The 72,089-nt window shown below is 36.6% G+C and overlaps 1 protein-coding gene across 1 annotated transcript; it reads left to right on the forward strand.

Moving 5' to 3' along the window:
• The first annotated feature begins 40,687 nt into the window (after window positions 1-40,687).
• Cldn1 (claudin 1) lies at window positions 40,688-55,730 on the forward strand. The gene is made up of 4 exons (XM_026389359.2): window positions 40,688-41,126; window positions 48,970-49,134; window positions 51,511-51,595; window positions 53,247-55,730. The coding sequence occupies exons 1-4, from the start codon at window positions 40,904-40,906 to the stop codon at window positions 53,407-53,409; spliced, it is 636 nt and encodes a 211-aa protein (XP_026245144.1). The 5' UTR covers window positions 40,688-40,903; the 3' UTR covers window positions 53,410-55,730.
• The last annotated feature ends 16,359 nt before the right edge of the window (window positions 55,731-72,089 follow it).

Below are 72,089 nucleotides of genomic sequence, written 5' to 3' on the forward strand. Positions count from 1 at the left end.
CTATCCCCTTCATACTTGGTACTAGTGTTAATATTTAAATTCTTTTTGCTGAGCATGAACATATGATGTAGAGGAAGAAATTCAAGAAGAAGAAGAAGGAGAAGGAGAAGGAGAAGAGAAGGAGGCGGAGGAGGAAGAGGGGGAGAAGCGGGGGAGAAGAACTATGTTCACTGGCTAGAAAAGACTAGAAATGGCTAGAAACTGTGATAAAATTTATTTGGGTTCCACTCATTTAACCCTACTATAGTTTGCTGCTACAGTATGCAGATCTAGAGTTAAAGCCTATGCTTAAGAAACTCATGGAAACAATACTGAATGGGTATTAGAAGAATCAAACTTCTAAGTCCTATAAGAAAAGTGTGGTACCTGAACTTAATTTATATGTTAAAGTTATTTGCTTGGGAGAAAGACTGGTGATAATCTTTATTTAACAAAATTTTTACCAAAGATAAGACAAATTATAGCATAAACAGAGGCTATAGCTCAGAGGCAGAGTGCTGGCTTGGCATGTGTGAGGCACTAGGTTCAGTCCTTAGCACCATGTAAAAATAAATAAAATAAAGGCATTCTGTCCATCTACGATTACAGACTTTAAAAAGAAAACAGGAGATCCTTAGAACACTTGAAGGAGCAAATCATAGCACTTCATACACATTCAATTGTATACATAGAAAGTTGGTAACATTGTTACAAATCATACTGTTGTGTAAGAAAAGTTCCAAAGGCTTCTATTCAATAATAACTCACTAATTAATTTGGGTATATGTACATTAAAAATAACACACTATCATAGAACCCAGGAAAAAAACATCTACAACTTGAAAAACTGTGTTCTTTAAAAAGTGTAACAATGAATTAAATTTCAATAATGTCCCAAATTATTTATGTTTTCAAAGAAAGGGTCATAAGCTCTCATTTGAGGAAAACCTACCTACCACAATATACTATACTTTTCATTAAGCATGGAAGTTCGTCCAAGGGTAACAATTGGAAAAAAGAGACATGCTCTGCAGCAGAGTAGGAATGAATAAAAAAACAATTATGTCCACTGAATTTCAGTTCACATAGGCCAATATCATAGGTCAGTCCGTCATAGGTTTTCTGATATAATCTTGGATTGGTTCAGTTTTGAGCATTGTACTCATGTGTAAATTTTCCTGGAAAAGTTCATTGTGGAAACTGATTACGACATTTTGGGGAATGAACAATCTATGACCACTGCAAAATCCCACAAAATCTGCATTCATCCTGCAATTGCTGTTATCTCTGGACATGACTTTACTTTTGTAAGTGGTAAAGAATTTTGAGTGTGAATTTCTCTATCTGATTGACCCATTCATTTGCACTTAGGAGGGATTAGCCATATTTTTATTCTACTTGAAGTATTCAGCCTTGCGTGGCATTTCTACTTTGAAAGTTACTGAATTGGGAAGATGAGTGCATTAGCAGTTAGGTATTCTTGCCCATCATGAGAGAAGATATGCTTTGTAACATTTTTATAGAGCCTCTCATTGGCTCTTATTACGATGTGAAATTCAGAGTCACACTCTGGGCTTATAAAACAGAAATGTGAAGTATGAAGAAAATCATTTTTCCTGAATCACAAAGCAAATTATATCCATTCTCATTTGTGGAAAAAAAAACTATAAAGGGAAATGAAACCAGAAAGCAGAGTTAAAAAATCTCAGTTGCCTCCTATATTCTGACTTATTACACCTCCAAATGTTAGGATCCTCATCTGTAGATGTATTGAACTCCTGCTACTGCTATAAGCTCTGTGCCACTCCCTATGACCAAGAGAAAGTGTAAACATGAAAGTAAAATAAACACTCCCTCACCTGAAGGAATTTATAATTTGTGATAGGGAGTTTAATTAATGCTATTATGTATCAAAGTGTAATAATGCCCTGAGATTAGTCTAAAGTGGGATTATGGAAAAGAAAAATGATTGACAGGGAAATTCAAAGATAGTTTTAGACGGGCTGGATTGTTTAAGCTAGATTTTAAAGCAAGGAAAAATTTATGAAGGGCCAGAAAGAAGAACTGCAGACTGGGCTGAGGAAAACCACTAGTATACCACCAAATTGTGACGGAGCAAAATGTAGTCTACACACCAACAGGGCAAGTTATGGTGTGGGAGTCATAAAGGAAATTTTCAAATATTTTTGTGAAGAACTTTGAGTGTGGTACTAAGGAATTGGATGTTAGTCTTTGCAAGATGAGAATCCCTAGAGATCATGGCTGGAATTCAGAAGGATCCCCTACAACAGTGGTGAAGTGGGCCAAGAATGAATGAAGAAAAAAAAAAAAAGTGGCTACAAGAAGGGTAAAGAGGCTGTTTCTTTAGTCTAGGCCAAGTTGAAGAGTGATTGAACCCAATGTTGGCTGTTAGCAACAGGGAGGCCAAGAGGATGAGAAGATACTCAAAACAAAATTCCAAGCCATAAGTTAAGAAATAGCATCACTCAGTGAACACGCTGACTCAGAGTTGTTTGGTTCTATTCCTAGTTCTTTATAGTTTTGGACAATTTCCAGCTATTAGAAGTACTTCTTAAGAATTGGGACAAAATTTAGTATTAGAACACACTCCACAGGATGATAGTCACTCCACATGCACATTATCTAAAAAAATGAAAGAAACTTACTTTTGAGTCCAAAAATAAGACAGTATTGTGAGTAATTTGAATTTTTATCAAGTGACTATATAGGCATTTCTATAATGTGATTAATTTTTATCTTCTGAGAATATAAAATGTAACACTAGCAGAAAGGATCTTATACCAACTATACTTATATACTTGAATATTAATTCATACTGGATAATTTCTTAATTTTAATGCAATATCATATAATGTGTTTAATAGTTGATAAGTATTGTCAACATAATTAATGAATATCTTGTCTGGAATCACTATGCTTCAAAATTATACAAATGATTTACAATTGTAATAATAAATCTTGCTTTTATGTAGCATGCAATATTTATTTCATAAAGATTTTATGATGTAAAGGACAGCTATCACTTTCTTCAAACACATATCTATATCAATGCCACTTATTGAACACTATATCTCCACATCCCTTAATTGACCATTTATAACAAAGTCAGTTATTTTAAATGTTTTAGTATGAATAACATTGGGTTTTAAATGAGACCAGGGAAGAGCTATCTAATCATTTTGGATAAATATGACTTTGGTTTACCATGAATAAGTAATTTGCGACAGTGTTATTTGTGCCTGGCAGTTCAAAACCTTTCCATCAGCAGGCACATTAGTCTGAAAATCTACAGATTTGCCCAGACATGAGGTATCTCCACATGTGCAAACATTTCATTACAAACAAGAATCATCTAAATTTAAAGGTCATTTCGGCATTTAGATATTGTCATGCTTACTAAGGCTATATTTTATCAGTAATTAAAGCAAAACAGTCTCAAAGAAAATGAGACACATTCAAGCTTTTTTTAATGTTAACCCCACAAAAGCAATTTTAAAAGTAACATTCATATACAATTATTAACACATTGTTTATACTTATTTGGTATGAGAACCTGAAAGGAAAAAAAAAAAAAAAAAGATTGCGCTTGCTCAGCCAAAACCAAAATGATGGTTTTTAAAACATTTTTTCAGCAAAAAATTATATTGGTTTTCTTCTCAGTTTCTTTTGAGTTCAGTCCAAGTTTTAATGCCCAGAATCTTATATTGTGAAAGACTCTAAATGCTAAAATTTGAGCACTTCCAGTAATCCTAAAGTAGAAAAGTTAGAAACAAAACAAAAATATCCCACAATGAGAAATCTAAATGAGATTGGAATTTATTTCCCCCCCCTAACAAAGCTATGGGGTGGGGAGAATTGATGATATTGCTGTTTTCCTTTTATATGGATGACAAGGCACTGACTGTGCATATCATTGGAATCTCAATGTGAACACTCCATAAAATGTTCTACATTGGTTTTCATGGGGTTGTAAGGGAATTTTTTATTTAAAAATGATAACAAGTAAAAGTTATTACAATTGCTATAGAATGATATATAAAGTTCTTAAATCACCCACTTTCCTAATAATCTGAGATCTGATGTTTTGTTTTAAAATTTCAAGTTTAAATCATCCTAAATAAAAGGTGGTACTTTCTATAAAATTACTTTTCAAGTAGTGATTATACAAAAGCTTTCAAAAAAATTAAAGAGAGCCCACAGCTTATCACAAAAATCAATATTTTGGTAGCAATAAAAATATCACAACAAAGTTAAAGGTGTCAACAACTAAAAAAATTAAATGATTCTTAGTCTAGCCATGACAAAACCTATTTATCATAGACATTTAATTATCTTTGTGTATAATGATGGAGTAAGAGATTGAGGTAACTGGGAATGCTTGCTGTGTGTAAGACAAGGTCTAAGATAAAGAATTTCTAAAATTAACCTTGTAATAGTTTATATATATTAGGGATTCTTTGTTTCTTTTCTTTGGATAAATATGACACTGTGCAAAAAAGCCTTTAGAACCAGGCTGGTTTGTTGGATAACTACTCGTGCTTCTGTGAGGCAGAGCACTTGTGTGATACCTGATGTGTTTGATGTGTTCACAAAGCTTTTATTTTCTTTTTGCAATGCTGGGGACTCACACATACTAGGCAGGCACTCTATCACTGAGCTATACACCCAGACCCAAGCAGAGCTCTTTCAGAACAAGTACAAAAACCCAATTACCCTGTATAAAAGTCAAGATTTTATAAACTTCTATAAAATGCATATCTGAAAGAGCAGGGATAAATCTAGTCTCAGGGATTTGCAAACACAGAGTATTAAACCCTTTAGGATTTCCTACTGTTTCTGTTTTGCCCTATCTACTGGCTTCATTCTTCAATGGCAGAAACTCCAGAAAGCCTAACCCATTGTTTCAAGTAGTCCTAGGCTTACATTCCCCACAGTCTCACAACCAAAGAGGACAAAATTCTTCCCTTTCAGCACAACTTTTCGAAAGTAGGAATAACCAGTTCAATCAATCATGTGTCACTCCAGACTATGGTGATTCACCTGATTGGTTCACCTGTCTTGCCACCAAGGAAACAAGAAAACCTGGTGATCAACACAATACACATGGAGACTAGTTTCCAGAAAAGTATTTTACTGGCAAAAGAAAGAAGGTTGTTACTCTGGGGAAACTAATCTGTGCACTTCAATGAGAAAAAGAGACATGAATAAAATGTAGTTTTGGATTTCAAAATAGTCACACTTTAGCAGTAAGTGCAATTAAAAAAAAAACTATAACAGTATAATATGAGGGCTATACAAACATATGAAAAGAGGCCCAATGGACAGAGGGCCTGCCATAGAAATTTAAGCTAGACAGAAATAGTAGCTCTCTGGGAAGCATTCCTGAAGAAGTCACATTTGACCTGGGTCTTAGATAATAAAAGGGATTTTAACAAGGGGGCGGGGGGCCGGGGGAAGAAAGGGTATTCTTGGGAAGCCACTGAAATGCTGTTTTTTATAAGGAGAAAAAAAAACTTAAGTATGCATTTGGAGATCAGTGAGTGTACCAGCAGTTTTAACAAAAGGGTCAGGAGAATGGGAGGAAATCAAAACGATAGGTTGAAATAGCATTGTGGGGGCCTTTAAGTGTCAGGGCAATGGTCACTAACACTGTTAGACCAGCCAGAGGCTCTGCCTTTAGGTTGACCAGTTATATATCAAGTACCTAGTATGTGAAGTATCTTGTGTTGGATCAATTCAGAGGAAAAAATGCATATCTGAAAGAGCAGGGATAAATCCAGTCTGTGAGGCTGACAGGCCAACAGTGATGCTTTCTGTAACATTCTTATCCAGGGTATAACCACATATTCAGTGACATGCATCCATAACAGTAGACAATTCTGTCTAGGTTTAGCTAAACTAAATCTCACATAAAGCTAAGTGGCCTTGTATTGTTATCCTATTGCTGTTTTATGCTGCTGACTACAATATACCACAAATGAAGTGGCTTAAAGCAGCACGTGTCTATTACCTCCCGGTTTTCATGGGTGGGAAGTCCACCATGGTTTTGCTGGATGCTGTGCTTGGGTGACACATGGCTGCACTCACTGTGGTAGCTGGCACCTCCCACAGACCTCAGACTCAAGGTCCTCTTACAGAGTCATTCAGCGAGGTTGGCAGAAGTCAGTTCTTTTCACTTCTAGACTTCATGGCAGTTCTCATCTTCTTCAAGACCATCAAGAGAAGTCTCTCTAATGCCTCAAATGTCTTCTTTTTAAAGGGCTCCTGCCTGGCTAAGTGAAGTTCATCCAGAGAAACTTTGCTTTGATTAACTCAAACAAAATGATTTGAGACATTACTTACATCTTTAAAATTCAATTTTCCTTGTTATAAAACATAATTACAGGAATGAAATCTGTCACATGACAGTTCCTCCCAACACTTGAGGGGATGATCATATATAAGGTATGCACTCCAGGGTGTGAGAATCTTGGGGGTCATCTCAGAATTCCACCTACCACAGCCTCACTAAGCTTCCACAAAGAAAATAGGCTGATTAATGGCATCTCCAGAAGATAACTCTGACTTATACCTGAAACCTGTGAATGCTGTATTATATGACCAAAAAAAAAAGACCTCTATAATTAAATTAAGAATGTTGTGATAGATAACGTTGAGTTAACACGGTGGGTCTTAAATGTAGCTAACTGAATCATTATAAAAGGAAGGCAGAAAGATACTTGATACAGATAGAAAACAAGCAATTTAGCTACAGCAGCCAAGATTGGAATGATATTGTCATGAGTCAAATGATGCTGGTAGCTATCAAAAGCTAGAAAAATCAAAGATTCTCCTCTAGGCCCTCGGTGGGGGGGGGGGGAATATAACCTGGCTAACACCTTCATTTCAGCCCAGGGACCCTGATTTTAGATTTTTGGCCTCCAGAATTGTAGGAATCAATTTTTGTTTTTTTTTAAGGTACTAAGTTGGTGAAAATTTGTAATAGCAGCCACTGCTATGGGAAGTTTGATGTCATGACCTTGTTGTGATAAAATTTATATTTTAGAAAAAATATATTTGGTAGTAGTCTAAAAAGTAGGTGGAAACAAATACAGCTTATACCAATAATGGGTTAAAGATAAGATAATTCATATAACAGTAGGTAAATGCCATAAGAAGGGCTATCACTTTTATGTTTTTTAACTAGCTCATTGGCAGAACTTTATGAATAAAAATTATAGAAATAAGTCTGGTGGGCTGATGGTATAGCTCAGTGGTAGAGCTTGGTATATGCAAGACCCTGGGTTCTAGTCTTATCACCACAAAAGGGAAAATGTCTGGTAAAAAATAAATAATGGAAGAAAGGAAGGAAAGAAGGAAAGAAGGAAGGAAGGAAGGAAGGAAGGAAGGAAGGAAGGAAGGAAGGAAGGAGGAAGGCTAGCTCAAGCAGATAAAATAAAGAGGACTATTTGATACCTCAATTGTTAAAATGAACCTTATCCTAGGTGTATATTTTGTCTTGAATATTTAAAGAACTACCTTAATTATTGTAAACTTTGAAAGTAGTGTTTATTTCATCTTGACCACAACATTTTCTGAGATTTGTTGTTGGATGTTTATAACATAAGAAATACAACAACTTTGTGTCCCATGGAGATAAACAATTAACTATGCATATTTTGGAGGTATGTTCCTCATTTATTTATTTACTTATTTGCTGTTATGATTGTAGAACAAAAAATGTTTGAAGACCATAACATAAAATAATACTGAGAACCTTTGGGAAGTTTGGTGTCATGACCTATAAATGTTATATTTTAAGAAAAATTTATATTTTAAGAAAAATATCTTTGGTAGTAGTCTTAAAAGTAGGTGGGAGAGAAAAGAACAACAACAGGGAGACTAGTTAAGAGGTTACTGGAGTAAATTATTCACAATAAGTTCCTTAGACTAAACTAGGATGAAGATGACACAGTCATATAGTCAAAATAATAAAGAACAACACACAAAATTGTCACCATCTCTGTGACTTTGTATCAATACTCACAATATGCATTTTTGGATAGGTATTTATCCCATTTCACAAAATTATTTACTCAGCAAATATTGAATATTTACTGTGGGTTTAGAACTAGATTGAAGTGTGCAGAGAAAATCAAGTCATGGTCAAGGGCCTTTCCAAGGCCACAGGACTTGTAGATAGTGAGGGGGCACCAGAGTCAGGTCTGTTTTGCATGTTTCTGAAGAGTCAAAGAAAGAGAAGAGCCTTGCAAAGCAATTTAGCACTATCTTAATTGCTTTAATTCAGTGATCTACACATTGCCTGGAGGCAATTGTTAATAGGAAGATGTTTATTTTGTTTGTTTTGCTTTGTTTTCTGAGAAAGCACCTGAGCCTTGAGAAACTTTAAGAGGTTCTCACTGGAGACCAAAATTATTCTAAGAGCAACTGCAATATTTCAAGGTCCTTTTCATGTCCTGGAATTGTAGTTTGACTTATATTAATGAGGCCGTAAAAGAAAGAAAGCTATCACATTCAAATATAGCAGTTTTCTGTACTACTGTTCTCAACCATAGCTAATTTGATTTCTAATTACAAGATTAGAATTAACCTGATTAGCTCCATCTGGAATAAGACATTCAAATAGAACTTTGCTAAAGAAAGTGAAATTTACTGTTAGATTAAACATTCCAAAATGGTATCATAAATATTCCTAAATCTGGAAATGACCTTGAATGTTTATCTTGTTTATCCTTCTGTTTTAAGGAAGATCTAAATAAAGATGATTCCAATCACATATCCTCTTTCTGAACTATTCCAGCATAATTAAATTTAAAACAAAATTTACTGAGAATTAATGTGCCAAGCATAAGATCTAGAAAAAGAAAAACTAAATTTCCATGGTAATCCCTCCTTATTCTTTAAAAATTATAATCATTTTGAAGTTGGAAAGAAGCAAATCTCTTATTACATTTTACTTAGTTATTCCTTGCCACGTCCCCTCGCCAGCAAAGGAAACACGACACAGGATTCTTCCTTCAGCAGTTTATTCAGGCCTTTATTTTGACATGTCTTCTAGCTTCTACTTCTACTCCTACTGCTACTTCTACTGCTACTCCTACTACTCCTACTACTACTACGTGCCCCAGCCCTAATAAAGCAGATAAAGCCCCAATGCACAACTGCCACGTGGATCTTTCTCATAGGGTGTTTTACAGCTACGTGCCAACTCTCCCAAAATAAGGAGCTGTTTATCACAGGCCACGGCGCTTATCAGCGCCATCTTGTAATGGCGGCCACAGTACACAGAAACGGCTCACTACAGTTCCCCCTTTTTTGTTTTACTAAGACAATACAGGCGAGAGTAGAGGTCCTATCCCACTGTGCAGAAGTGGCTGCATATGGTCCAGCCTTAAGGAGGGCCCTTCCCCAAACCTGAGGCCATATCAGCCGACTCCTTTTTTCGTGGGGCGGGGCGTGGACGTCCAACCCGCATGCAATAGGACATGCTCCCCTTGAGGTCCACTCAAGTGGATCACTCAAGTGCAGTGCCTTGCCTCGCATCCTGTATCGTGACGATGGTAGACGAAGGGGGACAGCTGAGGCTGAACTGTGGCTGTTTAGAAATACAACGACAAACAAGTTGGCAGCACCCTGAAAGAAAGGCACGGACAGCAGAAAGGGGGAGAAATTCGGTCGTGACATCTGCCATTGTTAGATAAAGGTCAAGACGTTCCCGTGGAATCTCAGGCGGATAAACAGGAGGCCTAGTGAGCTGGCCACTTCAACATGCAGAACAAGGAATTGGGGGCTGGGCCCCGGGGGCCAGGGAAGGCCTGCTATCAGCAAGTTCCCCTCTTTTGTTTATTGCATGTCAAAGGGAATCAAGTAGCCCCTGTCTTAGGTCGTCCACCGCCCCTGCACTGCTTACCTGTCTCTGGGGAGGCCCCATTCCCCTGTCTTAGGTTGCAGTGCAAGCGTGGAAGTTGCCCGTCACTGGGTACTACAAGATCAGCTCAGCGTGTTGTGGCCAACAGGACATTGTCATGGTAACCGCCTCCATAAACAGGACCCATGACCATCACCATCAAATGGCAGGTGTAGTTGAACCGTAAATTAGTTAGTAAAGATCCTAGTGCAGAAAGGCAGGGAGGAGAGGTATGCACAGAGGAAAGATATGGTAGAAGTTCCAGCATTAGAAGAGTGACAAAAGAAGGACATGTCGATCCCAGTGCAATGTTATAATAACTTGGGGTGCAACGACCATGTCAAAGGTTTACTGTTTAAGATGCGCAAGCCAGACTTGAGGTGAGTTGCCATTTTCTAAAGCAGCAAGAGCTTGTATGATCATAGCCTTATCGTGAGCACTGCGGGCCTAGAGGCGACAGAGAAACCACAAACAGAGAAACATACCAAAGCAACACATTGCACCAAAAATGCCTACTCCCACCCACTCCTTAAAAAAGGAAAAAGCAGAAGAAATCCAACGGGTGAATTGTCCCAAAGTCACTGGTACGACACGGGTGTTGTTCAAAACAGCTATCTGAGTCAGTTGAGACTGGATCAAATTTTCTGCCACCATGGACCAATTTCCGGCCAAGTACTCTCCGATGATGCGGGAAGCGTTTCTGAAATCATTAAATCTGACAGAAGTTATGCACAAATGCGTACGTTGGTCAACACAACCCAAAAGCATCAGGTTAGACAATTCTTCTACCTGAGCTTGAGGCAAATCTATCCTTTGATTAGCAGCCAAAATCCCAGATAAAATGTGTTGATTAATTCTACTTTGAGATTTAGAAATTACTTGATTGTATTTTTACTTAAAAGCAAATTTATAGTAAACACATTTATCTCAAATATCTGTAACTGAAAAGGCAGAGTATCTGATAAATGTAAATATAAAACATAAATTATGGGTTTTCTGTTGAAGAAAAACAATTAGGCAAATATATATTAACTAATCAATTAGGCATGTGCTAATTAATTTATAGATTAACAAATATAGGTTATCTAAATATCTAAAAATATATATATTAAGAATAAGAACATAACTTATAATTGTATTAACTTTATGTAACCACGTGGTCTTAAAATATTTGGATCCATTTAAATTTATTTTTTAACTAGGAGTGCACTCTTCTATGTGACGTCACTTGATGTAACTGAAATAAGATCCTTGAGTATACATTTTTATTTTTATAGTTAGCAATGAAAATAAGGATTTTTTGGTCATCACAGGAACTTTGCCGGCTTGTTCCTGTGGCGAGCAAATGCATCCTCATAACCTTCAAAATTAAAAGTAAAATATAAAGAAGCATATTTGATATCTCTCATCAATAGAACATTATTTAGTAACACAACTATAGAGAAAAAGTCAGGTTATTTAACTTAGAACTAGCTTAAATTTAGGACTGTAACATAGAAACCTGTGGAATTAAATTTTGTCTGAAAAAGATATCTTTCATTAGCATTTACAGGTAGGCATTTTTTATAAATACAGGCTCTGAGCAGCTCCGGTAGAAATCTGAAACACAGCAGTACAGATTAGTGGCTGGAAAGCGGGACTAGAAGTCCTGTCTGAGTGACTGTGAAAGAACCAATGAGAATGAAAAGTCCTCCCGGAGCCTTGGACTCCTCCCACGTACGGGGGCAGAGCAATGGGCGGATCTATGGGTGGAACATCAGGTATAGAGTCCTCCTCTAGGTTCTCAACTTCCTCCCCAGAACTGGATTTATAACCCTTCTCACAGCAAGCTTTTACATCTGTTGTTTCCCGTTTTTTCTTTCTTATCTTAGTCTTACGTAATTGTTGTAATAACTTGTCTAATTCCTCAGAACTGTCCGAGCTACTTGTGTCCTTGGGAGTTTTTAACTCAGTCAAGTCTGGATAGAGCCTTCTCCCCTGTTTAACTTCAGACTCCCTTGCCTGTTCACCCCTCTTACTCCTAATACTTTCTGCTACCTCGCTATGTGACCCCTCCGATTTTTCTTCATGCAATTGCTCAAGAACGGCCTGACCCTCGCTCACAGCTTTCTGGCATTTACCATCTGTTATACATCCTCTAATTAACTTCCAAAGTAGTATAACACCATCCTTCAAGATACCCTGCTCACGAGCGAAATCCAGGTCCTTCCCTAATTTGTCCCAGCTGGGAATCGTCAGACTCCCTGAAAAAACAAACCAAAGAGCTGCAGAGTCAGTCTCTTCTAAAAACCTCTGTAATATGCTCTGCTTCACTTTAAGTTCCTTAGAACGCAGCAGCCCATCCAAGGCCAGCAAAATTGGGCTTGAGGAGTTAACACCCATAATGTTTTCAAAACTATGAAGAAAGTGAAAGTACAAAGCCCCGCTCTCTCTTTATCTACAGAGGAGCGTCCTATTTTATTATTTTTTCCCCGCTCTCTCTTTATTTACAGAGGAGCGTCCCCCGCTTTAATCGCGGATCCCATTTACCTGGGACTTATTCCCGCTCTCTCTTTATTTACAGAGGAGCTGCCCCGCTTTAATTGCGGATCCCATTTACCTGGGATTTATTCCCGCTCTCTCTTTATCTACCGAGGAGCGCCCCGCTTTCATTTGCGGATTCCCATTTACCCGGGAATTTATTATTTTTTCCCCGCTCTCTCTTTATCTACAGAGGAGCGTCCCCCGCTTTCATTTGCGGATTCCCATTTACCCGGGAATTTATTATTTTTCCCCGCTCTCTCTTTATCTACAGAGGAGCGTCCCCCGCTTTCATTTGCGGATTCCCACTTACCTGGGAATTTACTGGTGCACCACCCCTGACTGCTGAAGGTTCTGGATCCTGGGTTCCAGGAGGTTTCCCAGTCCGGGCCACCAACTGCCACGTCCCCTCGCCAGCAAAGGAAACACGACACAGGATTCTTCCTTCAGCAGTTTATTCAGGCCTTTATTTTGACATGTCTTCTAGCTTCTACTTCTACTCCTACTGCTACTTCTACTGCTACTCCTACTACTCCTACTACTACTACTACTACTACTACTACTACTACGTGCCCCAGCCCTAATAAAGCAGATAAAGCCCCAATGCACAACTGCCACGTGGATCTTTCTCATAGGGTGTTTTACAGCTACGTGCCAACTCTCCCAAAATAAGGAGTTGTTTATCACAGGCCACGGCGCTTATCAGCGCCATCTTGTAATGGCGGCCACAGTACACAGAAACGGCTCACTACAATTCCTTATCCCTGTTTTTGTTTTGTTTTGTTTTGTTTTGTTTTAAAGCAAACTACACCTTCAGTTGCCCTCCAGTCTCAGATTCAGACAAATAATGTTGAATAAAGTATGATCAAAAAATTATAAGGACTATCAAATTAAGACAATCAATTACTTGTGTATTATCAACCTAAGTAAAATACAGAACATATTCAATTACTGGAATAATTCAAGCCACGAAAAAACATATCGCTGCATTTGCTGAACTTCTTCCTGAGATTTTGATTTATATTTGGGAAAAGATGGTGCAGGATTTAGCTCTTGGACTTTTCCACAATCAAAAGATAACATAATCTCCAATGGCCCTATAACCCCAAGGTCAAGTTGCTTAATCCTGAATCAATATTACCTTCCACTTTAGAGGGCTAATAGGTCAAATAATTTTCTGTCTTTGTGATTTTTACTACTATATTCTTGTTAATTATATAGTGTATAATTAATATATATCATATACTATATTAATATGTGTTATAATATGTACATGTGGTTTGTTTCTTAGTTATTTTGTTTGTCATTTATTTTATCCCTATATTTCTCTAGGAACAGAGTTCTCACCCCAGGGTCTGCTTATGTATTACACTTTTTTTAAAAATTATTTTTATTATAATTTGTTACATATGACAGCAGAATGCATTACAATTCATATTACACATATAGAGCACAATTTTTTATATTTCTGGCTGTACACAAAGTAGAATCACACCATTCTTGTCTTCATACATGTATTTAGGGTGATGATATCCATCTCATTTCACTATCTTTCCTACCCCCATTCCCCCTCCCTTACCCTCCCTCCCCTATGCTCTATCTAGAGTTTATCTAATCCTCCCATGCTCCCCCCTCCCAATCCCATTATGAATTAGCATCTTTATATCAGAGAAAACATTCATCATTTGGTTTTCTGGGATTGGCTAACTTCACTTAGCATTATATTCTCCATCTCCATCCATTTACCTGCAAATGCCATGATTTTATTCTCTTTTAATGTTGAATAGAATTCCATTGTGTATATATATCACATTTTCTTTATCCATTCATCAACTAAGGGCATCTAGATTGGTTCCACAATTTAGCTCTTATGAATCGTGTTGCATGTTTTTGACATAAAAAACAAAAACCTTAAGAATTAATAACAACGATGACAAAAAATTCAATCAATTAATTCAACTTTTACCAAATGCCAGTCACTGTACAATTATGCTTTAAATTCATTGGTTCATTTAAACAATCCTATAATACTATGCATAGGTCATATTTTACTTGAAGAACTGAGACTCAGAAGTTAGTGTGTCAATCTGGCTTCTCAAGAAGCAGATGCCAAGATGGAAGTAATTAAATCAGAGGAAACACCTATGTGGTCAAAAATGGGTAGGGAGCTAGAGAACTTTGGGATTGAAGGGATCAGAACATAATGCAGATCTGGCCCAAAATGAAGGAGTAAGAGAGAAGACTGGGCAAGAGAATCCTGGATTGCCTGTCATCTAAGGAAATTTGGACAAAATTTTCCAGAGACTTTGAGCCAAAATTATTGACCAAGAGTTTCCTGACTCCAGTAAATAGGTCAGCCTAGTGTCTCTGCCATTACATTCAGTCACTGGGCAGGTCAGCCTAGAAAGGCATGGCTTCAGTCCCATCAAAGTAATGGATCTCAAAGCCAGCAGCTTGAGCTGTCAATCATACTCCCTGTAGGGCTTGATGAATTCTCAAGGCCACCTCAACTAGTTAGGTAAAGGTGAAGTTCAACTTTGCACAATCCTAATGCTGGATGCTTTTCTATTTATTTAATGTATTTTTCATGATCTTTACATGTCCTTTTGATTTTGGTATCAATACATTTTTTTTCAACATTTAAAAATACAAATTAGCAATTCTTCTTTGCTTTCAACATATGCTTTGACATTTTTCCCTTCAGTAAATCATTTTCAATATGCATAAGATGCTAAATAATTTTAATAACTCAATGCAACATTTATTATGAAATTGTGTGTCATTATAAATCATGATTCTTAAACCTCAAGCAAAGCTCTTATGTAAAAAAAAAGCTTTATCATTTCACACTATACTTTGGGTCAATTTGAAGACCTTTATACAGGGAGTAAAATGAATCATGCCTCAAAAACCTGTTCCTTTTTAAGCTAAACTTGCAAATATTTCTACCAGATTCTACTGGATTCTTAGAACCTTTATGAGGGATGTATTGTGTACTTTAATGTGGGAATGATTAACTGCTCCATCATGCCCTGTCCCGACCTGCCCACATCATTTCCTCACTATCCCAGTTTGTTCAACTAGGTCATCCCCTTCAAAGTTTGGTGAATCAGTGACCTATTGCTGTGTTCCAAAACATCCTCAAACTCAATGGCTGTAACACCAATCAATTGCTGCAGTTTCCGTGCTTGTGGGCCGACTAGGCTGATTTAAACTGATCTATGCTGACTTGCTTTCATGCCTGCAGGTCAGCAGGGGGCTCTTCTTGGCTGGAAGACCACAGCTGGAATTCTTGCCTTCCACCCATCTCTCATTCTCCTGGATGCCTAGCTCAGGCATGTCCTTCTCCTGGTGGCAGCAGAAAGTGCACGTGTGTGAAAAGGAGGCTTGCAATGCCTGCATACAGGACTGTCCCTTCAACTTGTGTCACTGGCCACAGTAGTCACACAGTCACTATTTCCAAGTTAAGGGTTAGGAAACTATCCTATATTCCTTTTGTAGAGAAAACGCAACAACAACAGTCATCACATAGCAAATACTGTAGCCTTGGAAAAAAATAAAACCTTGAGGCTTTTGGTGAAAAATATCACAAATGGGGGTTGATTTTACTAGTGTCTTTCATCTATTTGAAAACAAGTTATTAAACAGAATTCTGCACAAGACACTTTGCTTGGCCACCAGGAAATGGCTTCCATTATAATGGGAGAAACAGACATGAAAGTGTTTCTGGTCTGACTCCCTCTTTTCCATGAGACTTAAGTAACTGCAGACCAGTGCCAGAGGCATTTGTTTTTCTCATTCTGTTTTGTCTCCCTAGGGAATATCATTCATAAATAAAACAATTTTTTAAAAAACTTTAAATGAAACAAAATTGTGTGTTTGTATGCTTGTCTGTGTGTGCGTCTTTGGAAGATATCTCTCACAAAGACACACACACACACACACACACACACACACACACACCACTCAAGGCTTCCATACCATGCCGGCTGCATCCTGTGCTACTTTCCCCACTCCCTTGATTCCCTGTTCTCCAGCCCCACTGACGTTTTTCTTGTTTTTATCTTTTTATTCCCAGAGTTTGAACCCAGGTGAGTTTTACTACTGAGATAGATCCCCAAACCTTTTTCATTTTTATTGAGACAGTGCCTTGCTAAATTGCTGAGACTGGTCTAAAACTTTTCCATCCTCCTTCTTCAGCCTCCTCTGTCACTGGGATTACAGGCATGTGCCATCATGCTCAGCATGGCCTTTTTTTCTGACCATACAAATTTCCAGGTCATGCCTGCCTCTGGGTTTTTGTACATTGACATCCATGAGGTTAGCTCCTCTTCATATGGAGGAGGCCTTAGTTCACTTGGTGTCTCCTCAGAGAAATCTGTTCTTACCATCCAAACTGAAGAAGAGAATCTGTACCAATCCTTTTCATATCACCCCTTTGTATTGTCTACTGAGCATTGATTTCAGATAGAAATTGTGCTACATAATTTGTTTATTGTCAACCCCTCCTATAAAAAAATGCATTTCCTTGAGAGCAGGAACTTTGCCCATCTGTTCACAGATGTGTCCTTGATGCCTCTAATAGTAACTGACACATGGTAGGCACTGATAAATATTTGATGGATAATGCATGGATAATTCATCAGTTTTCTGATAGTTAAGACTCTTCTTTTTAGTAGTACAGCATTTTAACTATTTCCAAGTAGATGTTCCATGGACGCGTCTTTCCTCAATATTTCCCTTTCTTTTCAAACTGTCTTTTGTCCAGTACTCTTTTTTTTTCTTAATTTTTTATTAGCTTTAGATGGGCACAGTACCTTTTATTTTATTTATTTTTATGTGGGGCTGAGGATCGAAACCCAGTGCCTCAATGTTCTAGGCAAACACTTGGCCACTAGCTACACCTCCAGTCCCCTGATCAGTACTCTCTTGCTAAAAAAGTTATAACTTTCAGGTCAGAAAGCTGATATTTTCTTGACTCCACTCTACTCACTGATCCTTCACAACAAAATTATTAACAAATGTTATTAATTGTACTCTAACAATATTTATGGGAACCACTCACACGTTTTCGTCTTTCCTGCCACTACCACCATGTCCTGCAGTTGTTGCCTATATGGCTTCCTTGCCAATCCAGCTCTGCTGCATGTTGGCCTTTGACCTTGAATGTATTTCTTAACTTCACAGTGCCTGTGTCACCATCTTTCAACTGGGTGGACCTCTGAAGTTTACTGTACCAGGTTAAATGGTGACTTAAAAATTTGTGTCTCCCCAGGACCTTAAATGGGACATTACTTGAAAATATCATCTTTCCAGATGAAATAAATTAAGATGAAATTATACTGGATGAGGGTAGCCCTGATCCAATGACTGGTGTCTTTGTAAGAGGGAAATTTGCTGCAGAGATGGTAACAGAGAAGATGATGTGACACTCAGGAAAATGTCATGTGAAGATAAAGCAGAGACTGGAATAATGTACCTACAAGGCAAGGAGTGCCAAGATTGCCGGCAACCACCAGAGACAAGGACAAGGCAGGGACACACTGTATACTGGAGTCTGCAGGAGGTGCATGATCTGCTGATTTCAGCTTTCTAGGCTCCAGAATTGTCAGACTAAATTTCTTTTATTTTAAGATACTCATTTTATGGTAATTTGTTGTAGCAGCCCTAGGAAACCAATACAGTTGTTGTGAGGATTAAGTAGGAGAATTTATGTAAAGAATTCACAGTTATTACTGAGGTAAATATAAAATAAAAATTTGTTCATTTCATTTTCATTATTAGTAATCAGATTAAAATTCTTAAAATGCAAATATGATCAGGGCATATCCCCACTTAAAGCTTTTCAGAGGCTTTTTAGTGTCCATAGGAGAGAGTCCAAAATTTTAAGATGGCTCAACATGTCCTAGATCTGGTCACAGCCTCACCTCTCTGTACTTCTTTTACTTCATTATCTCTTCACCAGCTAAATAGAATGTTTTTAAAAAGTCCTGTTCTCTCCAATATCCAGGCACTCTAAGGTGATGTTTTCTTTTTCTAGAAAATTCTTCCGTTTTTCTTCCACAAGTAATTCCTTTTTTGTTGTTGTTGTTGTTGCTGTTGTTGTTTTTGTTTGTTTGTTTAGGTTTGGTGTAAGTCCTCCTTTAAAGGCTCTCTTTCTGATTAGAAAGGATCTCTCCATCTTAATCCCATATCTCTACTCTGTCTTCAGCTACTTTGATCACACTTGTGAATGCTCATTTATGTTCTCACTTACACTGTGAGCCCTTAAAGGGACTGGCCTTGGCTGCCCAGTTCTTTGTGTTTGTCCTGGTGGCTGGCCTACAGCCAGAACTAGTTCAACAGGTACACGTTGCATAAATAAATGAATAAGGTTATTTGAATAAAGTACAATAAACGTAAAATCCTGACTTGATGGGAGAACCGATGGATATGTTGGCAGGTCACCTGGGACAAACTAAGAGTCAAAATGTTATGGGAAGGAAAGTCAATAAAAGTGAGTTCATTTCAGCCCTGTCCTATATTAAATGAATGAGTAGCCAGAAGCCAGTGAGGTAAAGCTAATCAATCATCAATAGAAAACTAAAACCAAAATTCCTTTTCTTCACCAGGCTCATACTGAAAAAAGTCAGCCAGGATGTTGAAAAAAGAAATAACACAACAGAAAAAAAAAAAAAAATGAACCTGGAGAAAACACTAGACTTGTGTACACAGGACAAAAATAATAGAAGTGAGATGGAGTGTGTTTACAAAAAAGTCCAGGATTGTCAAAGAGTGATTCAAACTGATGGGAAGGAACTCAAATTCCTTAAGTGCAGTGAGAAAATGTGTAACTAAGGGAGGAGAAATCAAATTCCTCAAGTGCAGCAAGTGTGTGATCCAGGGAGAAGAGAAATTTCCTAAATTGAGATGTACCACAGAAGGAACCCAGAGTTTATGAAAGACCTGTTGTGTAGGAATATCCACCCAACCTCAAATCCTGCCTGCCTGGCCCGAGCAGCTCTTGCCAACTCTCTCTGTCTGGTTGCCATTAAATGTGGTAAGACAACAAGAACCAGGAACTCAAACTGCCGCTTAACACAGATAACGGCAGAAGCTCTGTGTATCAGGGTGGAGAAGGGTATCTTTGGATTCCTTCACTGCTTAAATCAACAAATTCCAGCATCAGCTCAGGGTTGGAGTAGCTCTTTTTCCATGAATTCTGACTATTTTACATGCTCTTTCCTGAGTTATTTCCTTTACTCACATTTCTAGGTAAATAAAATTATTTCTACTCACTCATCCAATCTAAAAATTCACAACTAGCTGACCCTCCTCTGCTGACATTCAGTCTCCAGGTCCCAACCACATCTGCAGCATGGATAGGAGCAGCGCCTCCCAGTGTGGCCCCAGCTGCCATTTACAATCCTCTCAAAACACTTCCCCTCATGCACCCTGCACCCTCGTCACCCTATTCTTGGCTGTCATTAGCTGTTTCTTACATGTTCACATCCTTGCTTATCTTATTCATTTACAGAAGACTAGGCAAAACTTTATGATTTAATTCTTAATATTTTGCCAAAATAAGAATTTGGGCTAAAACTATACATTCACATATAGCTTTTATAACTAAGTTTAATATATTTTCACATGTGTACACATACACATGTAGAATACATGATATGTAACATTTATAATTATGTAGTCTATTTCTTAAGATATACTTTGTTACTTTACAATACTGCTATGAAAATGAAAATGTTATAAATTTATATGTACATTAATTCCATCACATGTTCCAGACTGCTTGCATTATATTTAATAGCAATTTATTTGTAGTATCTCTAATAGTGGTAGTGAATATGATTAAGATCATTAAATACAGAGCCTGTGAGATGTGTGTTTAAGCATCCCTGTCTGACTCTTCTGGTAATTTTAAGAAATTATTTAGAGAAATTTAAATAATATAACTAATTTATTTGGAAACATTATTTAATTACAGAAATTAGGCAATTCTGTATTTTACAATGTTAGATGGCATATTTTTATGTGCTTTCACTTTTTTTGGATTTTATTATTTATTCTTTCAAATAAATTTTATTGTGTATTAAGAAATATAACATGATGTTGTAAGATACAAATATATGGCAAAATGGTTACTAAAGAGAGAGAAATTAATATACCCATCATCTTCATATCCATTTCTCCCACCATGATAAGAAAAATTATAATTTACTTAAATAGCTAAAACCTTGAACTTATAATATGTTGTTACGAACTATAGTCCTCAGGAACATTAGATTATTTTTTTAATAGTTCATCACACATATGTGCTACTTTATATCCTTTGATATGCATATTATCTTTGCCTCTCCTCACTTCAATACTAGCATGATTTTTAAAATTCTGTATTTCTATACATTTTACTATTTTTAGAGTTCACATATAAGTGAGACCATGCAATATTTTTCTTTCTGTGTCTGGCTAATTCATTTATCAGATTCTATTCTAGGTCCTTCCATATTGTGGCAAATGACAGGATCTCTTCCTCTTGAAAGATTGTAAGACTGAATATTGGGATGGGGAATAATCCAGAAAGTAATTGAAAACACCTTATAAACAGTTTTAATGAAGGATTAATGAAAACACCTGTTATATCTATGGAAATAACAGTTTGTGATAAATTTAAATGATGGACAGGCAGCAAAATTCATTTAAGTATTAAAATATCTTAACTTCCTAATAGAACTAGAACCATCTATGGTGCTAGTTTGGGTCTTGCAGATGCACAGCAATGTACACAACAGTGCAAATATATACTTTCATTTCCTTTGGGTATATTCCATGAACACAGATTACTGGTCACATGGTAGTTTTAGTGGTGTACCAGGTTCTCTTTTCTCTAGAACCTCACTAGTACTTTTTATATTTTTCCTTTTCTTTTTATAGCTATCATAATAGATGTGAGGTCATATCTCATAGTGGGCTTTGATATGCATTTACTGATGATTTTGATGATTGGTGATGTTGAGCACCTTTTCATAAACCTGTTGGCTTTTTATATCATCTTTGCAGTAATGTCTATACAAGTCCTTTGTCATTTTTCAATTGGGTTATATTTTTCTTGCCTTTGACTTCTCTATAAATCTTGAATATTAATCCTTCATTAAAACTGTTTACAAATACTTATTCCTATCTGTAGAGTTCCTTTTCTATTTTTAAATTGTTTCCTTTCCTATGCTGAAAATTTTTTGGTTGCATGTGGCCCCATTTATCTATTATGGCTTCTGTAGTTTTGGTATGAAATTGAAGAAATCATTGACAAGAACAAACTCATGGAACTTTTCCCCATTGTTTTCTTCTGACCGTCTCATGATTTCAGGCCTTACATGTAGGTCATTTGTCCCTTTTGAGTTGATTTTTTGTATGCTGTAAGGTAAGGGCTCCATTTTACTTCCTGCATGTGGAAATACAATTTTCCCAGCATTTCTTATCAAAAGATTATCTTTTTCTCCATTGAATATCCTCTTAATGAATATTATTTGACCATATATGCTTGAATTTATTTCTGGGCTCTCTTGTTTCACTGGTCTATATGTGTTTTTATATCAGTACCATATTGTTTTGATTACAATAGCTTTTCAATATTATTTATTTATTTGTTTGTTTGTTTGTTTATGTATTTAGGCAGTACTGGGAATTGAACTCAGGGACCTATGCAAGCTAAGCAAGTGCTCTACCACTGAACTACATACTCAATCCTGTAATATAATTTTAAATCATGAAGTATGATGTCTCCAACTTTGTTTTTACTTTTGTTTCTGTTTTACCTCAAAATTACCTCAGCTATTTGGAATCTTTTTTGGTTCCATAGAAATTTTGGTATTATTTTTCTATTTCTACAAGCAATGCCTTTGGGAATTTGGTAGTATTGCTCTGAATTTTTATATTACTTTGTGTAGTTTGAGCACATTAGCAATATTAATTACTTCCTCCCATGAGCTTTGAATATCATTCCATTTGTGTTCCCATCATATATGTTTACCAATGTTTTCTAGGTTTCAATGAACAATTCTTTTATCTCCTTAAATTTATTCCTAAGTATCTTATTTTTTGTTGCTATGTTTAGACTGTTACTTATGTATAGAAATGCCATATTTTTGTTGATTTTTATATCCTTCAATTTTAATTAATTCATTTATTTTATTTCAACTGTTTGTGTGGGTGTGTGAGAGAGAGAAGATGAGAGATTTTCTACATTAGATTCGTGCAATCTACAAATACAGTTAATTTAAATTCTTCCTTTTTAATTTGAGTATGTTTCATTTCCTATATTCAATTTAATTGATCTGGAGAGTACTTCTAATAATATGCTAAGCAGAAGCAGCAAGAATGGGCATACTTGCGTTTTGACAAATCATAGAGGAAAATTTCTCAGTTTTTCCTATTTCTTATGATGTTAGCCATGGAGTTTCATTCTATATCTAAGCTATTAAGGCTTTTTATCAAGAATGGGTATTAAACTTCGTTAAATACTTTTTCTACATCAATTGATATGATTATGTTGTTTTTGTCCTTCACTTCAATAATATGATGTATCCCATCAATTGATTTGCATAGATTAAACTGGCATGAAAAGTATAACTCCCACTGGATAATGATATATGAGCTTTTAATATATTGTTGAATTCAATTTGCTCTTTTATTGATGACTTTTTCATCAATATTCATGACAGATAGTGGTGTATATTTTTTTTCTTGCTTTCACAGTACTTTGTTTATAAACCTAGTATAGAATTTACCTTGTTTTAGTATTGCAGTAGTAATATTACCTTGTAGTAGTATTGCAATATAAAAATCCAATGCAAATTCAATTCAGTATAAAAATTTAATGCAATACCACCAAATTCCTAAAGGCATTCCTTATAGAAATAGAAAAATAACACCACAACACATTTCATTATTAAAACAACAAGCTCCTCAAGGATAGTAGTCAATATTTTTTATACGTGTTAGAAAAATAATCATAAAATCCCATATGTGGTTCCAATTCTCTTAGGAAGTTAAGACATTTCAATCTTTAAATGAATTTCACTGCCTATCTATCATTCAAATTTACCCCAATGTGCTATCTCCATGGATATTGAAGTTTAAGGTTTTTTCAATCATTTTTTGGATTATTACCATAACCTATTAAGCCATCTTTTCGCAGCAAGACTTGCCTTTCTCACAATCTCTCCTGCACTGTGCTGCCAAACTGATCTTTCTAAATGTAAATCTGATCCTGTCACTCCCAGCTTTCCCCTACTTTTTTATTCAGGATTGTGACAGGAAACCAATGTCACTTGCAAATACAGGAATTCAGAAGAGTTAAATGAAGGGATTAAATTCAAAGATGTTAGCAACATTTAAAGCTTGAAGGACTAGCAACAGGAAAGCTAAGTATCACAGGTCATCCTAAAATGTAAAAGGAGATTCAGTCTTCACCAGAGACTGATAAGAGAGGTGTACATACAGGAAATGAGCACCAGAGGAGACTGTGATCTTCAGAAAGAGGAACACAGCCTGCCATTGCTATACCAAATTGGTTTAGGACAGGGAACCAAGAAGCAGAGCATGAGGTAGGGGAATCTTATGCATGTAATTTATTTGGAAATGCTCTTCACAGAAATATGGAAGAAATTAAGTAGAGCAGGTAAAAGCTAAGGATGGAGTTAGGCAAGAATGTGATTTCAGGAGAGGTCCAGGCTCAACCTAACTCCATAGGAAACTCTAGAGCATAGATGTAACCAGAGAAAAATAAATCTATGCACAGAAAAAATAAAAGGCCTGCTCTGCCACACCCACATCAGTCAGTCAGGGAAGAGTTTAACTTCTCCAGTATCTGTGGGTGGTATCTGCAATTATCTTAGGGCAGTCAGAGAAAGTACCAGTTTGAACAGTTTTCAGCCAAGACCTACAGCAAGGGCGGGGATGCGTGCACCAGCCCAGCCAAAGGGAACTCAAGAGGTACCAAGAGCTTCTGCCAAATTGACCACTTGCAATTCTTAGGTTCATTTGCTTCTCAGAATTAGCTTTTCCTAATTGTTCTCAGTTTCTTCAGAATTTAGGTGGGTCTTAATTTCTGGGAAAGCTTGTGAGAGGGGCTCCCGTAGGATAACTTACAAACTTCTCTGCCACAGTTGGTCTCAAGGCTGTAAATAATACTCATCCTCTCTTTCACCTATACTTATAAATTCTCTTACCCTCACCTAGAACTTCTGTGGTTTAGTGGCTTGTATGATGAGAAACTTGATCTCCTAGTTATCATGTCCTTCCCAGACAATGATCACTATACTTCTAAATTCACAGTTAAAATTGGGCAATACCAAGATGAACCCTCTGTTTCACTTGCATACCAAAACATTATTTCACACCCTTATCAAGTAGCAGAGACTCTATCTCCTTAGACATACATGCTGAAATATCCCAGTTCATATTAAAGTATCTCAGTATATTCAACACTGCCTTTATTGTAATTCTTTTCTTTACTTGCGGGTCTACAGATGAATGTGAGGAACCAGTTATCGCCATGTTTTTAAGTTTAGTAAGACACCTGCTGTGTCACTGAATAAATGGATACGTCTCTGAGAAATAGAACCTATAAACCCACAGTTCTAAAGAAAAGGAAATAGAAAATATGACATCTCCTGCCTGGTCCTGGGGTGATGAAGTGCATACCACTTCCTCCATCTCAGTTTCTGAACCCATGAATTCTACCTATTGAGGACCCTGGTTCACTAGCCCCTGGTTTACTATAAATGTACTAATTGCTAAAGGATCATGTCTCCAATTCAGGATGTCATCTCCAAGCTTGGAATTCTTTAAACGTCATTTTCCATGCTCCATCAGGTATGTAATCTCCAAAGGATTCAATGTTTCATAGAACCAGTAGAGTTCCTCTGCAATATATCCACTCCAATACCACCTTTACAATAAAGGGAAGGTGGGTCTCATGGTTTGAGTTGATATTATTGGGAAGCCTATCCAATAAGTCTCTCCATGAGCCTTTTGGAATTATGCTGATATTTTTCTGGTAGGAAAGGCAAATGAATTAGAATAGATATCAGTTCTACCCAAGATAAATTGTTACCTTGGTCAGGATGAGAAAGGCCCAGTTTTATCAATTTGCTAAGAAGTGTCTGACTTGTTTTCTCAAAAGATAGTATCATATTAGGGGCTAAACATAGAGATTTATTCCTGAATGGGTTGAATACTTAGCCATGGCATTAGCTGTGTAAGTTTCAGTGAGAAGAGAGCCCATGATCTTGGGTTCACAGATTGTCTCCATCTTTGCCACCATTTGCTACTCCATTCATGATCCCATTCAGCTCATAAAGCTCCTGGCTTACAAGCTATTGGACTGGTCATCCTCCATACTTGGTTGGGTTGTGCCTCTTTGACAACAGATGTTCTGCAATTAAGTCCTGCACCTGTTTACCAGGTAGTCTCTTAACCCTCCTTCCAGCTGCAAGTAATCAGATGCAATGGCAAGTTGCTCTGACTTTGTGTCCATTACCATATGTCCAGTCATGTTTTTCTTCCCTGAACCAAATTGTCCCTAATTTGAGAATTTTACTCCCTTCAGATGAAATAAACTGAGACCCTCACTACTTCTCCCACATTCAAACCTCCATTACATGTAGTTTTACTTTCTACAGTTTCAATTATCTGTGGTCAACCATAGCTTGAATTTATTAAATGGAAATTTCCAGAAATAAACAGTTCATAAATTTTAAATTGAATGTTATTCTGAGTATTTTGATAAATTTCTCACTGTGCCACTCCTTCTCACCCAGGATGGGAACCTTCCCTTTTGCCAGAATATCAATGCTATATACAATATTCCTGTTTCTTCGTCGTCATTGTCCTCAGTAGCAGATCTACTGTCAAAGTATCTCAGTGCTTGTGTTCAAGTAACCCTTATTTTGCTTAATAATGGACCCCAAATGCAAGAGTAATGAAGCTAGCAATTTGGATATGCAAAAGAGAATCCATTAAAGTGCTTTCTTTCTGTAAAAAGATGAAAAGTCTTAACTATAAGGAAGAAAAAAGTCCTATGCTGAGAATGCTAAGATCTGCAGTAAGAACAAATCATTCTGTGAAACTGCAAAGAAGGAAAATAGAAATTAGTGCTACTTTCGTTGCTGCTTTTTGAACTACAAAAGTTAAACACAGTGTGTGTGAAGTACTTAAGATGGAAAGGACATTAAATTTGTGTATGCATGTGTATGTATGGAAAAAGCATAATACATGTAGAGTTTTGTACTGTTTATGGTTTCAAGCATCCCCTAGTGGATCTTAGAACATATCCTCTGCAGAAAGTGGGAGAACCAATAGATCTTTATTTCATATAATTTTTTCTCCCAACAAAATTTCATGATGCGTAACACTGACTACAGTCCTACCTTCTGTTGGTGTCTTGCCACACTCCTGTCTTTCAGGGCTTCCCTGAGTGGGGATATATTTTAACAGCAGTCCATTTTTGGCTCACAGTTACATATCAAGATGAATCATCCATAAACCAATGTTAGGTTATTTTCTTCCTCTACTGGGTGGTCCTAATAATCTTCTGTGAAGCTTCAAGTGTGAGTTGAGTGATAATGTCTGCTGAGATTCTGCTGGTGACACAGGAGTCTGAGGTACCTATCAATCCAGCTTACTTATGTCCTTTTGATCTGTTTGAGGATGATCCAAGACATATCCCTTCCATTTAACAAGTAATTGCTTCTGGGGCTGCTCAAGTTAATGATTTCATGTGTCTGTAAGCTCCCAGCTCATAACAAGCAGCTTTTTTTATGGTTATTCGATGTCACTTACTTAGACATTTACTTTTTCATTCCCAGAAGCATTTCTAGCATCTGAATTTTCAGTGCTTTTCTTTCCTGCTGATGGATGGCATGGACTTACTCCAGAATCTCAGCTTCAAAACTCTTCTGTTGGGGCTTGCTGGAGACTCCAGATGGCATCTTTATCTCCTGCAGATAATACCTGTGCCACTACAGAATCTGTTGAGTCACATGAGTTTCATGGTAGGACGATTTGTACTACAAAGCCTGGCATCCTCTTTCTTGTTCATGGCCCCACTGAAAACTAGCACCTTTCTCCATCACTTGCAAAGTCTTTCAGGGAAATATTCTGTAGTATGGGATTTGCTGCATTTTGCTTCTTTCTTAATGGTCTGATGCACAAGATGCAGTAACTTTACTTTGGAGGGGATTTCCCACTATGCCCAGAACCCTGGGTACTTAAAAACATCACAGATATGGCGAACACTGAATCTTTTGTAATTTATTTCCCATTCTCTGAAACTTGCATGTCTTATTATAACCTCCAGTCTTACCTAGGTTGTAAATTCAGCCTTCTCTGAAGTTCTGCATTCTCACAATTAAGCTCTGTGCCTGTTTACCAGCTTGGTGTGCCTCCAGCTCCAAATGATTAGCATCTCTTAAAGATTGCAAGACTTTAACTCCTAGTTTTAAATTAATAATTAGTCACCTACTCTCCTGAATCTGCCAGATATTGCTCACTAATAGCTACTCAATTCCACATTACTTTTTCCCTCAAATGCCAAAGACATTGTAAAAAGCAAATATCTTTCTATCACCTTAGTAATTGTGCTGCTATAAACATAAAACAAAAACAATTAATTTGCCACTTAACACTGAGGATGGGCTCTTCATTGCCATCTAGTTGGGGCATGTTCCAATTCCAGAATTAAATCATGAGAGTCTTCTCTATAAAAGCATTGCTGACAACTATTATCTTAAATTGGTTTTGTTTTGTTGTTGTCCTTTGTTTTTGTTTTGGGGTGCTGAGGATTGATCCTAGGGGCATTTAACCACTGAGGCACATCTTCAGCCCTTTTTATTTTGAGACAGGGCCTTGCTAAGTTGTAAAGACTGGCCTCAAACTTGTAATCTTCCTGCCTCAGCCTCCTGAGTTACTAGGATTATAGAAGTATGCTACCATTCCCAAATTAAATTGGATTCTTTATAATCAAATTCTTAGGGAATTTTATACTATTCATTTATGCTGTCAGGACAATTTTTTTGGGGGGAGGGAGGTAGGGTGCTAGTGATTCAACTTAGGGTCTCACACATGTTAGACCCAATCAAGATAAATTTTAAAGAGTAAATAGAAGTGAGATAGAATAAAGGATGTAGTTAGCCAAAGACAAGGTTTGGAAGAAATTCATCCACAGCCTGAACCTGTGAAAGCTCTGGAATGTCATTTGTTTCTAGACATGTACTGACCAGATACGAGGAACTATGCTTTTACATCAGGTTTTTAGTCTTCCAGTGTACTGTCTTGTTTTATTTTAAAGTAATATAGAACACTTCTGAATTTCTCAATATTGTGATGTTTTATAATCTTAGCAGCCAACATCTGCAGGACTTGGGCTATGGATATACCATCATAACAATGAAAATGGGATGGGGTACTAACAGCATCTACCACACCAATCTCATTCTCCTGCCATCTGTTTTCCTAAAGGTGCTACTCTTTGGCCAAAGGGCAAAAGACACTAAAGATGCAAATGCAAAGATTTGCTTCTTGAGGCACAGAGCAGAAGAAGATTTCTCAATAGATGTAGAAGAACATTCGAAAAATGTTCAGTGATTGTATATAAAATCACTCAGGGCTTCCACATAACCTAAGAAATACAGCCTAAAGTTTCTACCTTGGCAGGTTCTTCAAAGCTTTCTTCCTTACCCATCTTGTATTTCAGGGCTTTCTACCTGACATAACAAATACACTGGTCAAAAATTTCACACATTGACATTTATGAAATACCCTGTTCTGGTCTGGTATCACCCTCCCCAATCTTAATGCACTACAACTTCCCCTCACTGTGCTGAACACAGTAGTGTACACACACACACACACACACACACACACACACACACACACATTTTATCATAATAATTCCCTCATATTTCAGTTCTTTATAAATTATTTCTCAAATAGAGTTTGAATGACTTGAGAACAAGTATGGCTTTGTTTTGCCTTGCTTTGGCACAGAGCAATAATGAGTGAATGAATCAAGAAGCAATAAATAGTTCATCCACATCTGTCATGGTTTAGTTTTAAGTAATATCTTTTTAATGACCATCCTCCTCTGCTTCCCTGCCTCAAATTTTAGAAACCCCACCAATCTGTTTCAATGATATCTTTATATTTTTCATAAAACTTAACATGGTTCTATTTCAACAGTTCTATCAGGCTCCTATTACCTCTAATGGAATATGAACCTTTTATCATTGCAAGGAATTAAGACTTTAAAGAATACAAAAGATGAATAAACAAATGAATGAGTGAAACATGAGAAACAAAGACTCTACATTAGGGAAAGCATATTTTATGCTTTTAGTATTACAGAAAAAAACTCTTAACTATAATGATATGTTAATAAGTGTGATATGTTCAATGGGCTATACAACATTAAGCAGAACATCACAGCTGGATAAGAAATTAATCAATAGGTTCACAAATTATACAGATATGGGTTTAGTAGTTTTATATAATTTTCAATTCTTATAAGTAAAAATTTCCAATTGATAGTAAGTGTAATTTTATCCACAGGTTTTAAGTAAGGATACATACATTTAAGTTAGAATGTTTAAGGTACTTAACACAGCCCATTTGCTAATCTATTTATAATAACATCAGACCAAATATTTCAAAGAGTCTGGTTGATTCTCAAAATCAAAATCCTTTAAGAGAAAATTAATTACTTTAAAACACTTCAATCTGAAATGTGTGGCCCCTAAGAGTTCCTAAATTCCAGTTTATTGCATTTGAAAAGGTTCTGTTTGCCTAATGTTGTGGAGAAATAGCCTTCTTGTCACTCTTTGGGATGACCTTCAATGAGGTACTGCATAACCCACAGACTAATGTCTATAGAACAGAAAGTATTTGTTGTTTATGAACCTTGTCAGGTACAAAGGTTTATTTGTTTAGAGTCTAACAGCATTTGACAGAACTGTTGCTCTTTTTAGAGGCAATGGTATTCTTTTATTTTCCCTTTCTAAACGTAGGACTAAAATAAAGCAAGGAGATGAAGTGTTGTTTAAACATGTTTAGAATTCATAATCAACATCAGTCTACCTTAAGTGGTACTATGCATGCTTCTTCAGTACGCCCCCTTCAGTCTCAATCAATGAGATAGACAAGTGAGTACCCTCAGAGTTACTGGGCTCAGTTTTGACTACTTTTATCCAGTTTCACAACTCTTCATGCACAGTATATCTTGCAACTAAAATTGAGATGTGCTCTGCTGTATCTGATTAAATCGTCTCTGTTGTTTTTCTTGTATATACTGTCTTGTTTTACTTTGAAGTAATACAGAACACTTCTGAATTGCTCAATATCATGCTATTTTGCAATCCTATCTTTTTCAGCTACCTTAATTCATGAAGGAAAATTTTAAGAGTTAGAAGGAATGTTAAAAATAATTTTATCAAACTCCAGAGAAATTGCACAGCTGAGTAAGTTACCATGCCAGGAAAAAAAAAAAAAAGACTCTATTTTTGTGATCATCATTCCCTGTGTTTTCTTCCTTTCATGTAATGTCTCTATTCACTAATTCATTCATGAGTTCATACGTGTAAGCTCCTAGAATCTTAGCCTATACTGCCTGGCACATATTAAACAAATTATGAATGTCTTATTTTTCTTAATAATTAATTATTTAACTTATTTGTTACATATAATCAGAGTTTTATTAAAGTATAAACATGAAGAATTAGGTGTAATATATTTATAGAGCCTCTGTCTCCAAGGAAAATCACACCTTGTAAAATATTTACTCATCACGGTAGGTGGAGTGATAACCTTCCCCCACTCCAGAAATCCATGTGCCAAGATCTCAAACCAGAGAATATGTTATGTTACATGGAAAAAGGTGGCTTAAGATTGTGGATGGAACTAAGGTTGATCATCAGTGTTGTCACAGGAGTTATTTTAAGGGGAAGAGGGAGGCAAAAGAGAAAGAACTAGGGGCTGGGATGTAGCTCAGTGGTAGAGCACCTGCCACACACATGTGAGGCATTGGGTTCAAACCTTGGAAACACACACACACACACACACACACACACACACACACAATAAAGGTACTGTGTTCATCTACAACTTAAAATATTTTTTTTAAGTGAAACTTTGAGAGAGAACTAGAGATATGGCTTTATGAAGAGCATTAGGCTCTATGTTGCTGGCTTGGAAAAATGGAGACGACAGAGAGCCATAAAGCAAAGAATGTAGCTGGCTTCTAGAATCTACAAGGGCAAGAGACAAAGCCTCCAGAAAAGTAAGTGATTCAGGTGACACTTAATTTCAACCCAGTGGTATCCATTTGGAGTGTTCTGAGCTGTAGAACAAAAGGTTACATGTCAATAAATTTGTTGTTTGAAGTTGCTAAATTTCTGGTTCGAGTCACCATAGGAAATTAATATACTAATTTTTAAGGCATATAAACAGAAAGTTTCAAAATCTGCAAATGGATGTCAAATCCATTTTAGAATGATGACCATAACGTTCCAGTGGAAGGCTGAACAACAGAAGCGTGTGATGTGATGTAGTGTTCTATGTCTGCACTATCCTGTACATTGCCAGTAGCAGGACAGAGCCCTTGAAATGTGGCCAGGACTAAATCCTTAATATTAATTTTATTAGTTAATATATACATAGCCACATGTGACTATTGTTTATCAATTAGTATGGATTGTAAGTAAGCATTTCTCTTTATAACCTGCCAAGGGTTTGAAAACAGTTTTAACAAAACAAAACTATACCAAATCAGAAACAAGTCTTTATCTGTTGTAAGTACTGGATCTGTGTTTAGCAAACTGTTTAATATTCAGTAAATATTTAATGAAGCTCATGGGAATGTGGTGGCAGCCACCATTAACAAAAAGTGATAGAGAAAGATGGTTATTAGAGAGAAGATATCAGCTGTTTGCGGCTGAATTCCAGCCTGTTTGGCCTCTGCAACAGGAACACAGGCATTTCATCCAACCAACTGCACTCACCTGTAGGCTTTGACCCCAATTGTGTGGCATCACAGATCAGAGCAACAGAAAATCAGGTTCAGATTCACTCTTAACTATAAGACTTCTGAAATGTCATGTCCTTTTTGCTCTATGTTCACCACTATTTATTGCTTCTGATTTAACCTCTACTTTGCTCAAATTCCATAGGATAAATTGTCTTTACTAAAGCTTTTTCATGAGGAGAAAAAAAAAAAACAGGATAGGGGAGAGGGTTGAAAAAGCAGCAAATTGCATTTTGAGAGTTTAGTTTTTTGTTTGGAAATTAAAATTACATATACACGTATAGGTCATTAGAAAATTAATTTCAGTTACTTTTGGTTATTTTGCTAGTGATTATAAGTTTTATATTATTATTTTATTATAAGTAGTATTTTTATGGCATGATAACAAACTTCTCCTATTGCAAAATCTCTTACCTTCACTCTACTTCCCATTCTCACCGTGATGTACTCTTTCAGATCCTCCCATCTTCCCCAGTACCAAGTATTATAAGAGCTCTAATTTGTTGAGCAGTTAACACGTGTCAGGCCCTTTTCTAAATGTTTTATATATAATAACCCACTCCTTGCCATCACCAGATGATGCCAGTGACAATGTTTTATTTTTTGCCTTTTTTTTTTTTTTGAGGATTAAGAAAATTACACATCCATTGTTGTTAGAGTCTGTAAACAAGTCAGGATGGCACCTGGTATTTTGCCAGGGGGAGTGGTTTGTGAGGTGGCGCCAGCGAGCTATTAAGTGTGGAGATTCCTTATTGGTTGACTGCTGTATCTATTTTATGTTAATTAAGATAAGCTGTGTGGAATGTACATATACCACTCCTGTCATACAATAAAGGGCTCCCACTCCTGCTGTATCAATCTACACAAGTTGCTCGTCACCCCCCCAGTTATTTTGCTGGAGCTGGACTGTGGCACAAAGTATAGTAAATAACTTGCCTAATATCAAACAGCTAACACCTGCAAAGCCAGGACTGAAATGCAAGAACTCAGGAGCTAAAACTCTCTCCTACACATTTTTACCACATTGACTGTAGCAACCTCATTCTGATACACAGCCAAGGAGCCTCAGGTAGAGGATGGATCCAAATTAATTTGTTGTTATTATTATAAAATAGCATTGTTAATTTAATAAGGTAATAACTGGTTAGTTTCTGCATCTGAAGCTCTCAGGCAGAGTGCTTATAGTAGTGGGCATACTGTTAAAATCAATAAATGCTATTTTATATTCCTAGATTGGGAAATATTTATAACTAGAACATATGGAATTGTGCATATTCTTGCATTTGATCATATATATGATGCAGTGAGGGGGGGAAAGCTAAAATTCTGTCCTACAATATTTCAATTAGTCTCTTAATTAGCTAACTAGTTTCTAGTATACCAGTATACCAATATTTAATCCCATCATATCATTTCAATTTTTTTTTCTCTCAATTTTGACTCTTCAGTCCTGGCTGCCATCTCTTCTCCAAATTATAGCAATAGCCCTCCTACTGAAATGTGTTGCCGTACCTCTCCTCAATCCCTCCCTAAGCCAATTTTCACTCCTCAGAGTAATTTTGAAATGCAAATCTTATCAGATATTGTCCCTACTAAAAACTTTTCAATGGCTTCTATTCACTTAAGGAAAAAAATCCAAATAACCCCAGTTTGAGGTGATCATTCACATCAATGTATAGTTAGATATAATACATAAAGCCATAATTCCTGACTATTCCTCCCTAAATTTTATTTTTCCTCCAGATACAATATAGCAGAATTAATCTTGTGGGTAAAAATCATACACAATGTAATTCCCCTTGAAAAATCCCTTAGGATTTTTTAAAAGACTGACATACTGTATCAGTCTAAAAGATCCAGCTTCTTTTCCACCTCTGAAATGTTAAATCTGAGAGAAGGAACCATGGTCCTCTTTCTCATTCAATGTTCTCTCTTAGGGACACATATAATGTCTCTGTCCTGTGTCAGTCAACATCACCCAGAATTTTTTAAAATGATCAACCAGCTCAGAGTAAATATTTGAACTCACATAGAGGCATGCAGAGTTCTTATCTACCCATCTCTGGCTAGTACACTCTTCGATCTCCAATGTCCCTGAGCCTATGTCCTTCAAACCTTGTCGACTACTCATTCCTACATTTTGCTGCAACGTCTTCATTAAACTAACTTTTATCTCTGCCACCTGGAAAAAAAATTTTTTTAAAAATCTGCTCAAGTTCCTGCTTGAAATCCCATGATCACTCTTTTTGGCCTACTGCATGATAAAGTCCCTGCTTATGCCAGCACTGCCTAAGCAGACATTGGCACCAGATGTCTACAGGGCCCAGGGAAATGGCACAAATGAATGAATGACAGACACTGTGGAGAAACAGGAAACCAGAGAACACACCTGGAACTACACAGTATCGCAATCTCTTTCAATTATTCTAGACAAGCCAGATTTTTAGCTAAATCTTTGAACAATACATATACTCAGTTCAAATTTGAGATGCAGCTTGCCAGTTTGTAACTTTGCTTGACATTTAGACATAATTTTCTTCCTTTGTCTAGAATGTTCTCTCCCTTGCATAGCTTTAATCTCAGTTCAGATATTTCATTGAGCATGATCAAATCACAACCTGCCTTCCTCTTTTCATTCGGTGGCAATGAAACATTTCCCCAGGTTCTCACAGCACAGGTATCATTTTATCCAACACTTTCTCTGTCCCAGGTACAGGCCCAGTGTGGTAAAGGCATCATCTCAATCAATCTCATTCACTGTTCAAAAACACTGTGAGTTACACATATTTGTTTTTACTTCACAGGTGGGGGACATTAACTAACTGATGTAATAACATCACACCTAAAGTAGGAAGACGGCAGTGTTAAAGACTAGATTCTGCCTTATCTCAAAATCTCACAAGAGAAGGCATTCTTCTTAAGACTTCAAGATTATCTCAAAGAACAAGGTGCTAAAAATTATGATCTTTATTGTATTGCTACATCTTTTTGTTTCCATTGTGTTTTTTTTGATTTTGTTTTTGTTTTCCCACAAAAATCAGGATCTCATTGAGGGATGAAAGATTTTTCACTCATTATCATGTTCCCAGTGCCTCAGATTCCACATCATAAAGATCAGGGATTCTTCCTCCCTCAGCCCGACATCTGTTCACTCACTCATTTTAATTACCCTGCATTCACTGAGCACCTGCTATTGACACTTGTTTGACTCAGATTTGTGGAGCAGGTGAGCACTGGGTTTGTGGATATATTTGGATGACAATCACAAGGGAGATAGGAGTGAAGAACTGGCTTCAGATGTAGTTTAGCATACTGCATGAACAGGCTTGGAAGCCAGATCAGCCGAGTTTGGATGACAACTCTGCTCTCTACTGGCTATATAACTTGGGGTCAAGTACTTTATCTATTCAGACCTCAGTTTCCTCATCTGTAATGATTGTTAACTAACTCACTGACTTTTTTGAGGACTGAGTGAATTCATATGAGTAAAATTTTTATATGTAAATGATTAGTTGAGCATTATCTAGTGTGATGGATAATTTATGCATCCACGTAGTCTCTTCTTTGGTCAACGCTAGCCTAGATGTGACTGTTAAATGTATTTTTTGGATGTGATTAACATTTAAGTCAGTAGATTTTTGAGTAAATCAGATGACACTCCCTAACATGGTGGGCCTCATCCAATTAGGAAAAGACTGAGGAGTCTCAAAAGAGAAGGCTTCAAGACTTCAAGATTTCAGACTCAGAACTGCAGGGCCAACTCTTACCCCAGTTTCCAAGCTCCTGGATACTCTGTAAATTGCAAACTTAGCAGTTCTCAGAACCATGTGAGCCAATTCCCTAAAGCCCCCTTTTCTCCCTCTCCTTGTCTCTCTCTACACACACACACTCCTCATACTATCCTATTGCCTTTTTTTTCCCTCAGGAAAACCCTAATACAGAGAATGTTACATCAAGGAGAGTTGAAGTAAAATAGCATTACAAATTTGATATGAACTCCATGATCAAATTATTAAGGTACACCTAGCTATCTCTAATGATTAAAAAGAAACACTTGGCCAAACGACCTAAGGCAAGCAATAAAGAAAATAGTCCCTCATCAACTTACTTCAAACTAGACATCTATGATTGAAATAGTATACTTTACAGCTAAAATTTCACCTTTTCCCTATTTTTTCTGAATAGACTTGTTAGACAAAGTTGAGGGGAGACCTAAGAGGAAGTTTCATATCTACATAATAGTGTAGACATTTGATCATAAAATCTCAAACTACAGCTTTACTTTTTTCCCCCTTACTCTCTAAAGATCCACCTTGATCTCTAGGAGAGAGTCATTCCACGTCACATTCGTCCCACTCTCCCTCAGTTCTTGTTCCCCTTCTCAGGAAGGGCTCCTCAGGCTTCAGTCCCAGCCATGGAAACCATCCAGCACTCAGAGAGGGAATCTTACTGGCCCTGGAGCAGGAAGCATGAAATTTCATCTAATGCCCATGATCCTGTCTGCATTTATGATTTCTAGACACAAATTTTTATTTTCCAGATAGAGAACTGTCTATCTTGCTACTATGATATTAAATTAGATTTTAATAAAATCAAAGCAAGAAAGGGTTTTTCCGAACAAACATAAGGATCATTTGTAAACGACAGGATCAGCATTTTAATAAATCTGATCTGCTCAAAATGATAATAAGTACCATTTCATCTGTGCTTATCATGCCAACTACTGTTCTAAATACCTTACAAGTATTAACATGCTTAATGCTCACAACCACTGTGGGGTCTGACTCATTTGAGAGAAAATCTAAGGACAACAAGGATATTGTATGAATTTTTGAAGTTTCTCTACTAATATGTATAATTAGGATATTAAAAAAGAAAAGATTGCCCCTCACTAACCTCTCATAAGCTCCAAGGAGTTTCAAAAAACTATTTTAAGAAGTTACATTAGGTATTTACCAGTATAAATCACTTGCATGTTCTAAAATTCACGTTAAATTTTCAAGTTTGAAGTATGATTGCTCCCTCACGCCCTAAATGATTACACAGCAGACGGATTATTTACTTAGTACTCTGGGCATCCATTCTGGCTTTACCATCTGAGAGAAGTCTTGGAAAGTCAAAGTGAACTTGTACTATCTCTAATGAGAATTTACATCCCAAAGGCTGTCTTTCTCTCATCATTAGTTATATCAGGTACTCTGCCATGCTACATTTTGGGGCCTGGTTTCTCTTTCTATACACTCTTCTATCAAACTTAGCCTCACTTTTACTTCCATCTTTTGTGTACCTTGTCTACTGAGTACTATAGTTCCATGGATCAGGACTAAATTGCAGCACCATCATATGCCTAGAATAGACCCATGGGCTCTGCTGTTTTCCTGCATACTTCCCTCCTGGCAGCAATACCTCTTCACCACATGACTCCAGATCCTCAAGATATAGGATCTCAGTGGGTTGCTAGAGACTTAAAGAAAGGACAGTCACAATGTAATATCTCACCATTGCCTGGAACTAGAAGCACATGATAAGGGTTTCTAAGCCCATTCAAAATGGCAATTGTTCTCAGTTTGACTAGGTTCACATTGAGAAACTATAGCATGCCGGTTGAAAGCATGGAATTCAGAGTCAAACTATACTTTAGAATGCCAGCATTGCCATTTACCAAATATAACCCTGGGTAAGCAACTTAACTTCTTTGTGTCTCTGTTGTCTTCACATGAGATTGCATATGAAACCCTGAGCTCAACACTTGGGGAAAATATGTTACTAAGAAGTATTAGCTACTATTCCATAGAGTTTTAAGGCTTTAAACTTGGATGACCTTTTATATCTCAATCCTTAACTTTTTAAAAAATTTTTTTGTTGTCAATGGACTTTATTTATTTATTTATTTTTTGTTTATATGTGGTGCTGAGAATTGAATCCAGGGCCTCATACATGCTAAGCAAGCACTCTATCACTGAGCCATAATCCCAGCCCCTCAATCCTTAACTTTTATTGATAAGAAAAGTGAGGCAGAGAGAGGAAGTTTGAGAGTACATAACAGATTATCTGGCTTCATACACAAGGACATTTGCCACACCATTGCCAGTCTTTCTAGAATCTTCTGGATCACAACTCTGCCTTTATGGCTTATACCTCATTTATGAAAGGCTAGTGTCTCTAAGTTGTTTTCCTCAGGAGTTAATGGAGTTGCACTGAGCTATTATCTCACCTGTTCTCTGTCCTGAAGCTCAGGACAGAAAAGTAGACAGGATTAGGATGCCAGAGACGAGCATGGGTCACAGTGGAGCAAACAGCATTCACCGCAGTCTCACAAACAGGGTTGTGGGTAGTGAGGTAATCAGCCTCACACAGACCTGGAGTAAAACCACAAAAACACAGGCCCTGCTGACCACAGAAGTCATCCTTCCAATTCCCTGCCAACTTGGGGTTGATAGAAACAGATCCCAATACAGATTAAAAGGGCTTGTAAACAAATACATTCATTGGATTCAAATCTTGTCTTTTTAAAATGGTTTTAATTCTGAAAAAGACTGGAAGAAAAATGGATAGGCTGATATGATTTATATGACTCTGGTTTAGTCCTACAGTCCCTCTTCTGATCTGAGGAATAAAAAATTACAACATGATATATCTTCATCCACACCACCAGGCCCCTGAAGAATATTCATAGGAACCTAGAGAACAACACTGCTTGCAGGCCCAGAGCCAGGGGACACAATGTGAACACAGTCTTGCCCTACACATATTATTTGGAGCCTTTTTCAGGTATGGGGAGGCGGTAGAAGGATAGCCCTCACGTGTTTTAATATTGCTTAACTAAATCTCTTCCTCCAGTTCCTATGTCACCCTCGTCCTCGCTGCTCACCCCAAATCCCTGGGCAGACAAGTCCTGTATTCCTTAAGCCTTCACAAAAGTCATCTGGAAACAGCCAAGTGGGGCAGAGGGCTTTGCCATTCCTCTCACCCTCATTTTTATCATTTCTTCCTTGTTGCAGTCTAACAGCTCCCTTAGTATGTATGTGTAGCCCTTGTTTTCTCCTTCATGTTTATTTCTGCCTCCAAGTTTCTTCTGTTTTTACCCAAACCATAGAAGTTTCTCCTCCCATTACACTTACACCACACACACACAAAAGTCGGGAAAACATTTTAATTATTCCCAACCACAACACCACTTCTAAGCAACTACAAAGAAGAAAGCCTTAGAGATCCATAGCCCACACTAAAAATTCAAGGAGACCAAAGCCTGGGAATGGCAGAGCCCTCCCTGCAAAAGCCAGGGTGGGAATGCAGTCTTCCTAAATTCCAACAGGGTGCTCTTTCCACTGGGGGCTGTTTTGTGCCTTCCTCTCTGACAAACAATACTTGATAATCCATCCATGGAACATCCTTGAGTAGAAATGGGCACTGGCCAGGTCCCCCTGATAATCTGAGGTGCTGCTCCAAAACAAACTCCTTTCAGGAAGCAATTGGTGTATGTGAAGGGGGCAACTTGGGGTGGGGCACCAGGCTGCATTTTCAAAGGGAGGACAATATATGAAAGGGCATGTGCTTCTTTCAGCTTAAGATGCAAGGGCAGACACAAATACTGGATATGCTACTAACTTGCTGTGTTGTTTTATGAAAGTCGTGTTTCCTTTCTGGGTCTCAGTTCCCTAAAGATCTCTGAGGGCCCTTGAGGAGACAGATGATGACAGGACCTTGAAGAGAAGAAAAGGAGGAGGAAAAGAGAAGGGGAGGACGCTGAAGGAAGACGAAGGAACGTGTGTAAGTAGGAATGGAGGCGGAGTTGGAAATGATTTCAATAAGATATTGGGGGGCGTTAAAAGTGAAACTGGAGCTCTTGCGGGGGTCCATTTTTCCTTTTCTGGCTTTTTTTATGTTTACACATCCATAGTAATTTGAGCGTTACTACGGAGTGAATGAATGAGAAGCCTGACGAACGAGGAGAGAAATGAGAAGTGGCAACCTACGTACTTCTGATCATTCTCCAGTTGTCCCATCATCGCTGGCGGGACTGTCCCGCCAGCAGCGCCGTGGCCAGAGCCAACTCCTGCGCACTGGGTCGCGCTCCTTGTGAGCCGCCCCGAAACCGCCAGGGGACGCAGCGCGGCTGCAGCAGGGGGCGGAGCTGCTTTAAATCGCGGCGCCCAGCGGTTGCGAGTCTCAGAGCCTGAGCCTGGGAGCAGCGGCCACTTCTTGCAGCCGAAGTCCAGGGCTAACTTGGACTGGGACCCTGATCCGGAAATAGAGCCTCTCTAGCAGCAGCACAGCGAGCAGGATTCCCCTCAATAACTTGGTTGGAGCGCCCCGGCAACCATCGCGAGCCCTAGGTGCGCACCTGCAAACTCTCCACTTTCTGCACCTGCCACCCGGAGCTTGCGTGAGCGCCTGAGCTAGCCATGGCCAACGCAGGGCTGCAGCTCCTAGGCTTCATTCTAGCCTTTCTGGGCTGGATCGGCACCATCGTCAGCACTGCTCTACCCCAGTGGAAGATTTACTCCTATGCTGGAGACAACATTGTGACCGCCCAGGCCATCTACGAAGGGCTGTGGATGTCCTGCGTGTCGCAGAGCACAGGGCAGATCCAGTGCAAAGTCTTCGACTCCTTGCTGAATTTAAACAGTGAGTGTATCCCCTTCTCACGGCAGCCACCTACAGACCCCAATTCCCCCCAGTGGCTCCCTTATGGGGTAGTGACCCTGTTGTGTTCTGTGATTACATGATTATCAATCTTCAGGTGATCAGATCTTCTGATCACCTGATCTGTTGTGAGGGATTAGAGACAACCCTGGTTTTGGGAAAAGGAGGCCCGGGCCTAAGCTCTAGTTTTGCCTCCAACTTCCTGGCACACTTTTCTGCCCCCACTCCCACCCCTGCTCCAGGTGTGGTTTCATCTTAAATTCTTATGAGGGTGGGTGGAGATTGGAAAAGTGAAGGCCATGCTTGAACTTGAGCTCTTAGGCCTCTTCTGGACATTCTGATTCTGGGTAACTTCAGGATTGGTAAGGTTCTGGCAAGAAAGTGGCGTGCCTTGTGTAGCTTTTACAGTGTGCAAAATTAAATTTATGATTCCAAAATATCAAATAAGGAAGTTAAAAGAAAAACTTTACTATGACTTTTCATGGTAAGGGTCACTTTCATACCTGTTATTTCCCATTTTTAAAATCATGTAAGTGCGCAGAAGCCCCTCTCAAGACTCCTTAAAGAAGCCTCTTGGTATTTGCACAAGAGATTTCGTTTTCAAGCCTGAGGTGTTCAGAGGAGGTGGACCATATAGTATTATTTTAGAGAGAAGATTGATGGCAAGTGGGAAAAGGACAACAAGAAAGGAGGCTAAGTTGGAAAGGATTATGTAGAGGGCAATATTTATATGGATGTTGGGGAGAAAGATGACAAAATGCCTTTTTCCATCTCTCTCCTTTTTTAAAAAATGAAAAGCTTTTGAGTGCCTTGTTAGAAAAATCGCTAAATCCCCACTTAGGTAATAAACTTTCATGACAGGATGATCTCTCTTGAGCAATCACATTTGTTGTTGTATACCATGTGTCTGTTGTGTCCTTTAACCAACTTGAAGAAAAGCTTCCTCAGAAAAATAAGACTGTCCACCAGTCCCCAAGGCGTGCCCAGGGTGAGCAGCTTGGGACTGCTCAAGTTTACTTCACTTGCTTTGCCCACCTCCAATGAGGAATAATGATTGATATAAAATGTCAGAAGCCATGTGGTTTAGAGTTATTAAACCTGCTTCAGACCTGATTGAACACCTGGAGAATTTAATCGATGTGTATGGTGGTTTTGTGTGTTGTCACTTCAGCTTTTCAAGATTCCCGTGTCATGATTCTTTTATATCAAAAGTAATCTATAAATTTAGTAGTTGTGTATTGTTTATAGCCCTTCTGTGATATATTTCCAAAGTGAACAATTGAGAGTGAATCATTGAATTGTCCCATGGAAAGAGAAATACTCTTGAAGGAAAAGGTGTCAGTCATTTTTGGCAGATGGAGAAGGTACTAAGGACAATTCCAGAGAAGTCTCAATATCAATTTCATTCCTTTAATCAAGATTGTTCATTTTCAACATGTTTAACTAGTATAACTTAAATGACAAAATGGAAAAAAAATTGATTCATGCTGTAGATACTCAATAAGATCATCCTTAACCATAATGCTGTGTTTAAATGTTTCATTTTAATTAATTTATTGTTAATGTAGTTATTATAGTTTTTAAAGCTGTGGTGGAAGCAATACATACTTCCCTCTCGCATGCATACAATTTGGAGACTTCTGGTTTGTGCCTTCAGTGAGAACAAATTCTCCTTTCTGCTTTGGTTAAAGTCATGGTTTATCCAAGATGGAAGTAAGGCCTTTCTCCCAAAACCAATTCCCAGGAGAGGGAATCTTGACTCACAGGTTCTTTCTCCTAACTGGCCAGTGACTCACTGGATGCTTTTGGATGGAGCCCAGGAAATCTGTCTCTGTTTCTCCACCTGAGCAGTGATGCTCACGCCCACCTGATGAGAAGATCTGGGGTGGTGACACACTGACTGGTTTTGGTGTAGTTCCATGACATATAGAGATGAAAAGGACTCTCTGTGTGCATAAGTAGTGTGCCTCATAAAAGCTTATGTTTCATGAAATGCTTTAAGATGAAAGCTTGACTATAGGTTTCCTGAAATTGTACCTTGCTATCGTTGCCAGTAGAGCCCATTTAGCATCTTAACATTCCACATATGGGAATTTCTCAAGCTTTTAGCACTGAACCTTGTTTCTGTGCTTTAACTGGTATCAGTTGTCAAAAACATGTGATCTTCATGAAGGATCTTAAGGAACACAGTGTGCTTACACTGTATACAGAATGTACTCTATATAATGTAAGACATGAGAGACAGCAGAACTTATTTTAGGTAGTTCTAACCAAGCAGTTTATGAAAATGAAACTGAGGAGGTACTTCTGGAGAAACACCTGTCACACAATGTACTATGATTTATAGGGGATAAGACAACTTTCATTGTACCCTATTGTGATGTCCATTGACATTGACAACTCTTGCAGCTGAAAGTGGAAATTTACGTATACAAAGGAGAGTATCAAATATAATCGCAGCATACTTTTCTTAATTAACCTGTACATTTTGCCTTGTTTTAATGACATTCTCAACATTTGGGGAAGCTAATGCCTATTTTGCATGCTTCATTAGTTGCTTCTTCTTACTTGACTTTAATAGCTAGAACTATCCAAAGATTGGGCTGTCTAAGGAGGCTACGTGTTGGGAGGTATCCAAGCAGAGAATAAGTAAGCACTTTGTAAGAATGCTGTTGGGAAGATCCAAGCACCAGACAAATGGGAGGTTAGGCTAGACTCTTTAAGTTTCATCTAACTCTGAGATTCTGTAATTTGTTTATAAGCTACACTAGCCTGTTAAACTTGCTCTGCATGAATCCACTTGTGTGTAGGTGTGCTTAATGAGTATTGGTTGTCATGAGGTTTCCCAGCACTCTCACCATGATGTCAGACTTAGGCAGAGAAACAAAATCACTGACTTGGACAGTCTTTGAAGCATGGATAGAGAGGAGGGCATTTATGCTTCTCTAGACTGCTTTATGCCTACGAAACCAAGGACATTCAAAGGGCGATTGTTGTGCAGATGTTTCAAGAGTTAGTTCTGACTGTTAGAACGATGGAAATGTAATAATTAAAAAAAAAAAGCTTGAAATAAGAAGTTCTTAATTCTTAACCTGGTTTTGCATTAAGTAGCAATTATGTATAATGGATAGGGATCCACTTGACCTCTCTTAGCTCAGGTGTTTTCCCACACATAAAATGAGGCAAAGTAGGAGGAACCACGATAAATTCACTATTAATGTGTCCATTCAAAAATGTGAGCACAGCCCTAATCACACTCTTAGGGATTTAACTGGGATGATCGTGCGGTGCCTTCCAGGGCCAACTTTCTGTTGCTAACTTTAATGATGGAAGAGGGAAAAGCTAGTGGCAGAACACAATCCTAAAATGATGAGTAAGTGACATGGGGGTGATAGAAGCCCAAATTTAATCATGAGGCAATTTATTTAAGAAACAAACCAAAGAAAGGTAGCAAAACCTCTCAGAGCATCCTAAAAAGTGCAAAGGCCTTCCTCATCCTGGAGTTACTGACTTCGCTTATGTTCTGAAGTCACACGAGCTCATTCACCAATAAAATGGAAATGCTAACAATAATTTCTCTTGTGAAACTTTGAACATCAGTAAAAGTGAAAGACTTAAGAAGTTGAAAAAAATAGGAATATAATCTGTGACAGTCTTGAAGAGCTTTTTTAATTGTAAGGGAGCCAAGAGCATTTTTCTTCTTGTCACACAGTGGTCAAATTTTTCTTTTATTCACTCCATTCTTAGCAACTACTAGTACAAAGAAGGACTGTGTGAGGATACAATTAGAATAGAAATTTATTTTGTTTATGATATACACTCTGTAGGGTAAGAATATGGTAACATGGTTAGTAAGTAGCATAAACAATGTCAAGTGTTTACATGTAAAGCTTTAGAAAAAAAAAATCCACATTCTTGTCTGTACTTGTCTTTCTACACTTAGGTTGATGAATCTAAGTGCAGTAGATCAGTACCATGCAACTCATTTCTTGTCTTATAAGTAGAGATCTTTGTAAGTATTTTTAAAATTATACTTTTAGGTTGAAAGTGGTGAGAACTCCTTAGGGGGTCTTTAAGCTCAAGATTACCAGTCTGGCTAAGTATAATTAAAAGACTGCCTTCTCCATTTACTGCTGAATAATGAAGAGAAACAATAGCATGACTTTTTCAATGTTTGCTAACCAAATTCTCCACAGACAACTTTAGTTAGTTATGATATTGTACAGGTATCTGCAAATTTAAAGTTCCAGGAAAGGAATACACTAGATTTGATCCAACCAGCTCAGAGTTAATAGCACAAATCTGTATTATATCTCTCTGATTCAAAATATGATTTTATAACTTTTAAACATTTCTCTTGGTATCTCTGCCCTTCCCTTTGTCATTGTAATAAGAAAAAAAATGAATTTCATCTTGAGAGCTCATTGGAAATATAATTTAAAAAGTTAAGAGTATAAATGTTTCCTCTCTGCATGAGTTTTTAGCTTTTAATGACCTAAAAACTAAATCTGGCTTTATGTATAAAGATTTTAGCATCCAAAGCTCTTGAAGGAAGCGTTTCTATGTATTATTTCAAAGATTAATTTAAACAGAAGTATATGTATTTTATGTATGATATTATTACAGTTTAAAATATAAAGAAAGATACTGCTCTAATTCAAATTCTTCTTCAGGTATAGATTTTCAAGTATTATACTCAGTACTATGGATGGAAATATAAATAAATATCTGACTCAAGTCATCTAGGAGCTTACAGCTACATGTCTTAGGTCTCTGACTTAACAGCCTTCCACAAGAACTTGGTCTGAAGAATTCATCTGGCTCCAGCTTAAAACTGTGCAATGTAGATTTGATCTGCACATACAAGTCCTCATAACTTGTAACACAATATTGCTTAACTTGACGTGAAATCCATTGTTACATATGCCCAGCTAGTGAGTTTTCATGCTGTCATGATTCTCAGTGTTTGTGTATGTGTATTTATTATTTTTACATTTTCCTTACATATCACTGTAGTTAAGAACTCATCCAAATTAGTAAAGAAAGATGAGATTTTGTGTTTGATGCCAGCTAATATTGTAAAATACAAAAACCAAAAATTTACAAGTCAATGGCTGCCAGGATATAAATGGAAGATATTTCTTTACAAAACAACATCCTACACTATTGTTTTGTCACATTTAAAAAAAAAAAAAAACGAAAAAATTAGCCCCTTGATCTCCATGGTGAATGTAATCAGAAGTTTTGTTTTCTCCATTTTCTCTATCTTTTTTTGTGTGTTAAACAAATAACACATTATTCTATAAGAAAATGAAACACTGCAGGACTATTAGCGAACATAAAACAGAATATCCTCCTCCTTGGAAACCTTGCAAAAGAAGTGGTACAACATGAACCAAAGGCGTTTTTGTTGTTGTTGTTGTTGTTGTTTTGTTTTGTTTACTTGTTTGTTTTTATAAAGGGGAGAAATTTAGATTAAAATTGTGAATTCTAGGTCATTCTAGGCAGATGCGGTGGAACCTGGAGTAGTTTATAGGTGTGTATGCCTTGCTTAAAAGTTCAGAGGTTTTATACAAGCCTGACTCAGGGGCCCAAAGCCCAGTAGACTCCTCATGAAGGATGCCCTGTGCTTCCTCAGTGCTAAGACGTGCTGTTTAAGTGGCTGGTGCATTTACTTGACAAACAGAAGTATGATTATTATATAAGCTAGGTAACATTTGGGGCCCTACAACTTGAAAACAGTGGAAAACTTGGAAAGAGATCAGAGAAAGGAAGAAAAGTCATTAATAGAGGGTTGGAAAGCTGAGTATGTATGATAAAATAAAGAGGTGGCTCTAAGATGTAAGAGGTTTTACATATTTGAAGGGCTATAGTAATAGGAATATTTTCTGATTATATGATCTAAATACTGAGGGTAAAAACATGTCACCCCTGCTTTAAGATCTTCCAGTGACTTCTGAATATAGCTGGAATAGACTCCAGTCCTCTACCCTCACTTTGTAATAAACTCTTTATAATGCATGCCTTCCTTGCACCTTGCTGAACTTCATTTCCCTTTCCATATCTTATTGTCTTAGTTTTCCCAGGACCCAGGGCCCCCTTAGGATGCGGGACTGTTCATTTTAAAATGAAGACAGTCCTGGGAAAGTTGACCTAAATAGTCACCTTATCCTCTAGGCACCTGTGTTGTTTTTGCTGCTTTTGGCCTCTGCCTCTAGAATCCCACCAAATCTGAAGTCCGTGTTATGGATGAGAATTGAGTTATTGTAATTTTAGTTTTCTTTCTAAGGAATGATTTTCTTTGAAAAGGCTATTCGTGAATGATAAGGAAGTATACATCTTAGTTATGGAGTCCTTGGTACTTTCCTCTTCATACCACAGTATGGTTAGTGATTCTGTGCAAAGAGTTGTGCAGTGACCTTGTAAGCAGCTTCACTTCCTGTAAACCGTGGGCTGGGGAACATGTTTTGATTCCTCAGTTTCTTTCCCGCCTGGAACATTGAGCTAGGGGTGTGGGTGGGTGTGTATAGATGTTTCTACACACAGGGAGGTAGGAATGTTAAGGGGAGGCAGAGAGTATCTGTTTCATTTTCTAATGAAGTCAAGCAAGAAATTATTTTGGTTTACAGAATATCACTCAGATACTATAAAAATACCTTTGATGCTTCTTAGAAAGAGATTAATATGATTTGTCATAGATCAATGATGACAAGAATAGAAATGTCAATAAATTGAAATTTAATGATGCTTCAGAAATGTTTAGTTTTAATTTTGATCAGTAGCCTAAGTTATCAACCCTGAAGATGCTGAGACTGAACCTGGGTATAAATTAGATTTTGAAATTCAAATTTTTTCCATCATCTCAGCCACTTTTGAAGACCAGAAGGAGCCAATGCTTCTAACTAAATAAAATCTAATCTGTCTAGTTCCCCCTCCTTATTTATTTCAAGTCTTCACCTTTATGCCACAATGATGGTCTGAAGTTTCTTCTCTTTAAGAGATCTATCGACATAATCTCTCAAACCTGATCCTGTCAATTTGATCATGACGTAGTAAACCAAAGACAATACAGGGAATTAGAAAATTAGTGGGATCCTGAGAAATACCAAAATGAATTATTGTGTCTGTTATTTTATAACATGACAGCTGAAATAGTTGAAAAAAACTGGTTAAACTTTTGAATGTGAATATACTACTATGTTCCAAAGTAACTTCTTAAAGTTTATTTTGTTTTTAAAAAAATGGGTTTTGTGTCCTCCTTATAGTCACTAGAGATACAAGTGTGGCTTATCCAGCCATGATAAACTTTGTTAAAATTCATATATGTTTCATATTCACTACTTTTTCTGAAGCTTGATGATTGTGGTGTAAAGTTGGTAATAAATACCAAAGATGCATTGTAAGCCATTTAAATTCAAATAGTAAACATCAAGATAATATGTATACTTGTTATTTCAGAATTAAAATACTCTTAATAAGGATTAAATAGACACTAGTTTAGCTAAAACTGTTCAGTTAGATCATTTCTTATTTTTCCAGTTGATTTTGAATTTAATTTTTTAAAAAATGTTATGGCCGGGGAGCCTCTGTTCAGCATTCAACGTAGGTGTTTTGTGTTTTTTTTTTTTTAATATTTGTTTATTTTGTTTTGTTTTTGAGAGAATAGTGTAGTCTGCCAGCAGAAATATCACTAGAATGGTGGCCATCTAGCTCCTACTTCAGTTTCTTCCCTTCCTTACAAGAGTAAAATATACTTGGTCTCCTACCACTCTTTTCTTGTTAGTTTAGGCAAGTTTTTAAAAATGTTCTAAATATTTCCTTTCAGGCACTTTGCAAGCAACCCGTGCATTGATGGTGATTGGAATCCTGCTGGGACTTATAGCAATCTTTGTGTCCACCGTTGGCATGAAGTGTATGAAGTGCTTGGAAGATGATGAGGTACAGAAGATGAGGATGGCTGTCATTGGGGGTGTGATCTTCCTTATTGCAGGTAAGAGAGGCCTGCCTCCGTGGTTCCCTTTACCAATATGGATTGAGATTTAGTTTTTGGTTTCATTAGGTTTTGTTGAATGAATTGCACTTAGAATTATTTTCATCTCTTTAAAATCTGCAGACACAGACCTATAGTCAGTTGACTCTTGTGTGAGAGCCAAATGAAAATATTATGTATGTGCTCACATGTCAGTTCTATTCGCTAAGGTTTCAGATGCTCACTTGTTTGTTAGAACCAGTCTCTCCCCAGTTGAAGAGAGATGTTTGCTACCTAGAAAAAAATCAAGAACAATTTTATTAATTTAGAAAACATCTCTTGTGTCTCCATAGATACTATGTTAAAAATGATGGGGAATAGTGAGAGGAAGCATAAATCACTGGGTAATCATACAGGTCTGTGAAAGGTAGACAGGATTTAGATTATTGGAGAAAAATGAGGACAACATTCCATATAGAATTATATGGAAGGTATAATTCCAGAATAAAAAGTATATGTCCATAGATCAGAAGAGAGAAAGGCCAGTTGGAATAGAGGTGGACTATTGAAGTTAGATTAGATGAGTAGGAAAGAAAACAATGTGGGAACATCTTGGAAAAAAAATCTTGATAAAATAATGAGGTTATTTTTACCATATAAAATAAGGATGTATGTGTTGTTCTATTCAAGTGTTAAATTGTGTGTCTTTTGAGAAAATAAAAGGTAGAAGATGAATAGCATCATTTCACATCTTTCTAATAAGGTTTATTTTATTATTATAAGGTTTATTTTAATATGCCTTTAATATAATACCTAATGTAGGCATATAGTAATAGAGTACTATATATCCTAACTATTATGTGTAAATATAAATATAAATATGTATTAAATATATTATATATATATATGCCCATTATTCTGAATTAGATACAAATATACTACTAGGAAAACTAGAGTTAAACTTTCTTAATTTTTGTATTGACCAAAGACCCAGAGGGGCTTTGATCCAGCACAACATGTGAATTTAACCCATAATAGAGGGAGAACGTGGCTTTGCTAAAGATGTGATTAAAGTGACGAGTGATAAAATTTCAGCTTATTGAAGCACATATTAGCTCCTGTCTGAAAAGACATGAATGGTGCTTTATTCCTAACAATTTCATCTTGAGCCTTGAATAAACTCAGTGTGTAGCACCTTTTCTTTGCTTGCCTTCTTATAACTTCAGTCTCAGAAACTTCCTCAGGCATGCAGCTCACAGGTAGGTGCACATGGTCTATTTGAACAGCCAAAAACCAAAGTGTTCTCTCTCATGCATTAAAGACGAGTAGATATAACCAATTTTTTTGAAAAAGAGGAGAAGGAATATAGAAATTCATCTGTCTATATTGATGAATTTTCAGAATTGCAATAAAAGATATTAGTTTCTTTTTAAATTTATTTCTTGACAGGTAAATTTGCACATATTTTTCATATACATTGAAAAATAAGTAAACTGAGCTAATTAACATCTTGCCTCACATAGTTACCATTTTTGTGTTAAGAACACTTATATATACCTTCTTAGCATTTTTCAAGAATACATTAATTGTAGTTAGCCTTTTGTACAATGAATCTCTTGAAAATTTATTTCTTCTATCTAACTGAAAATTTGTATACCAATTATTTCCTTTGGACAAGAAAATATGAGCCATTTTATATTTCATTATAAACATTTTATATTTATGTTGATGGCATAGGTGTTTTAGATGAAGTGATTTCCCTGATATTAATGGATAAAAATGTTGTGTGAAACTGAGCTTGTGCTATAGAAAGCAATTCGACATGGCACCCTCAGCAAATCATTCCATCGTACAGTGTTGCTCTGGCCAATAGGGATTTGGGTGTTCTGGTCCATTCTGAGACAGGTCCTGCTCTTTCTGCTACTAACCGCTTATTTTAATTTTGTTCCAGCAGAAACTGTAAATTTTCACTTTGGTCAAGTGGAACCTATAAGAATTCTCACCTTTTGTTTTTAAGCACAACTAATAAGAACAACAGTTCTATTAAAAGTAGCTTAGCATACTAAACTATAGGACTGCAGTACCTTTGAAGAAAATCTTGAATAATATGAATTTGCTGGATTTCTTCTAAAAAGCATTATTTGTGCCAGTGACCTTGAGTAATAAATAAATAAGATGTCATGAATAGTTAAACTATGCCTAATTCCAACTTAATATTTTTGTATATCTTAACAGAATACTTGGAATAAATCATATATAAATCAACTCTACTGTTGGTAATACTAAGATAAAAATGTCAGCACTACTGTTGAGATTTAATTCTTATAAAATACATTCGGACTTAATGGGCTCAGTGTTCCATAGTGATTAACAGCCTTTTGTTTTGCATTTCTGTAGGTCTGGTTATTTTAGTTGCCACAGCATGGTATGGCAATAGAATTGTTCAAGAATTCTATGACCCTATGACCCCCGTCAATGCCAGGTAATGCTATTCAAGCAGAAAATAGTTTATTTTCTGAGAGAAATGCCCATCTTATGTTCAACACAATCCTGCTAATGCCATAGTTCCTCAAATTTGCTTTCAAAAATTGTATGAAATCTTATGTCAAACTTGCAAACAATTCAAATGACCTGTGACTCGTGTTAAAATGAGTTTGATAATTGCTTTAACAGCCTGTATTGATGACAAAATGCACTTCAAAGTAGAAAAGTTCTGGGCTGTGTATTTCCCAACTACATGGGGCATCTTTATTTTTTTTTCTCCAAATATGAACAAGTGTTAATACATTTAAAATTTTCTTCTTGAAGTGTATTCTGATGTTTACAGCAACTAACTAGGATTACTTGTAATGCATAGTTTATTATGGCTTAAAAATAGTACTATCATAGTGGTTAATGAATAATACTTTATTCTTAACAGTTATTTTTACATGTAAAGCCATGTTGTGGTGTATTTTTCTAGTACTTTGAGATATACCTTTGAAGTATTATGTTCCATTACCACTACAAAATTGACTTTATAAAGATCATCTCTTTCATTACTACAAACCATACAAGTTAAAGAGCAGATTCTTGGTCCTCATTTGATGACACACTTTGATCAGGGACAGCACTGATTGTCTCACTGTCTTCACATCTTTAAAGCTTAATAACTACATTCAAAGTCAAGATGTTAAAATGTAATCATTGTTTGTAAGTCCTAGGATGAACAAATAAAAAACTCAGTGTTTTCAGAGATAAGGTGTGCTTCTTTTTATATAATCTCCCACATACAGAAGAACACAGACTGCAATGATTATGTTGGAGCCTGTCCCATAAGACTTATGATGCAGGAACAGAAACTTATGGAGGTCAATAGGACAAAATTTTACCAGAGCAGTCATACTAGTAGTGCATGTGAAAGCAGTTTATAAATTGCTGGACACTATGCACTTTTTGTTTACATGCTCACACATGATCCTGAAACCCATCCAAGGAAGCAGGTGGGAGAAACTATGGGTGAGAGGTAAAGTTGATTCCCCATAATTGCAACAGTTGGGGGTTGGCATCAGGTTCCAAACCCAGGCCTTATAACTTTTAGATCTAGTTCTTTTATCTCTATTGTTCATAATCAGTCACAGATACTTAACCATAGGAAACTGGCTGGCTTAATACTTCTTTGAGCTATGGACTACTCAGAAGTCTTTTTTATAAAACATAAATTTTAGATTTTAGTTTACATAGTAGGATCAGCTATTAGAAACTCTAGTAGTTTCTACTCTAGCAAATTTTTAAAAAATATGATTGATATTTGATAGCACCAATTAATAAGTTATAGACTAAGAACTGTGGTCTAATTCCCACAACTGAAATATATAAGCATTGCTTTACAAGTCTCCTATACATGGAAAAATCTTTGGAAATATTCATGTAATTAAGTTGGTGTTGCAGGTCGTATTCCTGCTGTACTATTATAAATTGTCAATAATTGCAATGTAAACATTCTTGTGTTCACAGACCTTAAAGTACCTCCCAAGGAATCAAGGGAGGGGTGTAATTTCACTAAAGAAATATAATGTGTATTATATCATTTCCTTCTTTAGAAAAATTGCCAGTGATTCATTGACTAACATATGCATTGTGTCTCTCTTTAGATATGAATTTGGCCAGGCTCTGTTCACTGGCTGGGCTGCTGCCTCGCTCTGCCTTCTGGGAGGTGCCCTACTTTGCTGCTCCTGTCCCCGAAAAACAACTTCTTACCCAACACCACGGCCTTATCCAAAACCTACACCATCCAGTGGAAAAGACTACGTGTGACAGAGGCAAAAGGAGAAAATCCTGTTGACACAAATACAGAATGGACTTTGAAATACTATCATTGACATTACGATCTTAGACTTTTGACTATTGTAATCTGAACTGTGGTTTTTTTTTACAAAAGAAACCATATTTTTATAAATATCCATGGCGACAAGTAGCTTAGTCTTATTTTATCTTCTTTTCTCAGTGTCAGAGGGAAGCCCTTTCCATCATTTTATTGATTCCCACCAAGTAGTCATGGGGGAGGGGTGCCCCTTAAATATGTACAGATATGTATATATACATGTTTTTCTATAAAAAATCAGACCATAAAAACTCTTATTGTCATTATGTTGGTATTCGTACACTCAGAGTGTCTCTAAAATAGAAAAAGTATATTTCATTTTAATTAAATAAGCTTATTAGAATATTTTTCTTCCTTTTTCTTCATACCTATATAACAGGTTGAATATCATTTAGCCCCTGCTATCAGCTTTTAGCATCTTTGCTGTAAGACCAAAACTACTGTATCAAATATGAATTCTTCCTGTGTGCCCTTTTCATATACTTACTTTATCTTATTTTTCCATGATCTTATGGCACTTACTTCTTTATTAGCCCTTGCCCCCCAAGCCCACTTTTCTTTATGTTGTACTCTTTTCCTGAATCTGATAATGTATCTGGTAGAATACATTTTCAGTCGGAAAGCCAATAAGAATCTGTTACAGTTCAAATCTGTGGGAACAAATCCTTCTGCATGACCAGACGATATTTTTCTGTTGACCTTCCCTCAAGATCCCTGTACTTTGACCTACGGCATTCTTGTTTGCTTCAAAAATATTTGTTTCATGGAATGGGTGTGCTGCTCACCTGAGTGTCATAACACAGTTTTATTGATTGGATTTTTAAGATACTTATTCACAGTCCCACATCCCCCAAACTACCTTTTTTCTTCCTCCCTCCTAAGCTACATTGTTTTTACATATGTAATTATAATATAGTTTACCTCTTCCCAGAGAGGTGTGGTATGTTTATCTGAACAAAATGCTAGACTTGCTGGAGTGATAATGTGGTGACAAATACTCTCTCTATAGCTGTGAGCAAGTCACTTAATCTTTCTACCTCTTTTCCCATCTGTCAAATTGAGATAATTATGCTTAACCAGCTGGTAAAGGTTAATGGGAGTATTAATTAGTTGATATGAGTCTCATTCTTTGAACATGAAATATGCCTAAGTAGTATTTTTCTTTGCTCAATTGGCAGCTTTGAAGTTGCTGAATAAAACCTACACACAGCCTTTGCTCTGTGTAGTAGCTCCTTTATTCTGCAGGTCCATTTCCTTTCATTCTGCTGAGCTGAACATTTTGTTGGTGCTCTGTTCCATTTGAACAACTTCTCCTACCTTTCTAGTCTGTAAGAATGTTACTTCACATGAGCAAGATGATGTAATGGAAAGGGTGTTGACTCTGAGGTCTGGAGGCCTGGATTTCAATCTCAATGCTATCAATTATTGCCTTGAGTTTGGGCAAGACACTTGGCTGCCCTAGATTTATTGCTTCATCTCTAAAAAGGGGTTTGTAATTCCTAATCTGCCTACATCACGGGGATGTTGTGGGACTCCAGTGAGATGCAATACATGTGAATGTGGTTTTGTAAGGTGAAATGTGCTGTACTAGGGAAAGAATTAAGAAATTTAAGTGCATAGTTTCAGCGGTTACTTTTAAAAGGAGGAAAAAGAAGAAGAATATTGACATGGGTCATTTGCCTTAATCAGTTTCTTGAGTAGTGAAACACTAAAGTGAAATTCAGTTCACTAAATAAAAAGGATCCTGAGAAAGTCCTCATTTCTTCAGTCAGATGGACTGATGCTTTTGTAGCTAAGCAGATGCAAAGGAGGAAACAGAAACCTGAGTGTTTGGGAGTCTTTGACACATAAACTGTAAGGAGATGTGGAGGTTATTTTTTAAGTAATACCTTCAGTGTTCTTATTGTCAGGTGGCAGCTAACAAGCACTGCAGGGTAGTGGGAATGGTACTTCATGCTAAAGCACAGGGAGAAGTTATCCTGAGTCTTATGAGGATTTGGACCAAGCAACTTTTAGCATGTCTTCCAAACCTGACAATCTATGCTTCTAGATGTTATCATTCAAAGAGCCCTTGCCTCATATATAAAGCCTGATATGTTGTGTAAATGCATATGGAAACCTATTGCTAAACCCCACAGAAAATCAATAGTCCAAAGATCCAACGGAATTTTTGTGATACAATTTATCCAGTTTTGATATTTTTATATTCTGCTACCACACCTGGAAAAGGCCAATAGATATTTGGCGGGTTTGTAATGGGAATTTGTATAAAGCATTGCTCTTTTTAAATAAACGATGTTTTATAATTAAAAAAAAGATCTGTGGCTTGTTTTCTAATAACTTATTTCAATATTGGTATGCTTGCCAGAGGAGGTGTCCTAAGACAGGATCTGATTCATCATGTGCTTTTGAGAAAGAACTACAATACCTTTGGGCCATACCAAATATTCTCCTACCTCTACTGACTAGGATGCACCACCTCTCTCAAACTGGGCTTCTTACACAGGCTGATAATAGAAGAGGTACCTGTAATTATTCACAATTATTTATTTTTCATCCATAAGAAGGGGAAGTACATCAATGAGTGAATGAAGAGTAAAAATCAGGCTAAAATCCAATGTTGTTTTTATAATGATTCTTATCAAAACTACCTGTTAGGAAAGCAGGTGATGAAACTCATTGCTCACTATCTTAATATATCAATAAATGAGCATATATTAAGTGTGGCCTCTGCCTGGGTAATTTTCATATTTATGAGACCAAAGGATGTGAGCAAAGGACGGTGCTATACTGTGGACTCAGGCATCAGCATGATCTGTGAGGGACCAAGATCAGGCTTTGATTTCAATTCTCCTTAAACAGAATCCACCCTCTGTTTCTCCAGAATTAAAATCTCTAAGGGTAATTCCAGGCTTGTGAAGTTGGAGGAAATAAAATTCTTAGGTGCTCCTGATAAGAACTGGAAGAAAAGCTGGATTGTAAATGACAGCAATGAGATATTCATCTCTGTGTGCACTCATCCTGAATCTGAGTGCCAATATTCTTACAAACTGTGTCATTTTTCCTTCCTCTTAGCACTTTCTATGTATGTCCAGATTCAGGTATAATGCCATCTTGTTCCCATATTCCTGTGTGTTTAAGCCTGTCATTAATTCTTTTTTTAAGGCATCCATTTATTTGTTATTTATTTATTTATTTCTTACATACATGACAATAGTAGAATCATTACATTCATAATTATCCATTCACAGCACATGATCTGGTTGTGGATTTTTTTCCTTTGGGGATGTAGCTCATATGATAGGTTCCTGCTTTTCCTTCCTCCTCACTCCACACATTCCGTACTTACCCCCAGCCTGTCCTAAAATCTCTTCATTTAACTGATGGCATGGAAACCCTGATGGAAGTCATGACAAGTTCTGGGGTTACATGGGGACAGCTTGCTGAGGACCAAACCCAGGCCATCAGGAGCTCTCTGTGCTGGACCTCTGAAAATCTCATGGAATTTTGCATACTTGCCTTCTCTTAAGATTTTTTTTCCCCCAAAACAGCTGATATTGGCAATTAAAAAACAGATGTGAATGTATAAAGTTGATATTTACTGAAATCCTACCATGAACCCAGCTCTATTAAATGGAGGCAGGCCAAAGGAGGTATGAAACAAGTAAGACACAGTCCTGGGCCTGAGCAGCATGGAGAATGTTTAGTTGAAAGAAAGCACTGATTCTGCCACCAATCAGATCAGACTTGTGAGCTATCAACTCACTATTTCCTCCTTTGTAAAATGAGCACTTAGATCCATGCAGTGGTTCTTCTCCATAACAGGAATTGAGAATCACCTATGTGAGCTTTTGAAATTTTCTAATGCCAGGGCCCTACCCCATATCAGGGGAATCAAAAACCTCTGAAGGGAAAGTCCTACTTTGAGCTTCTCTTTCAGGGAGGTGAAGACCAACATTTCTCACATCCGTTCCAACCAGGTTTTTCTGTTACTCAGGTAAAACGACATCAAGCCCCATCATGTCCTAGTCATGCTTCTCAGGTCACGTGCTGATCTATCTTGAACTTCAAAGAGAAAAGCACAAAACTACGGCCGCAACCTGATCGGAGCAGAAGAACATGTTAGCCAGTTGTTCAAAGGAAGAAATATATTAAAATTAGATTATTCTGAATACCCCCAAACAAATCCTAACTTAGGACAAACTAACCTAGGGTAAGATGGGATGCCTAAGATCTGCACTGTTAAAGGGGGTGCCTTATAAGCACCTGTTTTATGGGTTTCATGCTTGTGTATTCCCACTGCTCCCTCTAATGTTCAGAATATATTCTTTTCCATCACAGCAACACATTGTCTATTAATAAACTATTCTATTTTAAAGAAACAAAGTCAGAGGGAAGAAGGCATTGCTCTTCTTTGCTCCTTTCTCATCTCCCCCACTTCCCCTTTAAATTTTGTGGTTTAATTGTAAAAAGGACTGGAGAGAAAGGATACTGCATATGCTGAAACTCAACAATGTGCTGTGAAGAAGGGGATAAGATAAAGGGTACTCATTTTGATAGGCATTTCCATAGGGCACATTGTGATCACAAATGAGGAAGAGGATAACTATAGATAGAACTGTCAGAATCAGATGCCAGGAAATATTGGTGTTTCACCTACGTCTTAGATTTTTACATGCCGAGGTAGGTACGAGAAGGGAAATTCCAGGAAGGGAAATTCCAGGCAAAAGCAGCAGCTGAGCACATGCGTCAAAACATGAAACATCACTGCCCATTCGGGGAAAGTGATAGAAAGAAGGGGGAGGAAGGAGGAGGAGGTGGAGGTGGAGGTTGGAGTGCGAGTGGGACGAGGTTACTTACAAAAATAAGGCACAGAGAAGAGAATTGATAGTGGTCGGCCCCTTCCCAGCTCTCCCCCTGCACACTCCTTACTAATTTCATTACTGTTGGACAGCAGGACAATAATTCCAAACAGGATTTAACTAGTGGGGCTTAGGCTCTTAGGCCTGGAGAGAATTCCACTTAAATATTTTCTAAACCCATATGTAAAACCTCAAGAGATAATGCTAATGATTTCACTTACTTTGTAACAGAAAAAGCATTAGAATTTCTCTAGGATCAAAGGAAAGTTTAAGGACATTTATACCAGACATTGTGTGTGTGAATGTGTGTGTGTGTGTGTTTTATTGTCTAGCATTGACTCCCTCTCCCATAATGGCACTATGTACGGTTTGTTTTAGAAAAACATCCTATTTTACTTTCCATAGGTGTGATTCAGATGGCTCACCCTACCCCTGACCTCCAACTTTGAGACAGGAACATTAATCTGTTTCATATTCCCATAGAGCTATAAGTATCTCTATGAATATAATTACAGAATATATAGGACAACTGCAAAACAAACAAACAATAACAAAATTTTGGATATGTATACACAACTTTACATCTTTATTTCATCCCAAAGAAAAGTGGCGTGTCTGATGGATTCGTCTTATGACTCTTGATCTTCCTCTTGAAGGACAATATTTAATTCAACAGCAAACTTTGTCAACTCTACCTTCAAAATTTATTCTGAGAGCCAGGTGTGGTACTGCACATCTGTGATCCCAGCGACTCAGGAGACTGAGGCAGGAGAAATGCAAGTTCAAGGCCAACTTGAGCAACTTACCAAGAGATCCTGTCCAAATAAAATGAAAAGGGCTCACAATGTAGCTCAGTAGTTGCTTAGTATATGTGAAGCCCTGGGTTCATTTGTACTGACAAGTACTGACTGAAAAAAAAAAAATCATTCTGAACCTGACCATTATTCTTCACTTATTCTGGTAGTCTAAGCCACTTGGATGAGTGGAATAACCTCCTAACTGACCCTAACTCTTCTGATCCTAATTTGCTATGTCCTACAGCCTGTTCTCCATGTCGCATCAGGAGAGATACCCTTAAAGACGATTTGGATAATTATTTTTGTCCTTCTACAGATTACAACCTTTCAGGATTTCCAACTGACTTAAAGTAAAATCTGATACTCATTACTTTCTTTTCCACCCTTACTCCCAACCAGTGTCCTTCTAATATCATCCTGCCCTAGCTGGTCTCCTGGCTTGTCCTGAGACACAACAAACAACTTCCTAAACTCATGGTTTTTCTCCCAGAAGAATCTCAAATATTTGTGTATGAGAAAAAAACTTGTCTTATCATTTCCTATCAAATAGCCCCTCATCATTCTCTATTCCTTCCCTTTACTTTTTCTTTGGAATATACTAAGAATGGCAAAGCATTACATTTTTTATTTATGTGTGAGTATGCTGCCTGACTGTTCTATCAGATGAATGTTTAATAGAAAAGGGACTTTTATATGCTTATTTAAAAAAAAAAACACTTTTTTTTCATCATGATATCACAGATACCTAGTAAAGAGTATATGGCCAACTGTCATTTGGACCAATGAAACTGTAAGGGAAGAAAACTGTTTCCCAAGAAGTTGGTAGCTCAAGAAAAGAAAAGTCGGGCGAGCTGGTGCACACCTGTAATCCCAGAGGCTGAGACAGAACAATCTTCAAAGACAGAACAATCTTCAAAGCCAGCCTCAGCAAAGGTGAGGAGTTAAGCAACTTAGTGAGACCCTGTCACTAAATAAAAAAATACAAAATAGGTCTGGGGATGTGGCTCAGTGGCCAAGTGTCCCCAAATTCAATCCTTGATGCCAACCCCCACTCCAAAAAGAAAAAAGAGAGGGGAAAAAAGTCTAGAGGCAAAATACAGAAACAGAAACAAATGAAGCCAGAAGAACTGAGAGATGGAGAGGGGCAGAGCCTGAGAGCACAATTTGAACCCCTTGGTCCAGCTGTATCCTGAGCTGCTAATAACATGGCATTTTCAGTTATGTGCAGAGATAAATCTCACATGCTCTAATGCACCTTGACTTGCATTTCTGTCATTTGCTTCTGAAAGAGTCTTGAGTAATGTGATCACCAGGCCCCTCTTTTACAAATAGATAGACTGAGACATGGAGAAAAGAAGTTTTGCCCAAGCTCACAAAATTAATGATGGAGACAAGATTTAAGCCTGGTTTTCTGAGTCCAAGTCCTGGCCTATTCCCTCTCCACTGCCTAGCTGGCTGCTTACATTCAAACTCTCCTATGATCTCAAGTTGTACATCTACAAAAAAAAAAAAAAAAAAAAAAAAAAAAAAAAAAAAAAAAAAAAAAAACAGTATTCTAGCCAGAAATCCTAGGAAATTAAGTAGATTGAGATCTAAGTTCCCAGTGTTATTTAATCTTTTTAAATCTTAAACTGCTACCTCACTGTGGGGGAGTCAGCTCAGAAAAAAGAAAAAAAAAAATTCCTCCAAAGAAAATACCAGGACTAATCCTCTCAGTCTAACTTAAGCTATAGGTTTGCTAGGGAGAGAGAAAAAAAATGCTTTCATAAAGATTTGTTTGTCCTCCAAAACTTGTTACATTCATATTTCTGCCCTGGGTTTATTGCAGGTCTTAAGTATTTTACATCCTGTATTCTGATGAATGCAAATCAACCACAGTTTCTCTGCACTATTGTTTACCCATCAACCTCAACCAGCTCTTCTTCACTCAGAGAATTGTCAAAGAAAATAAAAAGTGTCTTGCTCAATACCTGGCATACAATAAGTAGCTGATAACTTACATTCTTCAACGGTGAACATGAATGCTTCTTATCTATGGCAGTGTAAGTTAGTAGGGGAGTTTTCTAAATTTTCAAACCGACATATTCCCTCTTTGGATCACCAAACTTTCCCATATTACACAATTACCAAATGATTAAAATAAATTAAGAAAAGATTAGCCTCTGCCTTAGGTTTTAAGTCACTGGAGAAAACTATTTAATATGATAGAAACAATATAAACAAAGTCTAAATCTGTCAAAACCAATGACTTGTTCCTTGGGACAAAATTAGGGTAAAGGACACTTTTCTTCATATGGATTTGTTTTTAAATAATGATACAAAGGTAATGCTTATTGAACACATCAGTCATTTGTGTTAAAATTGTGGTCTTAAACTTTTGAGAATAGAGCTTATTTAATTCATTGTTTAAACCAAGTGTGTTGAACTTTGCTTTTTTTATTAAGGGCTTTTTGAATGCTCTTTTATTTAAAAAAGTAAATGAAGAACATACATTGTCTAAAAAACTTAAAAGATGATTTGCATTCTGCATTGAAAGGTTTAGCATACTTATTCACCTTAAGAATTAATATATTGCCCTTTTATACCATCAGTCTTTCATTCAACCAAATTTATGAATCAAGAACTCACTAATCAACTGTATACAGTATGCTCTGACCACTCATCTAATACAACCTAAATTACTTTTTTTAATTGAATTCAGTGTCTTCTCTAACACAGTTGTAAGGCCAGCACTAGCTACAAAAAATGATTAGACCTGATTGAGAATTTGAGTAGCTTAGAGGAGAGTGTTTTCAGTTAAAGAAACTACCCCAGGTGAAACATCTCCCCCAACAGAGGTAATTCCCAACAGAAGACAGCTCTTAGAAAAATAGCAGCCTCCTTTTTTTTTTTCTCCCTTCTGATTTTCTCAGTTCCTCTCCAATAAACCATGAAAAGGCAACCCAAATTTAAAACCACAGGCTCATTTTGTTCTCTGAACCCCAGACTTGCATGCAGTTTGCTTCCACTGGGCTAATTGGAATCTTAAGCTAAGCAGTGACAAAAACAGATTCCCTTCACCATCTCACCTCTGACACCCCCTCTCCCCAAAAAGCATAACAAAACCTGAAGTCTCTCTCTTTTGAATTTAACTATTTCTATGTTTCTTTGGTCTCTTGGGTATTTTTCACAATACTCTTGACTATATTCTTTCTCACATACACATTATTATTATTTCATTATTAAATCCTGTTCATTATAGGTTAGAATTGACCACAAATCTGATTACTTCTCACCACATGAGTCAAATCCCCATCGTCTCTCATTTGACTATTGATATTTTATTGGATTTTTTCCCTATTGGCAACTTGACTTTAATCTTTATCCACTTTGAGTCTAATTTCCTGACAGAATCAAGATTATTTTAAAATCAAATTCACATTGTATTGCCTTTCTGCTCAAAACCCTCTAAGGCTTGAATAAAATTCAAGCTTTGGATAATGACTACTGGGTCCTATATATTATATGGTCTTCAGTCTCCTTTCAGGCCTTGTCTCTTCTCCTTGGTTCATTTTTCACTAACCTTGCTCTTCCTCAGATATCAAAAGCATATTCCCAGTGTAGGCCATTACATTTGCTGCACCTTCTACATAGAGAGAATCCCACCCCCATATCATGATATAGTTCCTCGGATGCACTCAGCTCTATGCTCAAATGCCACTTTACCTGAGAACCTTTCTTGACCACCAAATATAAAACAGCATATCTCTCAACTCCTCATCACTGGCCAACATCCTTTTGTTTATTTTATTTATTCACTGTTCTTATCACCAACTGATTACAGACATTTTGGCTTATGTGCACATCTTTTACATTCTCATAGGAATGTGGACAATTTTTCTGATTGCTTCACTACTATCTCTCCAGTTTCTGGGAATGTGCCTAGCTTTCTTGGCAAGGATTTATTAAATAATTAAAAATCAATTAACTTTTCCTTTTTTTCCCTCAATGCTTATGGTACGATTTTGTCTCACAGATTCCTATAACAAACAATTTATCTCTGATTTCCCCATATCCTCTGTATAAGACAGAGATAATAATGCTGTGTACTTGTAATCCTAGCTACTTGGGAGACTGAGGTAGGAGGACACCAAGTTTGAGGTCATCCTGGGCAACATGGTGAGATTCCTACTTCCTATAAGTAAAATAGGGGCACTTGTGTAGGGCATTTGCTTACAGCCCCGTGTTCAATTTCCAGCACTGTAATTAATTAATTAATTAATTTGGGGGGTATTAGAGGAACTGTCCATCCTCCTGTCTCAGCCTCCTGAGACACTGGGATTACAGGCATGTGCCACCATGCCCAGCTAACTAATTAATTTAAAAATAAAAGAATAAAAAGATAATGCTGAGCATTGGATAGTAGGCATACAAGACAAAATATCCTGCTTAGTTGCTTCTTTGTAGAATCCCAGAGATGAATTGATACTAGAATGCCAGGAGGGAACTCAAAGAAAATGAAAATGGTGAGCAGTAAGAGAGTGTTTTTTATTTGCTCAAAATTCTCTTCCATCTGGTACTGAAAGAGATCCTAGAGGTTGCATGGTGCAATTCAGATGGTCTTGATCCTTCTTCCAGTATCCTGGAAAATCCCCCATCCCCTCTAGCTCCAAGACAAGAAACTCACTGAAATGCAGGGCTCCAGATTGCCTAAGTCAGAAACTTCTCCAAGTAAGCTCCACCTTCTGGAGCACCTTTTGCCACATTACAAGGATTTTATTTCATTTAATCCTGCAGAATTATCCCATCAATTTCCCCTCCCCAAAGAAACAGATCTTCTGCTGGTCTTCATATTAAGCAAGTGTAAAAGCTCTCAGAGCTTCTGAAGGTCAACATCACATTCTGCTTTCTGAAGGGTCTAGAAGCAGGAGAAACTGCTGTCAGGAATTCATACCAGGGATGCTACGGGAGAGGCTTGTCATTGCCCATGAATGGTTGCCAGTGAAGTTCTAAGAATGAGGATCCACCTTATCTTTACTCTCTTTGGTCAGTTCTAGAATTCACAGTGATTCTTAGCCTCATGACTTAGTTCTTTTACATGTACTGCTGCTGTTTAGTGAGGGTGTTTATTTTCTCTGAGCCTCAGTTGTTTTCTCAGTCCTAACTGGGAATAATGATAAGTAACTAATTTATTGTGGTGTTGTTAATATTAAATAAGCAGCTATGCCTACTGGTCATAGGAATTACTCAAAAACTTTGCCTACATTTAGTTATGTTTTTCTGAATAATGACGTGGGGGAAATGGGTTTTATCTTCCTGTATTCTTTGGTGTTGAGTTCAGTGAAAGTTCTCATTTATAAATAATTAAAATGTCTGATAAGAATTTTATAAATTCTTATCAGAATTTGTAAAAAAAAATATAAGAATTATTCAGTTTTAAAATAAAATGTTTAAATATATTGCTATAGTAAAAGATAATCAGATATTTAAGACATCTTGCTTAAAAATAATAGCATCATACATAGATAAAACATTTTAATTCAAATATATATATATTATATAATATATATATATACACACACACAATACAATCATATAGACTCTTTTTTAACTTTATCATTTTTGGTATTGTTTTCAACATTTATCCTCCATGGTAACACTAAATCTCTCAGATCCAATGACAGTGCATTTGCTAGACAAATGGTAGGGTGTTATGGTCAAATGTGAGATGTTAATACAGGAATGTTTGGAGGTGAAATGATTAGATTATGAAAGTCATATCCTAATCTCTCCATCCTACTTTGAATGGAATATGGTAATTGTAGATAGGTGAGGATTGGCTAGAGGAGGTGGGTCACTGGGGGCACGCCCTGGAAGAGTTCAGCTTCTCTGTGGCCCCTCCTTCCCTTCACCTCTCTGCTTCCTGGCTGCCATGAATGGAGCACAGTCCTCCATTATTCCCTTCCACCATGATGTTCTGCCTCACTTTGGACCCAGAGCATTTTACCAACCATGGACTTGACCTCTGAAGCTGTGAGCCAAAATTAACTCCTTTTCCAAGTTGTTCTTATCAGGTGTTTGGACACAGAGACAAAAACCTGACAAACACATAGGCTCTTGTCAATATAATAAATAAAGTCATAAAATTAAAGTCTTTTCCTGGCCTGCAGCATAATCACCCAAATTAGGTGGTTTTCAAAGATTGATGCTCAACCTTTTAGAGCACTCTGAGACTTAGGGTTTTTGTAACATCAAAACTATTTTCTTAATAATACTCATATTTTGTGCCTTTTCCATTGTGGGTGAGAAAGCACTGGTAGGTGAAATTGCTGTCATCTAAATAGGGACCAAGGAAGTGACATCAAACTGAATTCATAGTCATTACATTCTCCACTTCCACATCATTCACTTATTAAAGATGCCCTTCATGAAGGGGTAAAAGCTATTAATTTTACTAAATATGAACCCTTGATTACATGCTACTCAGTTGCTGGGTACCAAAATATGATAGTTTTATCAATGAAAAGCCCTTACATGAGTGTTTGAGAAGCAAGTTGAACCAACTGGCTTTTTCTTGGAGCATTATTTTTATTTGAAAAAATGGCTGGAAGTTTAGCTATCATCATCCAAACTTGTTTATTAAGAAAACATGTTCTTGAATAAAAATGAAGTGAGGTTGTCATGTCAAGGAAAACAACTGACAGTATTTGCAGTCAGTGATAAAATTTTCATTGTCATATGAAAATTTATCTGTGTGAAAGTATATCTGTTTGCAACCTGGAAAACATATGTCAACAATCATGAACTTGAATAATACTTAAGGACTTTTATGATGAGACTGATGATATTAACAAATGAATGAAATGTTCTATCATTTCATAGATCAGCATGATTTAGTGAACTAATATTTTACAAATTACAGATACATCATCTTACAAAATCCTGTGTTGATACAATATTCAATCAAAACGTAAGATTGACTAATGGATTTTTGTGTAACAGGTACAAAAAAAATCACTGACATAGTTTTACACTATGCATTTCAGTTAATCTTCAAGAAACTATTTAGATGTTAAATAATTTTCCCTTTTCCAACTACCTTTTTGAGTGGAACTGCATTTTTTCATATATTACAAATAAAATAAAATGTTTCTGTAGTCCAATAGACTACAGAAACAGCTATGAGAATTTAGCTGTTTTGTGTAGAGATTTGCAAAAATTAAAGATAATGCTGCCCTCCTCACCAATTATTTTTTATTTTGCAAAATGATTTTTACATATAAATATCATTTATTTAACATGTAAGTAGTTTAACATTGTTACTTTTAAAGAAATTATTAATTATTTAAAACTTTTCTCAATTTCATTAAAATATATATGTGTGTATATATATATATATGTATTTGTATATGTGTTATATATGGATATAGATAGATATAGATAGATAGATAGATAGATAGATAGATAGATAGATAGATAGATAGAGGTGACCCACCTAAACTAAAGCTCTTTAGGTTCCTTTTTAAGGGTACAAACAAGTAATAAAAGAATTCACTGCCTAATTCATTGAAAACTAAAAGAAAGTCCTCATATATACACAAATCTTCGTTCCAAAAACAAGTCCATGCCTTTTCAATGGGACTGAAATCTATTTCTACAATATGAAGGGGAAGGAAATCTAGAAAAGGTAACAGAGATCAGAATCACAAAGAGATATTAGTGTTCCCATGTTCACTGCAGCACCATTCACATGACCAAAATGTGGAAACAACCTAAGTGTACCTCAGAAAATGAGGTATATATTGTGCTGGGGATGTGGCTTACTTGCCTGGCATGAGCGGGGCACTGGGTTCAATCCTCAGCACCACATAAAAATAGAATGAGGATGTTGTGTCCACCGAAAAACTGAAAAATAAATATTAAAAAATTCTCTCTATCTTAAAAAAAAGAGAATGAGGCATATAAATACATTAGAGTATGACTCCACCTTTAAAAATGAAGACATTATGCCATATGAAGGAATATGGATGAAACCTAAGGACATTTTCTCAAGTAAAAGAATAAAACCACACAAAGGCAAACACTGCACGAACTTCCAGATTGTTCCCAGCTTTGGGTCATTTCTAATAAAGCTGTTATAAGAGTTCATGCACACAGATATTAATTTTTCTGGGGAAAATGTCAAGAGTGAAATTTATGAGTCATATAACATTATCAATAGTTCATGTTTTAAGAAAATGCCAGACTGTTATCCAGAGTGACACTGCACCATTGTACATGTTCACCAGAAATATACATGTGATTCAGTTCCTCAGCTTTATTACCAGAATCTGATTTTGTCATTGTTCTTCAATTTAACCATTTTGAAGAGCATTTTAAAATATCTTATGTGGTTTAATTATATTACCTTGATGACTAGTGATATTGAATTTTTTCCAATGTGCTTATTTGCAATTTGTATTATTTTTCATCAGTGAAAGATCTCTTTATGTCTTTTGTTTATTTTCCGATGGATAGTTTCCTTATTATGGAGTTTTGAGTGTTCATTACATATTCTATATACTCCTTTATCAGATCCGTGATTTGCAACTTTTTTCACTTCATAGTTTGCCTTTCACAGAACAAAATTCGCTAATTTTGATGAAGTCCAATTTATCCATTTTTCCTTTTATGGATGGTGATTTTGTTATCAAGTCAAAGAACCCTTTCACTAGTTTTAGACTCTGAAGATTCTTTTCAGGTTTATTCTAAAATTTTATATTTGTGCATTTTGCATTTAAATCATTGTCCATTTTGAGTTATTTTTTTGTGATAAGTTGTGAGCCTTATGTTGAAATTCATGTTTGGGTCTTTGGTTATGTACTTACTATAGCACTACTGAATTGCTTTCATTGTCAAAAATTGATTTGGTATGTTTCTGTGAATGTATTTCTGTTCTGTTGACCTATATGTCTGTCCTACAACCTGTGTGACACTGTCATAATCACTGTAGTTATAAGATAATTCTTTAAGGAGATTGATCTTTCCCAATTTAGTCCTCTTTTCAAAAATGTTATTAGCTAATTTATTACTTTGCCTTCCAATCTAGATTTTGGAATGATCTTGGATAATCATATAAATTTTTTTTTGGAATTTTACTAGAAATTATGTTAACCCTATATCTCCATTTAGGGAAAATGGTTGTCTTTAACTAACTCATAAATATAGAATGTCTCTATTTCTTCAGATTTCCTTTTACTCCTTATAATAACATTGGGTAGTTTTAAACATGTATATCCTGTACATATTTTGTCAGATTTACACCTGAGAATTTCATTTTTTTCAAGAGATTTTAAAAGGTATTATATTTTTAATTTTGGTGTTCCTGTGTTTATTGAAAAAATATTTTAAAAAGCAATTGGTTTTTGTATGTTTATTGTTTTTGTAGATATCTTGTTCCATGCAGCAACATATCATCTGCAAACAGGGATGCTTTTATTATACCATGTACACATATTTTTCTGATCTATTGCACTGATTAGAAATTTTAGCACTAGCATTTTCCTAATTGTAGGAGGAAAGCATTCAGTCATTCACCATTAACCATAATGTTTGTTGCAGGTTTTTAAAATTATTATTGTTATTTTCTGTGGTGCTGGGGGATTCAACTCAGGGCATCACATCTGCTAGGCAAGCACTCTATCACTGAGCTATACCTCTGGTCCCTGCCACAAGTTTTTAAAAATGCTTTTTAGCAAATTGAACAAGTTTTACCCTATTTCCATTTGTCTAAGAGGTTTCTTTTTTGAATTATAGATAAATATTAAATTTGCAAATGCTTTTGCTTCATTTGTTGACATAATATCATGACTTTTTCCCTTCAGTTTATTAGTATGTTAGATTAAATTGATTTTCAAATGTTAAATTAGTTTTGCATCACTGGAATAAATACCACATCATACAATTCTTTTAATATATCGCTGAATTCTATTTACTAACATTAACTTTCAATTTTACGTTATTAATGTTAACATAATGCTTAACATTTTGTTAAGGATTATTGCATCTATATTCATGAGAGATATTGTTAAAAAATTTTGTCTTTTGTACTTTAATTAGTTTAGGTAGCCAGACAGAGTAATACCAGCCTATGAAAAGATAGTGTAGGATGATGGTGACTTTTTAAAAGTTTGGTAGAATTCTCTGGTAAATTAACCTGGCCTGAAGATTTTTTGTGTGTGACTTTTTTTTTTTTTTTACTTTTGAATATTATTTCTATATTGTGATAGACATTCATTTTATCCACTTACTATTGGGTGAATTGTGGTGCTTTGTGTTTTTTGCTTTGTTTTGCTGTGTGTGTGTGTGTGTGTGTGTGTGTGAGAGAGAGAGAGAGAGAGAGAGAAAGAGAGCGCGCACATTGGACCATTTTATCTAGGTTGTCAAATTTACATACATAGAGGTATTACTAGAATGTTGATGTGGAAGGTTTGAATACCAATATTCTACCTATTATTCCTGATATTGGTAATTTGTGTCTTTTCTCTTGTTTTCTTTGTGAGTTTTATTAGAGGCTTATGAATTTCATGAAACTTTCCAAAAAAAACCACATTTTTGGCTCAGAGAATTTCTCTATTGTTTTTTCTGTTTTAAATCTCACTGATTTCTGCTCTTAATTACTCCCTTCTGTTCACTGTAGTTTATTCACTCTTCACTTTCTAGGTTCCTAAAGAAAGAGCTTAGATAATCGAGTAGAGAATTTTTCTTATTCTAATATACATGTATAAATTTATCTCTCAACACTACTTGGGCTGTATTCCACAAATTTTGGTGTGTTGATATTGTGGTGAACACCAGTTATTGCCTAGGAAGGCTTTTTGGTCTTTGTGGTGAGATAATAACTACAAAGAATGTGATAAAAGGAAGGAAACAGTGAAGGGAACCTGGCCACATTCGCTATCTCCAACATTCTTCAGATTGGAATCATAGGAGAGCAGCTTTGGTGATAAGTAAAAGAATTTACTCATAAAACATCTGAAGAAACCCACCTGAGCAATGGGCATGCGACCTATGCCATGTGCTTCCCTGCTTGTAGGTAGTTGCTGCCTTCTATTTCATCCCAGCCTGCTCCTGAGGAGCATGTGAATATTAAAATGTCTAAATCCTCTCTGCTGAGTCATCTCTTTCTTTGCAATTGGTAAACAGTACACTGGGGCTTTTGTAATCCTACGTTGGATTTTACAATTCTAACAGTTGTATTTTTTCCTTTCAATAAATGATTTTTAAAACTTCCCAGAAGACTTATTCTTTGGTAAATGGACTATTTAGAAGTACATTTCAGTTTTTAAGTGGGTATTTTTCTGTTATCTTTTTTGTTACTGATTTCTGAGGAGCATGGTGTATGGTTTCAATCTTTTAAATGTATTGATGTTTGTTTTATGGGCCAGGAGATATACTATCATATAAATATTCAATGAGTACTTGAAACTAATGAATATTCTATTATTGGGCAAAATGTAGAAATGTCAGAATACATCTTCTTGGTTGATATCTTTGGCATAATTAAAATGTATATCCATATTTCTTCCTTTGAGATGTTTCTAGTCAGATCATTATCCCATTTTTAATCAGATATTATGTATAATTAATATGTTAATAAAAGAATAAAAGAAAATAAAGTTATATCTACATAATTACAGGTGTTGTAGCTTAGATATGAGGAGTCCCCAAAAGAATATGTGAGACAATGCAAGAAAATTTAGAGGTGAAAGGAATCATTGGATTACAAGAGCCTTAATCTAATCAGTACTACATTAATCCACAGGGATTAACTGGGTGGTATATGTTGGCCAGTAGGGTGTGACTGGAGGAGGTGGATCACTGTGAGCATGCCCTTGGGGTATATACCTTAACCTTGGAGCTCTCTGCTTCCTGATTGTCTTTCCTGAGCTGCTTTCTTCTAGTACCCCCTTCTTCCATGACATTCTGCCACACAATGGACCCAGAACAATGGAGTCAGCCATCTATGGTCTGTGACCTCTGAAACTGTGAGCATCAGATAAATCTTAACTCTTCTAAAATTGTTCTTATTATTTAGGTCTTTTGGTCACAGCAACAAAACAAGTTATATGGGTAGGTGGGGGGGTCTTTGTTCCCAGTGCGGGGCACAGAGTTACAAATGACCCTGGAATTTTCCAAGTGATGGAAGTGCTTCAGTGTGTTATTTAGATGACTTTTTGTGAACTTCTGGTAGCTCCAAGATGTAGGCCAATTACTAGAAAAAGTAGCCAAGCAATTGCAGGGTTAGAACTTTAGACAAGCAAAGTTCTCCTGGTATATATTTTTCCTCTTTTTATTTTCAATTACCTAAATACTTATATTTGAAATGCATTTCTTACAGATAGTATATAATTGAGTCATTCTATTTAATCCATTCTACCAATATCTATCTTCTTAAAAATTGAGATGCATATATTAATATACAATTCATATATCATAAAATTCAGCTTTGGTCATTATACACTTAAGTGGTTTTATTATATTTATTATCATAACTACCTAATCCAAGAACATTTTCATCACCTCAATAAGGAACTCCATGCCATTAGCAGTCACTTCTTTTATTCCCTTCCCCCAAGCCCTGGCAACTGGTTATATTTGCTATTTGTCTATGATTTACCTGTTCTTAACATTCAAATAAGTGGAATCATAAAATGCATGGTATTTTACAAATGTCTTCTTTCACTTAGAATACTGTTTTCAACGTTTATGTCATAGCTTGCATCATTATTTCACTCCTTTTTATTGATAATATTTTATTTATAGATACATGGCATTTTGTTTATTCATTCATCATTAATAGGCATTTGAGTTGTTTCTACTTTTTTGGTTTTTATTAGGCTTGAAGGTAGAAATCATATCCACATTCCACCCAGATTTGAACAAATTAAATATACCCCTAGTCCTTTGACAGAAATAAAAATATTAACTTTATGC

The sequence above is a fragment of the Urocitellus parryii genome, chromosome 2 (genome assembly GCF_045843805.1).
Source record: "Urocitellus parryii isolate mUroPar1 chromosome 2, mUroPar1.hap1, whole genome shotgun sequence".
In the NCBI taxonomy this organism is placed as follows: domain Eukaryota; kingdom Metazoa; phylum Chordata; class Mammalia; order Rodentia; family Sciuridae; genus Urocitellus; species Urocitellus parryii.

Bases quoted from the DNA above. Each gene is read 5' to 3' on its own strand.
- Cldn1 (XM_026389359.2), top strand. From the start codon at position 40,904: ATGGCCAACGCAGGGCTGCAGCTCCTAGGCTTCATTCTAGCCTTTCTG. The intron at 41,127-48,969 runs GTGAGTGTATCC...ATTTCCTTTCAG, and splicing joins CTCCTTGCTGAATTTAAACA to GCACTTTGCAAGCAACCCGT. The intron at 51,596-53,246 runs GTAATGCTATTC...GTCTCTCTTTAG, and splicing joins ATGACCCCCGTCAATGCCAG to ATATGAATTTGGCCAGGCTC.